General features: G+C 46.8%; 3 protein-coding genes and 1 long non-coding RNA gene across 10 annotated transcripts; 2 read left to right on the forward strand and 2 right to left on the reverse strand.

Annotated features, from left to right (window-relative positions):
* The first annotated feature begins 945 nt into the window (after window positions 1–945).
* On the forward strand, window positions 946–17444 carry MCM10 (minichromosome maintenance 10 replication initiation factor). 5 transcript variants are annotated; one of them, XM_048062488.2, is made up of 20 exons: window positions 946–994; window positions 1342–1394; window positions 2197–2517; window positions 3289–3393; window positions 3995–4129; window positions 4613–4787; window positions 5588–5753; window positions 6495–6662; window positions 7984–8100; window positions 9557–9756; window positions 10526–10626; window positions 11649–11750; window positions 11842–11959; window positions 12699–12927; window positions 13458–13617; window positions 13925–14043; window positions 14661–14774; window positions 15295–15440; window positions 15655–15697; window positions 16062–17444. In XM_048062488.2, exons 2-20 carry the CDS (start codon window positions 1388–1390, stop codon window positions 16143–16145), a joined length of 2610 nt encoding a protein of 869 aa, XP_047918445.2. In that variant the 5' UTR covers window positions 946–994; window positions 1342–1387; the 3' UTR covers window positions 16146–17444. The 5 variants fall into 5 exon arrangements, with proteins under 5 accessions (XP_047918445.2, XP_047918444.2, XP_013052565.3 ...); XM_048062487.2 differs by having other exon boundaries at window positions 950–994; window positions 1317–1394; XM_013197111.3 differs by lacking the exon at window positions 946–994 and adding an exon at window positions 1007–1086.
* A 6182-nt stretch (window positions 17445–23626) lies between these two features.
* On the reverse strand, window positions 23627–33935 carry PHYH (phytanoyl-CoA 2-hydroxylase). The gene is made up of 9 exons (XM_013197102.3): window positions 33734–33935; window positions 31632–31687; window positions 30963–31073; window positions 30354–30519; window positions 30161–30242; window positions 28488–28669; window positions 27423–27572; window positions 26670–26801; window positions 23627–24650 (listed from the first exon to the last, which is right to left on the reverse strand). The coding sequence occupies exons 1-9, from the start codon at window positions 33824–33826 to the stop codon at window positions 24597–24599; spliced, it is 1026 nt and encodes a 341-aa protein (XP_013052556.2). The 5' UTR covers window positions 33827–33935; the 3' UTR covers window positions 23627–24596.
* Window positions 33936–40812: 6877 nt separating this feature from the next.
* SEPHS1 (selenophosphate synthetase 1) lies at window positions 40813–65881 on the reverse strand. 3 transcript variants are annotated; one of them, XM_066979055.1, is made up of 9 exons: window positions 65740–65881; window positions 62638–62901; window positions 59411–59514; window positions 54891–54998; window positions 53964–54118; window positions 53089–53179; window positions 49699–49798; window positions 48202–48414; window positions 40813–43303 (listed from the first exon to the last, which is right to left on the reverse strand). In XM_066979055.1, the coding sequence occupies exons 2-9, from the start codon at window positions 62828–62830 to the stop codon at window positions 43089–43091; spliced, it is 1179 nt and encodes a 392-aa protein (XP_066835156.1). In that variant the 5' UTR covers window positions 62831–62901; window positions 65740–65881; the 3' UTR covers window positions 40813–43088. The 3 variants fall into 3 exon arrangements, with proteins under 3 accessions (XP_066835156.1, XP_066835094.1, XP_066835199.1); XM_066978993.1 differs by having other exon boundaries at window positions 62638–62905; XM_066979098.1 differs by lacking the exon at window positions 62638–62901 and having other exon boundaries at window positions 65740–65759.
* Window positions 63770–68313, forward strand: LOC125182632 (uncharacterized). The gene is made up of 2 exons (XR_010825625.1): window positions 63770–65194; window positions 67284–68313. It is a non-coding gene; the product is annotated as an uncharacterized lncRNA (long non-coding RNA).
* The last annotated feature ends 1061 nt before the right edge of the window (window positions 68314–69374 follow it).

Consider the following 69374-nt stretch of genomic DNA (forward strand, 5'->3'; position numbering starts at 1 on the left):
TGCCTGAATTATGGGCAATTGCTGCAGCTCTGATGGGGGCCAGTGGGTCAGGGAAACCTCGGCCTGCAATCAGGTCCTACGGCTGTACTCTTCACTGGGACAACCACCCAACCGAGCCTTTCAACCACCCAACAGACCACTTCAACCACTCAATGGGGCTTGCATCCATCCAACCAAGCCTTTCAACCATCGAACCGAGCCTCCCAACCACCCAATGGAGCCTCTCAACAACTCAACCGAGCCTTTCCATCCCCCTGTGGAGCCAACAGACCACCCAACAGATCACGTCATTCACCCAAGTGAGCCTTTCAACCACCCAACCGAGCCTTTCAACCACTCAGTGGAGCCTTTCAAGCCCCTAACAGAGACTTCCAACCACTCAACAGATCACTTCAATCACCCATCTGAACATTTCTCTCTTTGCTTTGGATATATGAGTGCATCTTCGTATTTTTTCTAGTCGTCTGCTGGAACTTTTTTATGATTCCTTCAGCTCCCACAGAATTTCTGTCCTTAATTTACCTTTTCTAACCAGGGACTGGTACCACTGGCCTTCAAATACCATCTCTTTTTTTTTTTTTTTTTTTTTTTTTTTTTAATATATTGTCTTGCAGGGTTGATTTAACACAGTACCCTTGTGGTCTGAGCCCACCGCCTCCCATTTTTGGAGCACTTCAGGGGTGATTTCTGTGTACGGCAAGCAGAGACTAAAACACGAATATTCGTACATATTCAAGTATCTTATTTTTCATCTTGGATGAAAATCTTGGATGCTCACCCCAAAAAAAAAAAAAAACAAAAAAAACCAACCCTGAGCCACCCCCACCCCTCCAGCCGCCCACAACCAAAATGGCGCCCGGCTGCGCCCCCCGCCATGGCTGCCAGGACTAAGCATGGTGCGGGCGCAGCGCCCGGCGGTGCCGGCGCGCATGCGGGGGACGGGGGCGGGGCCCGCTTGGAGTTTTGGCGGGCGGCGGCGAGCGCGCGGCCGGCGGTGAGAGGGGGCTGTGAGGGGAGGGGGGGAGGAAAAGGTTGGGTTTAATTAAAGGTAATTACACTGTCTGGCTAATGAAGTGGGAGAAGGTGGTAAGCATTTCTTTAAGTCTGTCCGTGACCAGGCTTTTTTTCTAGAAATAATGCCCTTATGCTGCGCTGAGTGCCTCAGAGCTCAGGCTGTAGCTGTAGAAAATGCACTTGGGGATTTTAAATTCGGTGGATTCCTCATCGGGAGCTGTGAAGAAAAGCAAGGTGCTGGTTTGCACATCAGATAAAGAGCCAGAGCAGCTCTATATAGCTGATTATATCCCTTCTGACAGTGTCGATGTTGTTCTCCTGTGACAGAGGACGTTTTACCTCAAGGGGCTCTTGAAGAGATCCTGGTGAAATCATGGAAGGTAAGAGATAAAAGTGCTCTTTTACTTTCAGTCAGGAAGTTTTCTTCTGACCAGTAAGTTGGTTAATTTTGTCCAGAAAACTTGGTAAACCTCTTAACAAAGGAAGTTACATTGCACTGATTTCTCTCCCAGAGGCCTTTGGTGTTGTCCCTTGCCTTTGTCACTGTTGCCTTTGTGTGAGGCTGCTCTGCCTCTTCCTGGATTTCTGTTTTCTTCAGCAGCAGAGGCTGAATACATTTCTTGTTTTGTTCTGTATTTCATTTCTGCTTTCTCTGTTCCATTCCTCTCCTTGTTCTTTTTTTTTTTCCCTGCTATTTATCCTTTTGCTCCATGCTCCTTTGCTACGTTGTCCCTTGAGCACAGCATATCTGAGGATATGCTTTCTTGCCTGCCTTGCATCTTCCTTCTTAACTTCTATTGCCAAAAGCCGTGTGGGTGTCCCTGTAGAGCTGTCAGCTATCCTTTACATGTCCCAAGACTTCTTTGTAACAGAAGCTGTTGTACAAGCAGCTGCATAGGAGGAAAAGCCAGTGCTGAGTGGCCATCAAGCTTTCTGCTGACCAGCCAGCATGGATCACAAGCGGAGAGTGTCTGCAAACACACTTCCATCTGACCAGGTGCCAGGAAGCTGCTTTATCTTCCTTCAGCCAAAGTTAAAGCAAGTTTTTAAAAATACTGCTCGTTGCTCTGATTTAGTCCTGGTTGTCATTAGCCTGTAATTAGATTATCTCAAGTGTTTTATTCCATGGCAGCTTTTCTCTAAATGTACAGAAGTAACATTTGAGTTTAATTTTTGCCTCAGCTGACAATGATTTGGACCTGCTGGCCTCCCTCCTGGAAGAAAGCGAGGAAGCTGAGGAGGGGAATTCTCCTGAGGAGGAAGGTGACCCAAAGGATGAGGGGGGAGAACCAGATGAGTACGACGAGCTCTTTGATGCAGAAGATGATGCATCCTATACTGAGGAGGTCAGTGCTGAGGACAGCATCATTGATGAGCAGAAGGAGAACCTGGCTGCACTGTTTGGAGACGTGGATGACCTGCTGGAAGAAGAGGAGGCAGAAGAAACTGTTTCCACTTCAGCTCCCAGTCAGGAAAAAGAGAAGACCAATGAAGAACTGCAAGGTTTCTGTAACAGCATCTTTTATCTGATTTGTCATATCTGTATCTCTTGTCTCAAGAAAGCTAATGGGCAGAAGCTTGCTGCTTCTCAGTTTAGGACAGTAACCAGAAAGGGAATACGGAAAGGTTTTGTGAATGTGTAGGGCATTCTAAATCCAGATTTCAGTGCTCATTAACCAAACTCACCAACCTATTTTCCCAAAAGAAGGACACAGGACTGAGTAAACCAGGGAGACTCAACTAGCTCTGGTGAGCAGGATAGGGAAGGTTTCCTGTGCACTTGTGCCTTGTCTGATGAAGAACAACATTGCTTCAGTCTTTAGGGCTGTCATCCTGGCATCTTTCACCAGCATAACTCCCCCTGCTTCCCCAGGGATTACTGGTGGGAGGTTCTGCCATAGCAGCCAATATCATAGCAGCAGAGCTGGTCCCTGAGCCTTCCACATATTTGGTTACACTGGAAGCACTTCTTTATGCTATGGAGTGCAATTGTCAGCCATTTAAATTGTCTTCGTTAGGAAAGATATATGCAACATGCCAAGGAACATATACCAAACAAGTCAAATAGTTAGATAAGTCAGCTCCAGGCTGCATAGAATCGTGTCCCTTCGCCGTGAGCTATGTAGAATAAGAGCAAAATCTGTTCTGTGGCTCTAGGCTTTGTTTTCTGAGTTTCTGTGATGTAGTAAAACTGCCAGACTTCATAAATCCCTGCTTGCAATGGCTTCCTGCTGTCTTCATTATTATCTTTTTTTCTTATTATTTCTTTCCTAGCTGAGCTGAGAAAATTGCAAGAACAGATGAAGATGTTACAGGAGCAGTTGCAGAAGACAGCTATTGGGCAGCAATCCAGTTCAGGCCCTGAGAAGAAAACCCCTGGTAATGAGACTAATTAAATGAGTTCCTGATTTGTTGGCCTACCAACATGCAAATTATAGGCAAGACTCCAGATAATCTAAAGTGAGCACTGAGCAGCAAGGGGGAATGGTGGTCTGGTGTATTCCCCCACAGCTTGTTTCCTGCAGCTACAGACTAAATCAGTGAGCTGCAGTTTTGGCATCTGCCTCATATCTTGATTCTTTGTGGGGCAATCGGTGACTGAGGTGCTCCGGGGTCTTCTGCTGGAGGTGTTCCTTCTTGCTGGCAGACCTCGGTACGCCCAGAAAATATAGCTGTGTTTATTGTGGTAGCACATTGGGTGTAGTAATAAACTACATGGGGGAAATTGAAAAGCAAGGGGATGTTCCTGCTTTCCGCAGCTTTGTGGTTTCAGTGACATACAGAGTTTTGGGTCATCAGGGGAAACAGTCACAGGGGCTTTTCTTGATGTTGCATTTCAGATGCTGGAAGTTTAGCTGAAGGGTTTCCATGTGGGACACTGACTTGGCTTTTTTTATTCAGAGAATTAGTTTGGAGTAATCCTTAATATTTGAGTCTAGATCCTGAGATCTCATAAATACTTGTTGGTTTTCTTGCCCAGGTAAATCTCCCTGTCCACCCTTAAAGGAAAGGAAAGTTCAGAAGCTGCAAGAGTCACCGTGTTTCTCAGCTCAGCTGGGCAATCCCTTACTGACAGCCAAGCAAGGAACCCAGAAATCAAAAGCCTCCTCAGCAGGTACCATTCTCACTGAAACACGCTGGGCTTTTGTCGAAAACCTGGGTAGGTCACAGCAGCAGTGCAGACACGTCCAGGGTAGTTTTTGTACTATGCACCGGGAGCAGTCTGGTCACAGCAGAACAGAGCTCATTACAGAGTTAATTATTCTGCCCTTTGCAATGGGTGCTATGCTCTCTGCTGCTGTGGTTAACCTGGACACTGGCAGCGTGTACTTTTAAGCTTTCCTGGAAAATGCTTACCTGCCCTGGGAAGCTCATGTTGAGGCAGAACTCACTGCTTGAGTACACGCAACTGACCTGGAGCTGTCAGTTCCTAGCTGACTGGAAGACCAGTCCCGTACCATTAAGACAGATTTATGCCTTTGCTGCCCTGTGTTAAATTAGACTCCTGCTTGGTCAGGTGTAAGTTAACGTTATTTTCATTTAGAAGTTTTCTTTCATTATCAAGAGGTATTCTTTTTTGCATTTTTTCCTGCTGAAGAGGCCAAGGCTCCTCCTCCGCGACAAGTCCTCAGTCTGGCATTCCAGCCTCTCAAGTCTGCCCCAGGGAACACACCCAGTAAGGTGACCAGAGAGAAGACTCCTCAGACGCCTACGTGCTCCAGTACAACATCTCAGCCGGTGTCTGTGGAAACCTTCTCGGGACTGAGATTAAGGTCAGCAGCCCAGCAGGATCCCCACCTCTCTCTGGGGATATCACCCTCAAGAGAAGGGGGAGCGAATGCAATCAGTCCAATCTCCCGTGATGCTAATCATACAGGTAGAGAGCGGAGGACTGGATTTCTGATTTGCTGTTTGTACACTGCTTAACCATGGCAGACTAGTCAGTCATCAGTACAGGCTGTAACACAAAGCCACAGCATTGTCTGGTTGTCATTAAAGTGAACTTTTTACGTGGCTTATTACCACGTTCCTATTTTTATCTTCGCTCCTTTCTAACAAAAAATCTATAATTTTATTAGCACTGACTTCCCTGGGATGTCCCCAGCAGTGGACATGCACACAGGCCTGCTTGTGCCCCGGCAGAGCAGATTTCATTTCACACCGAGAAGCCTCAAGAGCCACTCGGCATTCCCATACTCGCTGTGGCCACAAGAGGTCTCTGAATACTTGCCGTGTCTTCCTCACCAGAAACTGTGCTGGATTTCTAGCATATTTCCAGATAGTTGTCATACCTGGTCCTTCCTGAAACGTGAAGAGTTAGTGAAAGCTCAGGGCTAAATTGCAGTGCGACTGTTTGGACGAGGAACAAAGTGTGTGGTTAGTAGCTTTCCAGGATTTGGGCAGCATCTGGAGCTAAGGGGTTTTGTTTCACGTGAACTCAGGGTGAAATGAGGCACAAAGACATTTTGCTTTGAGACAGTCTTCCACAGGAGAATGCAGAATGTTTTTGTTTGTGTCTGTCCCTTTATGTAAAGGAATGTGTTCTTTTTTTACGCGCTTTCATTTGATGTAGAAAACCCCGGGTTTCATCAGCTGAAATGGACAGAAAAATGGCTAACCGGAAGCTGATCCGACTGTCCCAGCTGAAAAGCAAACTTGCTACAGAAAACTTGGAGGAAACAGACTGGGTGACATTTGGAGTTATAATAAAGAAGGTCACTCCTCAGAGCGCAAATAATGTAAGTAACTTCGTTGCATCCCAGTGAAATGCTGGTCTTCTATCCTGAGGAACTAATTAGGTCTTCAACTTAATCAGCTTCCTCTGTGTAGTTACTGAAAAGCTCCTGTATTAAAGAGCTTGGCTCATCTTTCTTCATGCAGTAATGCTGCTTTTAGTCCTCAGGCTAAGTCCTTAGCTTATCTGGAGCAACTGTCCTGGGCACTAGTATAAGTGTAGCCGTGGCATAAATCTGTCAAAATCTGTTTGCCTGCTGTTACATGTGAAACACCAGTGCAAAAAAATGACTGTGACTCTCTGTCTTTCTAGACAGGTCTCTCGTTTTAAATGTGCCAACATATTGTGCCTCCATCATTTCCCTCGAGATCATTCTATCCTATATGGTGCATGACCTGTGGACTTTCACTGATGAAACAGAGAACTGAATATGCCTTGGTGTTGATTGTTCAGTGGGGTCAAAACCTCTTCATTCAGTGAGCCAGAGTGCTGACCAGCTTTAATATCAGGAAGATTAGTGAGAGCAGCAGTATAGCACTAGTTTGGCCTCTAAGAGTCCTAGAACTGGCTGTGTGGCTTTGCTGGATGTATTGTATCTAACCTTAATCGAAGATACAGTTTGTGCTTGCCTAAATTAGGAAACCCCAGGGGAAAATAATCAGAATAACTTCAATGCAACAGCAAGAGGGGATGCAATCAGTGTCCTCTTGCTGAGAGCTGAAAGGAAAGCGAATGTGTGTTCCAGGGCAGAACCTTCAGTATCTGGCGGCTGAATGACCTGCGGGATCTCAATCAATCCGTCTCACTCTTCTTGTTTGGTGACGTCCATAAGGAGCACTGGAAGACAGACCAAGGCACAGTCATCGGGCTGCTCAACGCTAATCCTATGAAACCTAAAGAAGGCTCGGACGAGGTGGGAGAATTTTTAACTTACTCATCAGCTGTGGAAAAAACAAACAAAAAAACATAGCTGAACTTTTTCGTATCTGCCCGAGATTTAGCTTTATAACACGCTAAGGTTGAAATTACAGTAGTCTGATCTAGATATTTGCATGATGTGTTTTTGCTCCTGATTTTCTGGAAAACTAACTTCAAGAAATCCTGTTAGGCATCTAAAATCAAAGTTTATTCTAGTGTTTAACCTGTTCTCGGTAGCAGTCAGCTCCTCTGGAGTTGTAGGAATTGTATCTTCTTGTCAGTTCATTCAGCTACTTCAGTGCAGCGCCTGGTTCAGCTGAAAAGTCTCAACAAGCTGAAAAAATGGGGGAAGCTCATTTTTCTCCCCTAATTTAAGCATGAGATGTGATTGAAAACGTTTCCTGGTTCCAAAATCATGGCTGAAAAAAAACAGTGTTTGATTTATAAAACAAATCATATATTATGTATAGTAAGTTGATACTTAGCACTTCATTTGTTTAATCAGTCACTTATAAATGTGGAACATGATGAATTACTTTTTCTTTATGTATCAAAACATGTAAGGTAGCTTCATTTTGCTAATAAGTTAAATGTTTTTTTAATGTCTTTTTAATTGCACTGGAATGGAAACCGTTTTTACTGACTTCTGTCAAGGGTAATTTCAATCTAGTAGCTGGTGATGTAGTATTTTGCATTTTAAATTCTCCAAATGGAAAAATTAAGAATCTCATTAATTGTCTGTTAAACTATATAATTGCTGAAATTACCATTAATAAGCTGTAGAAAGTCCTGCTGGTGAGTAGAAAGGCACACCAGGTTTAATGCAAGGCCTATATTGAATGTTTCTTCTTAGCTAAAAATGTACATGTCTAGAGCTACATTAAAACTGACTTCGCAGAATATTTCTTGTCTGCAAGTCCCAGTATCTCTGGGTGGCGTGAAGATGATGCTTTTGATGTCCCACAGGAGACAGTTTTGTCTGGAGCTGGACATATGGAGAGGGACAAAGAGTTCCAGTCCATCTCCACTTCCCCTCCGCTGCCAAATGTGGTTGCCATGATGCTGTCAGCTTGCTTCCCTGAGGCTCTGAGCATAGAAACACAACATCCTTCATCTCCTTGTGGGAAACAAATTCGCTTTTTTGTTTTTAACTGAGTCTTTTTCTTGGTCTGAACAGGATGTGTGGCTTTCTTAAACTAGGCCTGCATTTTTTAAAACTGCACTGCTAATACCAGAGGTGCCAAACTAGACCAGAAGCAAACCAGTGACATCTAGAGAAAAGCCCCTCCTCAAGGCATGTTCTGATTTCCTTCTAGGTCTGTCTGTCTGTTGACCATCCCCAGAAGATCCTGCTCATGGGTGAAGCTCTGGACCTGGGTACCTGCAAAGCCAGGAAGAAGAATGGCGGTTCCTGCACACAGATAGTGAACCTGGTTTGTACCCTCAGTAGTTAGGACATCCTGAATCTGTTGGTAAATTTTAGCTGCTGCTTTTGTACTCATGCTCCAACTCTTTTACTTCTTTCTGGATCTTGTAAGTAATTAAAGTGGGTGGAAAAGCTGAGGAATGAAACTCTGAAGAGCTGTTTCTCTGACAGCCCTGTAGCAGCAGCACTGCAGTTCCCTAAAAGCAAAGCTAGTGCTGCAGTGGAAAGATAACGGTCTCAACTCATGTCTGTCGCCATCTCCACATCCTTTCACTGCCCTTTGTGCCAGTGCAAGCTTCCATGCACTGCACTAGGGAGCTAACCCAAAGTCAAACAATAGAAGGTTTTTCTTGGGAATGGTTCTGGTTTTTGGAGATGATCTTAACCAGGTGAGTTCCCTGGTCCAGCGTGCCCACTGGCTGCTGGAATATTTGTACCTGCACAACCATTAGAGAGGAGAGGGAAAAGGTGGTGGGATTCACTTTCTGGAGACAGTATTGACTTGTCTAAGCTTAAAGGACTTGTGGACTGTGTCACTCGCTTCACGGCTATGGTGACGTTAAGGTATCTGAAAGGAACCTTGTCCAAGTCAGCAGGGTAATTGTTAGTAGGGAAGTACTTAGAAGAGAAAAGGAGAGAAAAGGAAGGAATGAAAAACTGGGGAGGAACTAAAAGTGCGTAGAGCGGGGAAGAGGACAAAAAGAAAAGGTACTTGTAGCAAAACAAGGCTGCGACTACAGACCCACTCCAGGAAGTGCCTGTGCACAGGGCTCTCAGGGTCAGTGAAATATTCCACGGCCGCTTGGAACAGACCACAGATGGAGGCTCTGGCGGAAGGACCTCCTGAAGGAATTAGCTGCCTGTTTACTTAGTGACAAAAGATGTTTGATTATGGGATAATTGTAGTTATACAAATATAGGGCAGATGGATATCAACAAGAGAACAATAATTTCTTTTCGGTGGTAAAAAGAATCCCCTGAGAGAGTGCTTTTATGACACTGCTTTCTCTGGCAGGCAAGTTTACTATCTGAAGTTCCAAACTGCCGTGGATTGACACTGAAACCTGATGAATTAATTTGGAACCAGTGCATGAAACATTGTGCTCTAGTTTATCTTTGTGTTCATACCAGTAAGAAAATGGCATACAGCTCAGAGTCAGGTGTACAGAATCTGGGCAAGAGGACCTGGAACGTCAGTTGTCTTGAGCCAAGGAGTGGCCTTAAAATTCCTGGGATGGAAGAAGTCTTTGATGCACAAGCTTTTTTTTTCTCCAGTGATTAGCACAGGCAATTTTAATTTTGTTTTTTATTGCTGAGTGTGAACGTATGTTTGCTGATTTGGGTGATTGCTGGAGTGCTACAACGGAGGTACAACTTCGGTTTAGCTACACATGTGGGGGACGGGAATGAAGTAAATTGTATCTAATAGTGTTCTGCAACAATCTTCTTCCCTTTCTTTTCAGAATGACTGTGAGTATTGTCAGTACCATGTACAATCCCAGTACAAGAAGCTCAGCTCGAAGCGGGCAGATCTGCAGTCTACCTTCTCTGGGGGCCGCATTCCCAAAAAAGTTGCTCGGAAAAATCTCGGTTTGAAGGAGAGGCTGTGCCAGGACGGATTTTACTACGGAGGAGTCTCTTCAACAGCATACGCAGCCTCAGTGTAAGACAAAACACACGTTTCCTTTGGGCTAAAGCACAGGTCTCAGATTTTGAGCAGAATTTCTCTCCCATATACGAGTGAGCGTGAAGCTCTCTCTTAAGGGTGGATGTTTAGTTAGAGTTCCCTTTCACCTACCTGCATTCATCAAACAGGAATAAATGTCCCATGTTTGGTGTAATACTTCTGGCCTCACCAGGTAACAGAGCTGCTGTTTGATAGGAAAACTTCATCAGTCAGTGCTAAGATGTGGGCAGGTGTGTTTTCACCTCTGAATTAATACTGCGTTGTGAAGCCAGATGGTATTGTGTGTCAGCAGGTAAATGACCTTTACGATGAGGTCCCAAGCATTCGAGTTGAGTATTTTTCAGTGCCATTCCCTTACCCTAATTTGTCGTGACTCATTAAATTTTAATCCCAGTTTCAGTGTCAGTGCATTCTGTATTTCTTCTTCCTCCTCTTCCCTTCCTTGACTGAAATGAACCCGGTATCACTGTGTCCATGAAGAGGCAATGGTACGCCCTGTGTATTATTAAGTTACCAAAGTTGGTAGATCACTATGTATCACCGACTGAAGTGGAGGGGTCAGGCCCTTTATCCAAATTCCACTGAAGACAGCTGTGGAAAGGCTTGGGTCACAGCTGGATCAAGCCCTGCGTTTGCACACTGCTTTGATTCCCTTACCACTGCCATCTGATAACTGCTGTGACTCCACAGTAATGAAACAACTCCAAAAAAACCCTGACATTCTGGTTTTGTTTCCTCTTTCTAGTGCAGCAGCTGCAGCGCCGAAAAGGAAGGTTCAAACTACTCTCTCCAATCTGGTCGTGAGAGGAGTTGATGCAATTGTCCAGGAAACCAAGCAGAAAATTGGTACCTAACTACCTGTGTAGTCTCTTCACCCTCCAGATATTTTTTTGACTTGATGTGTAGCTGTGTCCCAGGACCCTGAATGAATCTGGCGATTTCTTTGCTGCAGAGATAGACGTTTGCAGGCTGCTTTCTCAATTGATCTGAACTCCTCTTTCTTCTTGAGATCACAGCTGCCAGGCAAATGTAACTAAGCAACTGTGTGGCTTTGTGCATCTTTTTTCAGCAGTGCCCTTGAATTAAGTCTCCCGTTCTGTCTTTGGACAATGACAGAAGATCTTTGCCAGATTAATGGGAATTGGAAATTCTAAGAACTTTGAACCAGAGAATTTATTTTAATTGATTAAAATAGATGGCTTCTGTTAGTCTGGGAAGCTTCCAAGGAATACTAAGTATAAATCGGAGACAGGTCTGCAATGCAGGGGACCTGCTGGGTGCCTCGCCTGTTTCTTGTGCTTTTCTTTTGTCATCTTCAAAGCATGTTCCTTCCATAGTCTTTGGAAATTCACTGATCTTCTCTGCCTCTGTTTCTTTTCTGAAAAGTACTTAATATTACACCTTCTTTACACTCAGTGGAGAGCAGATGACAGATTATTCAAACCACGTGCTCCAGACATTGCTTAGATGTCTGATCCATCTTTTAGTTCCTTCAGCTGCCACCATTTCAGGCAACATTGTGTAATTTCTCTAGCCTTTAGCTGCTCTTAATTCTCCAAGAATAACGTTTGATGGCTGTGGGGCTTTCAAGCAAAAACTGTTTAAAAAGGGGGATGGTAGGAACACCACAGACCAACCAGGCTGGTGGGGGGCTGACTGATGAAATTGCTAAAGGGGTAGAAATGTTTGTGTGACGTGCTGTGCTCGAGCAACCGGATGTAATGTAGAAGTTAGTCCTGCTTTGGGGGGTGCTTGAGCAGGTGACCTGCAGAGGTTACTTCCAGCCTAGACTACTTGACGTCTCTAAAGCTAGGCCTGCTTCCCTTTCTGGCTCCAAATCTCTTATATTTATGCTTCTTCCACGCCAGGTGCAGCAAAGAGGCCCATGCCGTGTTCTGAGGAGTTCAAAGAACTGCTGGCACAGCCAACCTTTGGAGCACGAAACCTCTGCAAGCACTGGACCAAGGCAGGTACGTCCTTGTGCCTGAAGGAAAACCCACTCCGGAGAGCACTCAGCTCCTTCTGAGCACACATTGGTGGGTTTTGCTTTATTTCTTCCAGATGCTGAAAATAAGCAAGGGGGCAGTTTCCAGTCTCTCTCTGCCTCAGCACTGCTCAAGCAACAGAAACAGAAATTGCTGGAGGCCAGAAAAAAGCGATCTGAGGAGATTCAGAGGAGGTAAGCCATACTGACTTTCACAAGAAGGGGTCCATTATTATGGCCCATTATTATGCAGAGATGTCTTGCTTTTTTTCATAAAAACTTTGTTTAAATAAAAATACTGCACTGGGTTTTTTAGTAGAGAACTAAATACTCCAGTGTGGTGCCCAGTAAGTGGAAGGCATGATGGGAAGAGGTTGATTAGAGTAGGAAGCTGGGGTCAGGACTCCTGGTTCTGTTCATTGCTGGTCTGCAAGGGTCTTCTGAGCCTAACAATTTGCCAAGTGCATCTCTGTTAACAAACTTAAGAAAAACGCCATAAGGGCCACCCTGGGTGAAACTGAAACTGACGTAGCCTAGTAGCCTCAAAAGGCTCAACTGGAGCCAAAACAAAACCTAAAGGTTCCAAAACAACTTGAAGGAGAAGAATAAAACTAGGTACTGATCACGATGATTTTTCCCCAAAATATTCCTCCAGCCTCCAACAGCGTGTATTTCAGGCTAAAGGTGGTGTCTGTTACAGTATCCCTGAAGGGATTGTTTTTCCCATGAACCTGTCCAACCTCTGCCATGACTTATGTAAACTTAAGTATTTATGTGCTTAACTACCACTGCTTAACTACCAATTCTACAGAAAAGTCCATTTCTTCGTGTGCTTTCAGCCCCTACCTGCCAGCTTCATTTGAGGTTTCTCTGTTTGTTTTGGAAAGAACCCTCCTGTCCCTTTGACTTGTGTCACTGTCTTTTGCCTTACAAGGTTTCTCCAGAACACAAGTAAAGCTGACAGCCCTGCTCTCCCATCCTCCTCCGGGCAGTCCTCACACCTTTCCCCAACACCTGGGGTGGAGTTTCCCAAAGCTGCAAAAATGTCAACTCCTCAAAGGCCGAGGCTCGGCACAGGCTTCTCAGAAGGAGAAGATATCCTCTTCTTTGATGGGCCTCCATCTCCAACACCAAAACTAGGCAGCTTGGCAGAAGCCAAAAAGGTAACAGCGCTCTGAATGGGGGGGTTTTGAGTGTGAAGAAGGGGAGGTTAAGGAAAGTTTGATCTGGGGTAATACAGGAGTCATCAATCTTCATGTATAGGCTAGCTCAGTGCTCTTTGCTTGGCACAGATCTGTTCACATGTTTGTGAAAGAAACTTCTCTCTTCCAGCAAGTCTTCTAGGAAGAAATCTGAATTTTTGCGAGTATGGAAAGGAATAGTTGTATACAATTTCCTATTAGTTTCTTCTGGAAGACTTTCTATTCTGTGAAACAGTTAAAGCACTTCTGCAGAGATATCAAACCTTGGTAACGCCCCTGGAGGAGTCACTTTATGGTTTGTGAAATGAGGTTGGGTGGTGTGTTGAATTAGACGTACAGCAGAGCTGGGGATTTTGTTGGTTTTCTCTTTGCCCTGTTCTGTGTGGATCTTGCCTCCTCCATTTGACAGACTTCCTCTGCTGCTGCTGGAAGTAGGAACGTTGGAGCCAGGCTGGTCACCAACCCATTCACTGCTCTTCCCTGTTTTCTAGCTGGCTGCAATACACCGACTACGAGCAAAAGGCCAGGTTCTTGCTAAGACTGATCCAAACAGTGTCAAGCGGAAAAGAGCTGATCTTGATGATGTCCTAGAAATTGTTGAAAGAGTTGAGAAAAACGTTGCTCAGTCACAGAACACAGACACTAAGAATGGTAAGTCATGTTAAGTTCTAGAATGGAAAAAAGTATGCTTATGTTCTGCTGAACAGAGCACTATTACTGGGTCAAGGACTTAGGTTTGAGAGAAGGTGCAATGTTACGTATAAAATGCTGTTATTTCTCTGAAGCCATCTTTGGCCTTGGCTTCACATTCTCCTGAACTATTAAATTCTGTTGCTTGACCTGAACGTTTGCTTGAGACATCTCAGACTTCCAAAATCTCCTCCAGTGATCATGCTTAGAAATCACAACCTTGTTTTGAACTCGGTCTCTAGAGGACTGAACTCTTTTATTTTTCTAGATGTGGATGAACTGGAGCCTGCCCAGAAGAAGCGACGTGAGCAGCTGGCCTATCTGCAGTCAGAAGAGTTCCAGAAAATCCTGAATGCCAAGTCCAAGCACACGGGTGTCCTGAAAGAGGTATGGCCTCAATCCAGCCATGACTGAGGGCTTAGACCTAGGGAGCTGATTGGACTTCTCGTAATGATTTCAGCAAGAAGCAGGTACCCAAACATGCCGTAGGCACCACGTCATCCTGACGAGTAGCATCAGGGGTCTCTGAGCACACAGAGCACATTATTACCGTAGCCATCATAAGGTCAAGGTGCCATCCTCTCTTGTTTTGCTGTTTGCAAGAATCAGTGAAGCTTCCCAGTTAATGGATGAAAAAAGAAATCCTTCTACCTGTAAAAACAAATTAGCCACGTGCCTATTTTATACCTCATTTCTTATCATCTTGGCCACAGAAAGGTTGCACTGAACTGCTAAGAGCTTGGGTTTCTCCCATCAGGGTCCTTGCTGAGCATATCCCCAGAGGATACTGACTCCCCAGAGGCACAGGGCTCTTGTCTTGGATATGTTGTGGTGGAGCACGGCATGTGCACTACGTAGATTATTCGAAGCAAGAAATGTTTGTTATTTCTCTGGCTCCTAGATTGCAGTGTTCTCCAGACACTCCCCATAATTTGCCCAGAGGCCACATGTGGAGTGGCTTCTCCCATCTTTCTCCCCATAACCCTTTTTCTGTGCCCCCACAGGCTGAGGCTGAGCTGCAGGAACAATACTTTCAGCCCCTGGTGAAAAAGGAAGAAATGGAAGAGAAGATGAGGAACATTAAAGAAGTGAAATGTCGAGTCGTGACATGCAAAACAGTAAGTGAGGTGGAGCCAGGGCGACAGCAGGGGACTGGGGCGCAGATTGTACAAAACGGTGCTGGGCCATCCTGCAGCCTCCTGTCAGTCACTCACTTGGCCATAGTCCAGTGCAGGGATTAAATGGGGATGGTTTTATTCCTTGCAACTGTTCTTGAGAGCAGCACATGCCCTGAGAGTCTTTGAGACATGAGGACACAGGCAAGGCAGGCTTTAGTGCTGTGCTCAACATCAATTTGGTGTTTATGGCAGTGAGTTCCCTGGATATTGGTGTTCTGGCATCCATTTACCAGCTTTATCCCTGAAGCGCTCGGGATCAGGCCCCTCAGTTCCCCATATTACATGATAAATGAAGCCCCATGCCTTGAAAAGCATATCTCTCAGATCTCTCAGACTGGTGGGCACCTCTAGATGGGAGAAGGCAGAGGGGCTTTGGTTTGGATATTCAGCTGTCCCCAGCCCACAGAACAGGTTTTGAGTGCCGGTGAAGCAGTCACAGCTCTCTTTCTCCTCCCAACAGTGTAATTACACCTATTTCAAGCCTCTGGAGACGTGCGTGCAGGATAGCCACGACTACCACTGGCATGATGGCATCAAGCGATTTTTCAAATGTCCTTGTGGCAACCGAGCCATTTCCCTTGACAGGCTCCCCAAAAAACCCTGCAGGTAAGAAATGAGCTGTGTGAAACAGCAGCTCGGGGTTTTCGTGCTGTCCGTTCACAAGTAGCGTGCTGGGAGTCACAGAATCATGCCCTGAAACTGGAACGTCAGTCCTTCCTGCTGAGTGGTGTGGGAAAAGCGTGGGGCTTGTTTTGGACCCCCCTCATGCTGTGCAGCAAACACACTGCGGTGGTCCTCACCTGCCATCTTCATCTTTCAGCACCTGCGGCCTCTTCAATTGGGAGCGAGACGGGATGCTAAAGGTGAGTGTAAGACACCAATTTCTGAGCACCTCAGCACTCTGGCTTCTGTCCCAGGCTTTGCTTCAGCGCCCTTAGGACCTGCCCGCAAAGCCCAGCAGCTCTGCACCTTGTCAGACCCGTACAGGAACCTGCAGGCTGTGTTTTAGTGGAGTTTCTCCTTTTGCTTTCTCTTCTTGAAGCTTTCTTTTAATTAACCGCGGGGAAATTGCTTTTTCCCAGATCTGTAAGAATTCAGAACGTCAAGATTCCTAGAGGGTCTGCCAATATTTAATCAGCTAACTTAGTCCCACCACAACTTCTGTCATTAAACTGGAAAACCTCTTAGCACATTTTAACTTCCTTTCTCCATGATTCGTATTTCTAGGAGAAAAAAGGTCCGAAGATTGGTGGAGAAACACTTTTACCGAGAGGGGAAGAGCAACCAAAATTCCTCAATAGTCTTAAGTGACCTGGAGTTGGTGTTTTCGTAACATAAGGATGAATTTCTATGTCTAACCCACACATTACTGGAATGCCAGGAGGAGTCTGGCTTGATGAATCAACAAGGAAATCAATTCCTCGTGAGAAGGACATCCACAAAGTCTCCTCTTGACCACTGCGTGGGCATTCAGCATTGATCTTTTTAAAACTGCCTGACAAAGGCTGCATGTGAAATACCCGTTCATGTCTGTACTTTCTTAGTAACGGCTGGTTTACAAGATTTAGCCTAGAAAAGAGACAGGTACTGTGGAGTTTGTACCAAGAAATCCCTAGGGATCCCACAATTTATGTTAAATGACCAGTGTAGGATGACCCCACCAGAATTTTAAGGGACAAATCATCATGAACTGGGAGAACTGTTGATTCTGTATGCACTTGTGAAGTTAATATTGTGGTGCTTAATGTCAGCCTCGTGCCTTTTCAGTTGTTGGCTGAAAAGGGGTCTGAGAAGTGTTGTAACCACACAGCAATCTTCACTGGCTCCAAAATTATTCGCTTGGAACCCTTAAGAACAGAGTACAAGTGGTTCCTGAGTCGTCTCCTTGGCTTATGACTTCAGAAAACTTCTGTGCCCCCCAGGTGTCTGCAGCACAGGCTAACCAGAGCTCTTACAAAAGCCTTTCCCTTTTCCCACAGCCCGTGCTGGATTCCCAGCACCACCCGCACTACAACACTTCTACAGCTGCGAACCTGCTGCTCCCACCTAGGAAAAGGCATTTTAATGAGTCTGGCGCTCTTGTGAGTGGTCTTAAAGAGCTGAGTGATTCTGTTGCACAGCTTTTCCCCTTTTTCTGGCGTTTTAAATCTTCCTGAAAACCTTCCCATTCATTGCCTTGTGGACCTTGGGTGCTGCCACAGCTGCCTGGGGGACAGGAGATGTCTCAGACCAAGCAGGAGTGATCCCAGTAGGATCACAGGGGGTTTTAAGTACCTAAAACCACCAAGCATCTCTGTGTTTTGGTGAAACTGCCACATTTTTATGTCGCAGTGGCCTCATCGATGGCTCTTGTTTGCTTGCACAGGGGCTGGAAGGAAAATGTTCCTTCATTTGAAGCATCTGGGCAGCTTCACCTGCGTACTGTAGCCCTCTTCTCCAGGTGGTGCTTCTGCTGGGCAGCTTTGCTTGGCATGTTACCTTCATTTCACTCTCGTTTTGGTACTTTTGGGGCAGGAGGTGCCACTGGTTGGTGACTAAATACAGAGCTGTGACATTTATTGGAAATGTCCCTTGTTGCCTCATCCAGAATAAACGCTGCATAATCAAGCACTCCCTGCCTCTGGATGGTATTTCACTGAGGAAGAGGAGGTGTGAGTTGCTTGCTCAGCATCTTTGCTAGCTCACTGCTGAATCACCGCAAGGAATTGGTCTGTAATTCCGGTTCCCACACGGTTTTTCTCATTCAGACCGGCAGGAGTTTCTCGTTTGGAGTCCACAAAACCAGAGCACAATTCCACATCAGTATCAGCCTTCAACTGGCAAGTTGAAAGCCTCATGTGTTTTCCGATTCCTATCTCTTGGGCCAAGGGAAAGGAAATTCCTGCAGAAATCAAACTGCCAAAGGTAATCCTTTATCTTCACCAGTGCACGCAGGACTGCGGTGTGTAGGCCACGTACGTTTCTCCTTGAGAGATGACGAACAAAAGTAATATTCTCAATTCTTGTGTGCAAAAATAGGGTGGCGGTACTGAACCAAACTGCTTTGCTTAAACCCCAGCAGTAAATGAGGGAGAGCTGGGACTCGTGGCATGGAGTCTGTGTGCCTCGGTCTGTTCCTGGGGAGATTTTCCTTGTGCCAGAGATGGCTCCAGCACAGCAGGAGGAGACAGGAAGGGAGCTGCCTGCCGGGGCACGCTGCCTCGTGAGCGCGCACACCCCGCACTGTGCCAGGGCAGCCTGCGGGCTCTGCTTGGTACCGAGCTCGTGCATTTCCACCGATCCTTGGGAGCAGGAGCAGGACGGAGGTGCCACGACAAGCCCAGCTGGACCCGATAGCCAGCTGGTCTCATAAAAGCCTCCCACAGAATCAGGCTGGGTTTTAGATCTGTTAAACATCTCCCCAGCCCTCAGCTCCTGCCGAAATGTTAATTTAAAACACCTTGCCCTGCTGCCACAAATTATCTTCCCTTGGATTTTATGAACACTGGCAAAAATTAAACCTTTAGCATTTTATCCCTCGGCGCTAATCAGCTGAGTCCTACCGACTCGCAGATAAAACCAGATTAATGAAAAGTTAATGCCCTTCTGAACAAGTATGCTATGAGAGGACCGTCCTCCATGCCTGTCAGTTTCTCATGGCAGAGCCCGTGCAGCGCACAACGAGCTGGGCTCACCCAGCCCTTGCACCTCGTTTTATTTTCCCAACTCACTGCCTGGCTTCCCTCTCCCAAAATGAAGTGTTGGCGGGATGGAAGCATGGGCAAAACGCCCTTCTCCTGCATTGTTCTCATTTCCCTTGCAAAGCCACGTTGTGGATCCTGCCTCATTTTTGCCCTGCGATGCCCACGTGGGGAAAAACCTCGAGGTGCAGCTGGAGCGTTCCACCACTGGCTGACACATCGGGGATCAAAAAGGTAAAAGAACCTTTGTCTGTGGCTTCCCCCTCATCCTCAAGGGTCAGGGAGCGATGAAACTGGGAGCAGGGCAGTGCGAAAGGCGCGAGGTGGGCGCTGCTCCGTGCCCTGGGGCTGCAGAAGCTGCTGCAGCTTTATCGGGGCTGCTGCAACATCAGGGTGCCGTGGGTTAGCCCGGGGTAAAGCAGCCTTGCTCCCTGGTTTTGGGGGAGGAAAAGCGTTTCGGGAAGTGGCATTTAGAGCTGGGAAAAAAGTGAGTAGTTCAGAAAAAGAAATCCTCAAAAGTGGCTATTAGACAAGAAAATGGTGGGGCCCTCTGGGTCTGCAGCCTGGGAAGCTATTTCTGAAGTCTTGAAATAAAACAACCCCAGACGGGGTTTCCCTCTAATTTCCTTTGTATTTCAAAAAGAATAAAATCCCCTATCTTCAGCAGCTGTACTAATGACGTGAGCTCACAATAAGGGCTTGCAAGAAATGGATTCATTGTGCTTCCTTCGCATGGAGAAAGATGCTGGAGACCTCAAAAACCATAAACTTGCATATAACCTTATATTAATAATATTAGTTTCATCTAATTATGATTATGTTCAGATTATTAATAACCTTACATTAATATCCACCCAAAAGTGTATCAAAAGAGATATTAGGGGAAAAAAATCAGGAAACAAAGCACATCTGTCATTCTTTCTCTTTGATTTGCAGGTGAGGTTTCCTTTGAAGTACATCAGCTGTTCAGCCTCGGTGCAACCACTTTGTGTTAGCATAATATGCTTTTGCAACGCAGTATTGGGGTAAGTTATTTACGTTGAGGGCAAAAAGCACAGAAATCTGTCTAGAGAGCAGTGGCTCTCCCTGCTCAGGAGGTGGTGCTCGGGCACGTGCTTCCCACCTCATCTTCAGAGGCAAAAGATTAACTCTGAGTCCTGGACAAACCCTGCCCTCCTGCTCTCACAACTTCGGCTTACAGTCACTGAAGCGGCTGCTGGAAAAAGTTGACACGATCTGGGTCCGATTCGCACTGAACGGCACCACGGGGTGCTGACAAAATCCTTCTTGGCAGCTCCGCTGGTGAGCAGAGCTGGAGGAGGAACCTGCCGAGCCCCCCAGCTCTGTTCCAGAGCCCAGAGGGGGCTGCGGGGACAGCAGGGGCACCCCTCGGGCACAGGCAGCAAGAAGCAGTCTTACGACAAAGGCCGAAAAGGTTTGCCAGTTACAGCGTAAGGTCGTGATTTAAGGTTACTGTACAATCTATTTGTCACTTTATATTAATATTTATATACTTTATTAATATATCTATATTTATTTTATTTATATTTAAGCTCTTCCTCTCTCCAGGTCCTCTTGGCTCGTGTTCTTGGCAGCAGCGTAGCAGCCCTCCCAGCTGACAGAGTGACAGTGTGAAGAAGCCAGGCATCACCGGCCACCTCACTGGTTACAGAGACCACTGCGTGTGCATGACCTAGAGCAATATTTACCCGCTTGGGCTCAGATTATCAGCGATTAAACCAGCAGTCGGAGGAGATGCGGGTGTTCAGTAAGGATTCCTACCCGCTGCGTCCAGGCAGCCCCGTCAGCCCACTGGTCTTGTAACCAGGTCCTGGGTAAGCAGTTCAATGCCCGTAGTTTTATCGACTGACCTAATACTGAAGCTGCGGGCAGAGGTGGTTTCCTACCCCTTTCTTTTTGACCTGAAACTACCAGAAGAAATTCTCATCTCACAGCTAACTAACTTTGCCTGCTTTCTGAAGCTGAATTCAAACATTTCACAACTTTTCTCCGTTGGAGGAAATGGAGAAGAGCACAGAGGGTGTTACAGCACCCCTGGGGTGTTCGGTCCAGCCTCCTGCTCCAAGTGAGGCCACCTCCAACACTGGGCCAGGTCAGGAAGCATCCTAAGGGACAAAGGTAGAGCTTGAAATTAAATTCTGCTCAATTCTTTATCAGCCAATTGTTCTCCTACAGGCAATACGTATACTTGCAAGGCAGGAATGAATTTAGAGGAGAAAACGTTCAGATGTGGCAAAAATAGTGAAAAATAATAGAGAAAAATGCCACTGTGGGTGGGCGTGAGGCTTCAGGGGCTCCTTGTGCACCAGGCAGCCGTTGAACTCAGCCTACCTGAAACATGGGGAGCTGCACTGGAGAAGCTCTTCATCCACTTCAGATGGGACACGGAATTTCCACAGTAAATCACCCATCATGGCACCATGGCTTCAGAAGCTGCTCCAAAGCTGTAGGGGAAGCCCTGCCTCTAAGCGTGCTCTTTGCTGACACAGCTCTGAGCCCAAACCAGTTTAAATCTCGCTCTGAGGCCCAGTAAAAGCCCAGGCTTGGCTCTGTGCTGGCCGCAGCTGCTCTGTGGAGTTGCTGGGAATGACACCAACAAACTGTGTTTTAATAACTCAATGCTCGGCATGCCTGCGGAGTCTGGGCACCTCCGAATGGGAAACAGTGTGGGGTTCAACTTTGCTAAACTACAAACACTTTTGAATAGTCAAATCTGCTTTGAAAACCTGTAATATAGTTAATTAAGCTTCCTTTTTTTTTTTCCCCCTAAGTAAGACTTTGATCTGCAGCAGTAGGAGCCAAAACCAGGCTTCAAAATCCCTCCTTTGGCACCTGGACAAGTGTCTTCATATCAAAGCGCTGAGCACGCAACAACTGTCAGGGAGGGCAGGAGTTACAGGCTAAATTTGACGTGTCTGACCTCTTGGTCTGGAAAAATCACACTCAAACACTAAGCAAAGGACCTTCTCTTCATTTATTTTCATTTACTAAGCTCCCCAGAAAAGTGATTTCAAGTGCTTAGGACACACAAAGTGTCTTAAACAGTGGGGCTTCTGGCAAGTGCAGACAGCTGGGTAAGTGAAAATTTGTTGGTGCCCAGCACTTGGCTTTCCTTCTACCAGCCCTAAACAATCAGCTCCTCAAAACAGCACCCAGAGGATGCAATCCTAAGCGTGTGCAAGGCGAGCCAAATGTTTTCTGAGAGCTCTGTTAAGTGCTGGTGGCCTCACTGCCGCTGAGCCTTCCTCAAAAAAAACAGGGGAGGGGGGGTGGGTGGCTTGGGTAATTATTGCTTTTCCTCTCTTTGGTGGTAAGTCAAAGGAGAGGTGTTAGCTTGGGACCAAGGCTAGTAAAACCGTGAAACTCTCCTGTGGCCACAGCTCCTCTGCAGTCACCTCCCTTGCATGTCCCGCTCAGCTCTGCCCACAAACTCAGCTTCTTTTCTGTGAAATCCTGCAGGAGCTGATGCTTTCTGTGGGGGACTGCAGCAGGCGCAGGCAGTGATGCCTTGTGCTGCTCTGTGCCCTCTCTACCCTAAACTGCAGAGGTCTGTGTCCCTGTCCCGGGCACAGGGGCTGGGATCTGCTGCCAGATATTCTCCAGCTTTTCAAGTGAGGCTTGGCTGGAAAGAAGAAGGTTACAAATAGCTTCCTAAGAGTAAACTGAGGCAAATCAATGAGACTTGACTAAAAATTAAAAAAAAATTAAAATCACTTTCAGAGCTCGCGCTTCATTTAGAGAAAGTTTCTAAATCATGTATGAAAGTGCCAGAGCAAGCCGCTGCCAGAGGCGCTGCACTGCAAGGAAGCCAGACCCTGAAAGAGACAGGGCTGTGGATTTTGCTTTTGTATTCCCTTAAAAAAAGCCTAAAAAAAAGAGACTGAGTCAAGAGACTGAGGGATCAGACTGCTTTGCAGTGTGAGGGTTTGCCCACAGAGGCGAGCTCGCCTCAGGTTTGTCCTCCCCAGGCTCTGGCGTGTGCTTGGCTGGTTGCAGGAGGGAGTGAGCACACGAGTCTCTCATCGACTGCTGCGTTCATGCAGTCTGTGAGGGCTTTGACAGGTTTGTTCCTCTGAAGGAGATTTAAGCCCATAGGCAGAGATGCACCCATTTTTAAAAACAAAGCCAAAGCTCTTCCTTCCCCTCTCTCTCCCAGTTGTAGAAAGGGAAACCTCAAAAGCTCTGTGAATCTGTAGGACACCTGTAGATCTTCTCTGTGGTCGCAGCTCCCTCTGCAGCCAGCTCAGCTGCATGAGCAGCACCAGGCAGCGAGGTCTCCCTTGATCCTGTGTCAGGAACGGGACAGAAATCCCCCCCGAGAGCAGCAGCTGGGCTGAGCAGAGCCTCCAACCCACTGGAAATCTTTCTCAGGCCTATGCAGCATGCAAAGGCCAGGTCGAGAAGGTCCGGGTCCGGCGAGGCATCGTGGCACAGCGCCCTCAGAGAGGGATCGGTGCCGGGGTTACACAGAGCACGCGTTCAGAAACCACGCACACAAACAGCAAACCCACGGACCCTGTAGGAAGAGGAAGAAATCCCAAACCCTTCTCTGCACTGCAGCCAGACTTCACCTGTTTGACGACTGCCTGTGAGCAAAGACGTGAGCGGCGTTTGGAGCAGAGCCAGGAGGAGCCAGCCCTGCCACCACCGCTGGCTGCGCAGCACGGCTCTGCTCCGCCTGGCCCTTTGCTACCAGGCTCTGACAGTTCACAGCCAGCAAGCTGCAACAGCTTCACGCCCTGGGCTCTTGCCTGGGCAGCCTCCAGGGTGAGAAGGGTTTGAGTGTTGCGGGTCGAGGACAGGCTGCACCTGATCTGCCTTGCCTGAGCATCCTTCTGCCCGCGGGGCAGCAGAGCAGAAGGAGCCACAAGAGGACATCTGTGCGGCCTGGCCCTTGGACTGCCTTGGACACGAGAGGACGACCCTGCAGCCTCCCAGGGGAGAAAGGCAGAGGGACACTTCGGTGCTGTTTCTTCAGACGGAAGGGCCGAGTGGAAAAGAGCTGAGGACACCAATTTTATACTGGGATGTACAACTACATGCAACACCAGGGTTTCCGAACGGCAGAAGTAATACCACATAGCCTCCGAATATAGTTTTGCTCTAATTTAATAAGTATTTCCAAAACAATAGAGTCTGAAAGCAAAAGAATCTTTCAGAAGTCAAGGAGAAAACAGAGTGAAAGGTGAGAGGGTCATGTCAGAGCACGTCAGTCCACCCAGTGCATCCCGAGGAGTGCCCAACCATCTCCCGACCAGCCAACACCATCAGGCACTTTTTCCAGACCTGCCAGACTCAGAAGAGGGCTCCCCCCTCGTTTCACACAGCCCCAAATCGTTGTGCAAGGCCGCCAGGAGGCTGCTTGGCCGGCCCGGCCGTTCCCAACCCTATTAACCACACATTTATCTTGTGCCGGTGCTGCTCAGCTGGCTATCAGACCGCACCAGGCCACGTCTGGAGAACTCCACCAGTGATCACGTTCCAGCCCATGAATTCCCTTTCCCTATGCAAGTGGCTGCTGCTTTGCCTTTGCCCAGTTCCTTGCACAGCTCCCTTCTGCTGGTGTCACTATCTCCATCTCCATCAGCTGTTCTAATGACTTCCCACGTAAGCACGTACTGAGGGTCTGTATGAAACTGATTCCGTGTGCTTACTTTGCATAGAAAAAAGAAGTCAGGCACTTTAAAACAACGTACCCTTGCATAAAAATCTTATTATTAATATAGCGTCAGCTCGAAGGTACGTCGCCGGAGAAACTTTTAAAAACCAAAGAGTGAAAACATCAACAAATCAAGGTGCTCTTTAAAGACCATCATTCTTTGATTGGCTAAAATAACCACAGCAAATCTCTGTTTTCCTAGGTTAGGTTTTCTTTGACGTACATCAGCTGTTCAACCTCAGTGCGATTATTTTGCATTAGCATAAAAAGGTTTTGCGGTGCAGCGTTTGGCTGAGTTACCGATACGCGGGTCACCAAGGCGCACACAACTCTGCTGCTCTCTCCCGTCAGAGGCGCTCAGACTCGGACAGATGTTTTCCATCCTGGTCCTCAGATGTTCTTCTACAGATTAATCCTTTCCCCTTGCACAAGCCGTGCTCGGAAGTTCCAGATATCCTTCAAAACAAAAAATGAGACAAAGGAAAAAAAACACACCATGAACCTTACTGAATATCCTTTCAAATCCTAAATATCAAGAAGCAAAACAGCCAGAACTGGGAAAAAGGCACAGCCTCCACTCCACTGGCAGGTCTGGCACGGCCTGCGAGCTGCCCGCAGTTCAGTTCTGGAAGGAAACAAGCAGCACAGCGAATATTATCCCTGCAGAAGTCGTCCTAGCGTGCTGGCACACACAATGCCTCCCTCGTGCACCCCTGGGTGACCGGAGAAGCTCAGGGACTGACTGCGTATCGCATGCTGCTACACGCGAGCAAGCGACTTGCTCTGTGCAGCAGAGCCCAGCAGGAAATAACAGCGATGACATGAATACGATCCCTTGGCCAGAAACGGGGTGGCGAGCGGACATCGCTGCGGACTGTAAAGCAAAGGAAAAGACCGCTTCAAGAAGGTAAGCCTTGGGCAAGTTCCTATCTTGGTTTCCCTGTCTGAGGATTGCTTAGTTCTCATCATTGGTCTCGGGAAGGTAAAATATAAGACCCGAGCACTCCTCCTCGGGAAGAAGCTCCAACTCTGGTTAAAGAAATTATAACGCTACAAGAAAACACATAGACTCATCTAAGGCACACATGGGCACACACTTATTTCCGCTCCCAAGAAGGAACTTTGGATTTCCCTGCCTACCTACATAACTCCAGGAATCAAAAGTCAAGCAGCTGTAACTTCACAGACAATCTGCAAGTCCAGGGTTACAAAATAAAGCCCGATACCCAGCCGTACCTCGGCACACCATGGAGAAAAAAACAACGCAACCAAAGGTGAAAAAGAAAGCCCTCTGCTCCATAATGCCCTAGATATTGAGTAACTTCAAAAGGAACTCACTGCCTCTTACACCTGGCCTTGGTACTGGATGTGTATCTGTCTGGGAACTGCTGTGGATAAAGAAATTCAGAACACTTGGAAACATTCAGCCCCTGTAATAAGGTTTGTTCTTCTTTCAGGCGCTTAATCCCTGGAGAATTTAGATCTGTTTTATATTTTACACAACGGTTTCAATTATTTATTGCAAGAATGTTACATTCGTCTCTTTTCTTTTTTTTTTTCTCTTCTGTTTGTGGCAGATATATCATGCTGCCTACATCCCTGCTTTTGCCTCAAGTCTGAACAATTGATGTGGGATTATACTTAACCAAAAAACAATCCGTCAACTTTTGCAGTCAGATGCGGCCACTTGTTTTAAAAGGAAAATCCACCTGCCATTAGGAGTTGAAACCATAAGAGCTGGGGACGTGCCAGGTGGAGACAAGCACAGAATTTATCATTGCACCTCCTAGTTATTGTGAATTTGGGACAAGAGATCGCTACATCTTTCTGTTTACATCCTGCGGTCCAAACACAGCTGCCAAGGGCTCTGGTTAAGCAAACCTGGAACCAGGAGATGCAGCAAAGGGTAAAGCTTGCATAAAGTGCCCCCGTTCCTGCCTTGCCACGTTAGCCCCCCCTACTGCTACCCAGTGGGGCAAAGCCAGGCGTCTTGTCAGAGAGCCCAGACCCCCTTGGATGGTGTGAGAAGAGCGGAGCCATCACTCCAGCAGAGCCCAGAGCTCCTCCTCACTTACACGACTCCAGTTGCAGCCACCTGAAGAAGTCCTGACGTGGTCTGAACCTTCCCAGCTTGCTGAGAGGGACCAAGGCACGTTCACAAAATCCACTTTGGTGAGCAGAGCTGGAGGAGGAACTGCTAGAGCTCAACCAACACGAAAGAGCTGCCTAGGGAGCGAGGCCGTTTCTCCAGCACAGGTAGCTAGGCAGCAAGAAGCAGCCTTAGGAGCACAAAGGCCAAAAAAAAAGCCTGCAACCATCCTCAGAATATCAGATCTTTTATTTTGCCAAGCACCTCTGCTTGGCATAGCTTCACCTGTGAAACTGGGAGTAGCAAAACCACAAAACTGCCATACAAGAGGTACGTAGAAAAGGGAACCGAAGAGGATTGTAACAAGGAACACACCAAAGTCTTACCCTGAGTTTCATTGAAGGCAAGCTGTATTTCTTTTGTACCATTTCTTGCAGTTCTTTCTCCAGGTCTTCTTGGATCGTGTTCTTGACATCGATGTAGTAGCCCTCCGAGCTGGCAAAGTGGCAGCTTATACTCTGTGGGAGGAAATTGGGCATCACACTACTTCCCTGGCTACAAATAACAAATGGAAAAAATACTCCTGTGTCCCTGATCGTAGGCACCGCACTCTTTCCTTACAAACCAACTCTGCAAGTTCCTTCCTCCGTTCCGAGAACTCCTGCAAGGGTTTCCCTGGAGAAATATTCCTGCTCACACACATGCTCGTCTTTCTCCCCTCCTCACAAAGCATTCCCCCAGCCCCAGGAAGAGCTCCACTCCCATCGCTTCCATCCCTCTGCGTCCCCCCACCAGCGTTAGGCAGGATGTTTCCAGCCACCCTGGAAATGAGAGAGCAGCACTAAGCTCACCACCTCACAGATTTCTAAACACTTCAAACAGAGATTCAACACCTAATTTCTGCTCCTGCTCTGGTTTTTCTCAAACAGCCCCACAGCAAGCCCTTCTCCCAAAACACAGAGATGTTAAAAAGGAAGAAAATCAGAGAGAGACAGCAAAAGTATACCAGGAAGTTAAAAACCACCTTTAAAAGCTCATCAGATATTCATGAGCTTGGGGTGCCGGGTATTATTTTGATCAGTTGCAAGCAAGCAAGCAAAAAAAAATATCAGCAGGTACAGCAAGGCATGGTTTCCTACCTTTCGGAAACCCGACGTCCTGTTTATCCCAGAGCCGTGAATGAGCAGCGGATGGAAGAACACCGTGTCTCCCTTCTCCATGACAAGGTGAACCTTGGGACCGTTCTCGTCGTAATCGATAATCCCGTGGAAAAGCTTGTTTGTCTTACCCTAGGGAAAAAAAAATAAAAAAAAAATGCTGAGTTGAAATCACTCAGTTAAAATTAGAGCAAGTGGAGATTCTCAGTGCAGGGAACAGTGGAGACAGCTCCTGACCTGCGTTCCTCCGGGAAGGTTATTTGGTATGGCCAGCTGAGAGCCCGCCTGCGTGCCTACAAGTCTTGCTACTACAAGCCTGAGGTACAGCAAAATCATATTTTTTTTCTGTTTTCTGAAGCCGGATGACAATTAAGAAGGTTCCTCCACTGGAGAGAACGGAGAAGAGCACCAGGGAATCCCACAAGAGATGCCACCTCTGGGGTCCATCCTTCTGCTCCCCATTTAGCCACCATCAGTGCTGGGTCAGGCTAGGAAATACCCGTTCTTAACAGGAAGGTAACATTAGGTATTTAATCCCAGCCTTTTATTTACTATCCCGTTTTGCTCCTACAGCAAAGCACACGAGCTCTGCAAGCAGGAACAAATTCTCGGGAGGAGAGAGAATCCTCAGACTTGGCAAGGGCACCGGAAAATGGTTGCAGGTGTTTAGGCAGCTATGCCACAACGTGACGGACAATTCAGGGGCCCCAGCCCCTGGCCCCAAACTGTGGTGCAAGTTCAGCTCCAGAAAAGGATCCCCTCCAGCATCTAGGTATAGAGCTAGAGGGGTATTCTTGAAAGTACACCAATACTATGCCGTGATTTACCAGGTGTTACTTTCCTCTGATGAAGAACCAGGGCAACCTCACTCCAAAAGGCTTTGGGTGAAGCTGGGAACAGGAGCAAATCTGCCCAGTGAGGCAAACTAAGGCACTCTCCCACAAAGCAACAAGACAGCGTTTGCAAAGACAGCAAAACCCTTGCTGAGAACCTCAGCTTTGTCCCATGCCCCACGTCTCCGCGGTAAGCCCCCCCGTGCAGCTCTACCTCCCGCTGCGGGTAGGCGTGAGGCTTCAGGGGCTCCTTGTGCGTGCCCGGCTGCACGACCAGGCACCCGTTGGTCTCGTCAGCCCTCTCCATGGCGGTCCAGGAGCACACGATGCGGTCCGCCGGCCGGAACGGGAAATAGTGCAGGTCCTGATGCATGGGGTGGAGAAAAGTCTGCTTATCTGCAACACAGGGGCAAAACCTTCAGCCTCTTCGAACGGGACACGGCCTCCTCAGAAGACTCCTTTGGTGGCCTTCGCCACCACCACCACCCGCCTGCCAAGCTTTCGCCTTGCACTCGGCTGCTCTCATTCGTGAACTTTAACCAGCACAGTGTTGCATAAACCTTTCCCAGCACAAAGATTTTCAAGTAACTCCAGACAGCAGCGCCAGGAAGGCTGTCAAGAAGTCTCTTGATCTGTTGCTGTGCTGCAAGTGGAATCAGCCCTGCCCATGCTGCACTCCACAGATGTTCATTTGGCTCTTTATTCTCTTTTATTTTTTCAATCTCCCCAGACAGTCCACCCAGCACCCTACTAGCCTTCTTCCTAGAGGCTTTTTTCCCCTCTAAAGTCAAAACAAACAAGAATATTACTGTAGGTTTGCTTGTTATTTCTCTTCTTACTATGGAAATGGAAACATAGCATCCTCTTTCGCACCAAAACCTTTTACATATTTGATGATTTATTTCACCATTGAGTTTGCTCCCAGGACAGATATAGTAAGGCTGTTTCTACTTGCTTCATTTGTCGTATTATTTAGAATTTGGGCAGCCTAGAAAACTCTCCTGAGACCTGCACCTCTCCTCAAGTACTCTCAAAAACACCGAGTGGAGGTCTTATAATTACAGAGCAGCTTCCCATTTCTTGACCACGATTGTTTTCTTTCTGCGTTAAAAATGCATGGTCTCCTGTTGAATTCCCAAACAAAAACGACACACTTTTCTGCGACGTTTCTAAGATGGCAAGTGGAGATGACTTTCACCAGCTCAGTATTTTAATAACTCCACGTACTGTGTGTCTGCACGCCCGAGCATAAGAAACTGCTCAGGTCTCAACTTCCCTAAACTGAAACAGCTTACGTGGGGTCAGAGCTACTTTGGAAAACTGTAACATGGTTGGTCAGGTTCTCTTTACGCTCCCTGCTCATCATCCTTGTATAAATGATGATTTCAATTTCTAGCAGGAGCAGCCAAAGCCGGGCTTCAAACTCTTTCCTTTGGCACCTGCTCAAGTATCATCACATCAAACCGCTGAGCATGCAGCCGCTGTCAGCGAGGTCAGGAGTACAGAAACTCTGAGCAAAAGATGATCTCTGTATTTATTGCCTTTTACCGAGGTCCAAGGAAGCACTTGTTATCACCACGTTTGAAAAGTCAGGCTTAAAGGCATGTCACGTTTCCAACAGTGGGCCCTTACGCAAGCACAGCCGGCTGAACGGGGAGCTCGCTGGCCCACTTTGGTGCAGCCAAGAAAACAAACAAACAAAATCCGCTGAAAACTGAAATACAAAAAAATGTTATCTAAGTAAGCTAAGGTTAAAGAACCCCAAACTGTTACCAAAGTGGTCTCATAAATTTACAAAATTATTTTGTTTTAGTTTGTCTCACATTATTCAATAGACAGCATACACAAACGATTTCTGCATTTCTCTCTTCTCCTAGTTCTCCTTACCAGAATCTGGAAGTTTGTTTATCAGCATGGTGTGCATTGCCATTATGTTTGGCCCTGTGAAGCACTCAACGTATTTGAGGACCTAAAAGGGAGAAAACAGAAAAAAATATAAGGAACATGAAAGACAAGAGAAAAGATTGCTGAAGGGCTGCATATTTTATTTTATTTTACATTTCTTTTTACTTATTTTTACCTGGGGCAGGGTGCAGTATCTGAAGAGCTCCTCATCTTCCTGGAAGTCCTGCACTTTATTAACTATATTTTCAGACTGGCCATACTCGGATTTCAGGGCCTCATTTTTCATAATCATAGCTCCCGGGAGGCTCACCTCCTTCTTACAGATCCTTATGAACTCCTTCCTGCAAAGCAGGAGGGAGAGAAGACAGAGCGCATCATAGGTATATTTGGGCAAATTACTCTCCTCAAAGACACTGCATCCAGCACCACCACACACATCTGTTTTCATAGGATCCCAGGACAGTTTGGGCTGGAAGGGACCTCAAAGCCCCCCCGGTGCCACCCCTGCCATGGGCAGGGACACCTCCCCCCAGCCCAGGCTGCCCAAAGCCCCATCCAGCCTGGCCTTGGGCACTGCCAGGGATGGGGCAGCCACAGCTCCTCTGGGCAGCCTGGGACAGGGCCTCACCGCCCTCTGAGGGAAGAATTTCTTCCTTATAGCTAATCGAAATCTCCTACTTGTAGTTTAAAGCCATCTCCGTCACTTAGTTTTGGGAGAGTCCAACTTCCCCAGGCTCGCCCCTGTGCCCACGACCCATCAGCACCTCGGCCAAGCGTCCTGTACCTGAAGCGCTCAATGTCCTCATCAGAAACGAGCTTCTTAACGAGCAGATAACCGTTATCTTCATAGAACTGCCTTTGCTCTGGGGTGAGGACGTTGTTGTCCAGGGTATAGCTGAGACACGCAGGAGAAAGGCGGTGGTGCGTTAGGGCGAAGCACAGGGCATCGGCGCCCGACGCTAGAGGCAGATGGCCCCAACCAACCCCGGGGGAAAATTATTGAGGAACCGTCTCACAGCAGGCACCAGGGCACTTGAACGTCACCCCAGCTCTCCAGACACACGGTTATTTACCGTGCCCGAGGGATGGCTCAGCCCAGCAGCGCCAACACGGTGCGTGGATCACCTCTGCCACATGCAGAGCTGGAAGCAGCTGCTGCTGTGCTCCGTGCCCTTCTGAATGGGAAAGGCTCAGCAGCTTCGCTCTCAGCAGGGAGGTAGGAGCACGTGGGAATGTCCTCCACAGTCAGATTATACGCTCGGACGTTTTCAAGATTTGGGGTTAAGCTTTATTATTAAACTACAGTTAAATTAGGAGAATACATCCCTGCAAAATGGAGGACTACACAAAGACTGATGATCGGCGCAGGAGCTAAGTTGTGCGGGGTGGAAACAAAAATCGAGCTCAGCAGTGTTTGTTTTTTCTACTCTCTACGAAAGAGGATACAACTTACCGAAACCTCCCTGGCTGAGGAGCAGCACTAACTTGTGCTGAAGTAGGAATGCTTGTCTGGGGTGCAAATTAAGGAATATACGCTCAGACACATAGAGTTAATGAACGTCTCCGTGTCCTGAATCCTACCACGTGGGTCATCTTAAAAATATCACAGAATCATAGAATGTCTTGGGCTGGAAGGAACCTCAAAGCCCCCTCAGCGCCACCCCCTGCCATGGGCAGGGACACCTCCCCCCAGCCCAGGCTGCCCAAAGCCCCATCCAGCCTGGCCTTGGGCACTGCCAGGGATGGGGCAGCCACAGCTCCTCTGGGCAGCTTGGGCCAGGGCCTCACCGCCCTCTGAGGGAAGATTTTCTTCCTTATATCTAATCTAACTCTCCCACTCGTGGTTTCAATACACCAGTATTACCAATAGCCACCGATCTCTAACGTACCCATCCCTAAGAGCAGCTACAGGAGGCAATTAGGTACATACAAGATGATATTAAACTCCCTATTGTGCAGGTTTCATTTTAAATAAACAGAGAGATCAGGACACTCTTCTCCAGGCTGGGCAGGTTGGGCCTTGGGGCAAGCTGGCAGAAGGCAGTTAACTCCTGCCGGAGGATTTACTAAGCAGGGAGAAGTGGCTGCACACATCTGCACCCCAGCAGAGCAGCTCAGAGCTCCCGTGGTTTGGGGCCGCTTCCTATTTTGTGACTCTGGTGTGACCAGTATCACCGCCAAGGTATTTCTTCCTCTGTAAAAGGAGACATTGTTGGGGTGGAAAGGTGACTGTCATGGCAGATTCCTCAGAGCCAGGGATTAAAACAAAACTGGTGCACCGAGGGAACATATGTCAAATAAACCCGTTCTTACCAGTTTCTGTTATTTACCTTACCCCCACACCCTCCTTGTTCCAGCCCAGTTTAATCATAGTTTTGTCCAAAGCTCTTCATGTCACAGCCTTTATGTCTAGATTTAATAACAGCAGTGCCTGAAACTGGATACAGACCTGGGGGGTCCCCTGGGTTTGCCTGAAAAAACACAAGTAAACCTAACACTAATGGGGAAACACTTTAGGATCCCATCAGGAACGTACTCCCCTTACAACCAGGGTGCTTTTCCTTGCATTTATGTCTGATTTTGTGCCCCTGCTTGCACCTGTGTCTCTTACCAGCCTGAGTTAACTGCTATCCGTACATCTTTAGAGTTTTTATACATTTGGAGACTTTTATGTGCTGCTTGATCACATCCTCTTCACTAATTTATTATAATTCAGAAAACTTGCCAGCGTTCAGCTCTCACTGAGAATCAGCAGCATTTAATTTATTTTTTATTTTTTAAAAACAGCAAAATTTAAGGCAGCAGCTTTAAAAATAGTACCAGCAGGCAGTCTTCATTTAACTTTTGGAAACGTGGAACAGACCAGGGTGAAAACTGTCTGCCCCAGTCTTGTTTCTTTGGTCTATGGTAAGGCAGGCAGCCTCCAAAATCCCTACATCCTTTCCCACTCACCAGTGCAGCACAGACAAAACCTCGCAGCTTTTCCTGGTGCTGGTCTAATGGTCAGGTCTGCAGCTGCCGACAAGGTCTGAGACTTGCTGTGTGATTGCTGAGCCCTGCAGGGTTTATTTCCCCCCAGAACATCAATCTTTAGGGTAAATCCCCCTGCTCACTGCTCCCGACGCACAGGCAGGTGCAGGATGCACACGCGTGTTGTGTTTTCAGCGTGTTTTATGAGCAGACCCCGAGAAACGAGCAGGCAAAGCTGACCGGAACATCACGTGCTGTGGAGCGATGCCAAAAGGTGGCCGGCCCACCAGATGCACAGCCCCGTGCCCGGGTTGTAGGGCACGGGGAAGAAACTCCAGGCGGCGAGAGGTTTTTGGGGCGGGACTCCCCAAAACCAAACGGCCAGGACACGCGCTGCCCTGCTGCCTACCTGCCTGCCACACGCTCCCACCCCGCAGCCGGGGTGCCTGCGCATCCTCATAGAGCACCACCGAAGCCCTCCTAGGTGTGCGAAAGCGCACGCAGCGGGGTGGGGGCATCCAAAAGGCCCCCACCCCAAGAGGGCCAACGTCTCACCGCCTCCCTCCCCACGGACATAAAGGATACAAGAGCAGGGGCTGTCCCCAGCCGGGGCGAGAGGTGCCGGAGGATGGTGTCCAGCCGAGCCGCCGGCCCCGACCTCTTCCCCAGCTGCTCCATCGCGCTCGTCCCGCAGCCTGACCCTACAAACACCCGGGGAGGAGCTGGGCCCCGTCACCCTCCGCAGCCGCTGCCTGGGCTGCACATGCGCCAGCAGCCGTGCATGCTCAGAGAGGCTGCAGAAAGGGAGCCAAGGCCTGGCAGGGTTTGCGAGTGGGAGGGCCCGCTGGAGGCTGGGAAGTACGTGGGGAAGCTCCGAGCATGCTTTTTGCTCGCTCCCCCCTTCCCGTGTTTTTCCCTTTCTGTGCCAGCAGTTACTGAGCTGCGAGGATTTAATCAGCCCTGTGCAGAGAGCGGCGCTTGGCACGCTCGGTCACAGACCACGGATGAGGCTGGCAGGAATATTCTCTTTTTTTTTTTTTTTAGCTCCCATCTCTCAGGAGACTTTCAGAGCTTGCCTCGTTTCTCCATGAATCAGTTTGCAAAGATCTTTATGGCCCCGCAGTCACCTCAACACCGTGTCAGGGTGCGTTTCCTAAGTGCCTTACTTGCGTTGATACAGACCTGGAATGCTTGCAGCCTCCATCACATCTGCACTGGATGCAGGATGCTGTGCTGGGTGCCCTTTCTGCCCAGCTCCTGCGGCAGCTCCGGTGCTTTTAAGTCAGCAAAGAGGCCAAGGAGCAAAGCAGGTCACAGTGCTGCACCTGGGGAGTTCGGGGTGAGGAAGAAAGCCTGGAAGGGAAATCCTGGTGTAGGAGGATAAGAGCCCTTAGCATTAAAACGTCCACGTGCTCAGAAGTGCTGCATGGGTGTAGGTTGCTCCTAGCATCCTCTCCTCTGCCTTAACTAACACCGTGAGCATGTCACCTGAGAAGCCTGGGAATATTAAGGGACTTAAAACACCTCCAGCATGGCTCAAAAGGTGATTTTTGTTATTTTTGCACAGCTGCTGTTGCCAGTGCTCCTTTTAGAGCCTTACCACTCCTCCAAAGTGGGCTTCAGGTCCCCTGTGTCACCGTTTAGACTAGCTTGTGCCATCGGTGTGGCAATCAGTTCATCCTCGCTTTCCCTTAAAGTGCTATGCTGTGAGGCAGGCACAGCTGAAAGGTGAGGTTTCTGATGACGGAATTAGCCATCGTGCTTCCTTCTCCATTCCCTCGGCTAGGGGCGTTTGTCTGACCGGGACAGAGCAAACTGCAGGGAAAAACCGTTAACAAACACTTTGCAGCAATATACACCAAGTAGCAGCATCAGGACTGGAGGGAAGTTACGCTAAGAATTGACGTTATTGTGCCAACCCACTGTATGCCAGCGCCTGCTCAATTCCTTCATAACCCTCTTCTGCATGAGCGACGCAGCCAGGCCCTGCTCCTGAAGATGCACCGTCACCGCTGCTGTACAGTTCTCCAGCAGAGCACGTCCCCTGTTGCTCCGAGCCATCTCACGATGATGGGGTGTGCACCACAGCTACTTTAGGAAGCTCAAGTCCATTGTGCAACAGGTTGGGCTCGAATCCAAGGTGGCGTCTTGATGAAACAAGACCTCGGCTGTCAACATCCTGAGCCTCAGTATGTTAGCTCTACAGACAAACAGAAACGAAGGCATGGATAGGAAGTGCTTCTGAACTTCACCTGCATCCTAAAACCAAACCTGAACGCCTTCAAAACTCAGTGGCAAAACTATCAAGGACTTAAGTAAAGATGTAGCACAGCAGGGTACGTAGTCATTTGTGGCAGCTGCCCGGACTGGAGCGCGATCCTGTTTCTTGCTCATGTGGCCAGCAGTCCCATGCATGCTCAGTGAGGTTGGTCACTCCCTTCAGGGACTGTGACAGAAGGGAGGGTGTTCACACAAGCGGGAAAAAACAGGATCAGGAACCCAGAAAAACACTTCTCATATGACAAAACTGTTCTGTGTAGTCAGAGGGAAGCACGCAGGCATGACGAGGGGAAAACAAGCGGCAGCAGTGACAGCACACAGCCCTTTATTGCCAGTAACAGCAGACCTTTGACTCCTGATCTATAGGAAAACCCTTAGTCATAGGTAAACAAAAAGTTAATAAGAGTCTCTCTAAAAGCAAATTCAAGGGAAAGGAAAAAAAGCAACAAGAGTAGCAGTTTTATTACAGAAGTTGTAATTACAACTGCACCGAAAGCTCTATTTATAATTCAGATATATGCTGTAATTACCTTCACAATCCAAAGAGACAGGAACCCCAATAAATCTTCACCTGTGACAAAATTCAGGTACGAGACATCAAAAAGACAAAAGACGAACAATACTACACGTGCCAGTTCTGACACAGACCCCTCGTGATGTAGCTATTTCTTCCCCTGTATACGTTTAACAGCATCTTCTGCAAAGGTGGCTTTCGTGTCTGAAAAAAATAAAAAGAACGTGTAGTGAGTAATTCTGCTGTACTGATTTAGAAGCTTGAGAACTAACATGCTTTTATACATACATAATACACATACATACCTGTGTGTATGTACATATATGCATTTTTAAACATGTAAATTTGAATCAATCAAACCTCAGAGAGCTCATCTCCCTGTGCATTGTTTACAATCATTCCTTTTTACTTATTGCTTCTCTGGTGATGTGGCTAACACTACCCGTGTTAGCACTGGTAATACTGGTTAACATCCAGTAACACTGGCTTGCACAGCAACTCCCACGTTCCTGGCCCACCCTGTTACATCAAATCCCCAAATAATTCAGGATACGTCATCCACCTTGACACAGAGGAACGGACGGCTGAGGTGCGACTGCCCTTTATTTGTACCGTCACATACAGCCCGTGCCCAAAGCATTTTACACGTGTACTTTAATATAACAAAAGGGTGATTTCAGGCATCGCTGCCACCGCTCTGTGCTGCAGAAGCGAGAACCACACCGTGACATAAATGGCACGACTGCTGTATTCACTCTCTAAAAACTGGGAAAGCGTTCGCTGTTCCGTAACACACGTGGTATTCTCTCATATATAATATGGTGGCCTGGTCAAACGAAAAAAATGTCCTTTGTATCTTATTCAATAAATGAAAAAACACTACAGAGTGAATCATTTTTGAAATATATTCATAAGCTTTGCTAAAGTACAGACTGAATATCACCAACCTAGGAAAAGAAAGAAGGAAGAGACTTTCTTTGTTAAGATAACTGATAGCGACATTCATCTTTTTATTAAAATTAATGGCATTTGACAGCGGCCGTGTCTTTGCAAATTACTTTTACAGCTATGTCTGTCAGTTTACCAAGTTTTATAGAACATTTTTATACAGCTGTTTTGCATTTGGCTTTTAGTTTTAATGTTTTCTGTTCATTAAATCACAAAACTAATAAAAACTAAACGATCAGGATTTCTACAAGCAGCACTGAGATGGTTCTAATGCACAGCGTTGTAATTTAATAAGCATCTCAATTGACTATTAAAATCCACATTATGATCAGAACTGTAATTCCAAAGATGAGGTCTTCTGAAAGCCTAATTTACTGCAGTGGGAAGTGGCAGCTGCTGCAACTCAGCAAAATTAGCTTTTTTAAACTTAGATGTCAGGGAAAACGGATGTAGGAGCCACTAACAAGAACAATAAAATCTACCACCAACACACAGGTTCACTTTTCAACACCAAAAGATTCAAGAAGGGCTTCTGCGGATATATTAGCAGCAAAAGGGAGACAAAACGTGGACCCTGTGGGGAACAAATAGAGGGGGCTAGTGATGAAGGACACAGAAAAGGTCAAGGGAACTGCATGGGAACTGCTGGCATGGTCTCTGAGGTTCCTGAGGTCAGGTTCCCAAGTCAAGCAGCAAGATCCCAGGGCAAAAAACATCACTTGTGTTGCAGAAGACTGAGTCAGAGACCACTTGAGCAAAGTGGGCATTCTCAGATCTGTGGGACTTGCTACATGGGATGTATCAGCATGAGCTGATACAACTGCAAAGCTGCTCCCTCTGCTGTTGCCAGGAGAGGTGCATGATGTCTACAACAAGGCAAATGTCATACCTGTCTTCACAAAGGGCAAGACGAAGGATCTGGGGAGTTACAACTATGCCCCGGTCTCCAAAAAGATTATGGCTTAAGTCCTCCTGGGTTTGCCATGTCCAGGTACACCAAGGACAAGACAATTGGGAACAACCTGCATAGATTTACCAAAGGCAAATTGGGCCTGGCCAATCTCCTCCCCTTCTGCAGTGGAACAGCTCTGTGGACTCGGGCAGGGCAACAGACAGCGTTTACTTTGACATTACAAAGGTTTTTGCCCTGTTGGGACAGGCGGACTATAAAAATGGGTGGAACATTGGCTGAACTGCTGCGCTCAAAAGGCCGTGACCAGCAGTACAAAGTGCAGCTGGCTGCAGAGCAGTTTTGCAGGAAAAGCCTCAACGGATGAGATGAAGATGAGCAGGAAGTGTACACCTGCAATCAGGAAGGTTTGGGTTGGGAAAGACCTTTAAAGGTCACCTAGTCCAACGCCCCTGCCATGGGCACGGACATATTTCAGGTTGCTCAGCAGGAAGGGCTAACTGCACGCTGGGCTGCATTAACAAGATGCCCCCAAAGCGTCAAGGGAAGTGATTGTTCCCTTCCAGCAGGCACCTGAAAGATTATGTCTGGACATTGCGTGTAGTTTTGGGCTCCCCAGCAGGAGAGAGAAAAAGACGTTGGCACGCTGGATCTGGTCCAGCGGAGAGCCACCAAATTAGGAGGCTGAAGCATACGATGCACAAGGAAAGGCTGAGAAAATACTGCAGCTGGAGGAAGAGAAGGCTCCACGGAGATCCTACAGCTGTCTGCAAGTGCCTAATAGGTACTAGAGAAGACAGCCAAACTCTTCCTGAAGGTTCACAACAAAATCAAGAGACAACAGATCTGCAGCAAGGAAAATTCTGCAACAACTGCAGCAAGGAAAATGTCTGCAACTGCAGCAAGGAAAATTCCTGTTAGATATATGGAGAAAATCAGGCCAAATTTCTCAATTAGGCCAAAACTTCAATTTCAGGGGTGGCCAAAGACTGGAATAGAGGGTATGGAAGGACTGAGCAATGTCCACCACGAAGATGTTCAAAACTTGACTCACACAGGCCTCAGAAACCTAGTGTGATTGTCCTTGCTTTCGACCAGGAGCCTATAAGACATCTGTTCCAGGCTAAATTATTTTAAGAGCTCATTTACTATAGCAGGCGCATCCTCTGAGTGACCTGTTGTAACAAGGAATGTGTATCGTACGTGAACACAAATATACATTTACCTTAGAAACACCAGGACCATTTTTATGTGGTTACCATATCTCTCTCTTTGATGGTTGGAGATGTGGAGTAACAGCTTCTTCATACCTTAAAAAGAGGCAACAGAAGAACTTAAAAATAATAAAAAAAAAAAAGAAAAAACAAAACCACACACAAAAAACCAGCCTCTTCCTGCACAGCAAGCTCTTTCACCACCACCTGATCCCTGCAGTTTGGGAGCTGATGGGCAGAGTTGCCCTTCACGGAGGTGTTGATCCAACTGAGGTCTCCTCCCTCTCCCCGCTGACCACCTAACCTAGGACAAATGCCCCCAAAATTATACAGGGATACGTACTACCTTCCCCCACTTTGAGCACTGGCCAGAGGTTGCAGTCCTATTTCGTGGTCAGAATACAGACACACCTCCAGATGTTGACTCCTCCCAACCGCCTGCCAAACATTTAGTGGAAAAAAAGTCAATAAACCAGCAAATATTGGTTACTGTGCCCATCTGCTCACCCTCCGGGCACTCTTTTTTCTGAGTTCTGCCTTGTTCCTGCAGCACTCACCCTAACTCTCACATCTCCCAAGTAGAAAACAGCTGGCTAGTCCTCACTTACCAGCAAAACAGAAGTTCAAAATAATACCTTTAAAAAAAAAAAAAAATAAAAACCATTCTGACGTTATATACCATTACAGCTAATTTCAAGGGCGTTATTTTACCCCTGCTGCAGGGAAAAGGCAAAAAGACAGAGGAAACCTCATATTAAAGAGCGATTGTAATAGATATTAACTATCTAACAATCCATGCTACTTATCAATTGTATTGTTCAGGCCAGGGAGCTTTCCAGTCATTAAATTCCTCCTTCTTACTCTCCACTCCTGCCGTAACTTCAATGGAGTTTTACAAGTAGCCTTTTCTTCGAGATTGACTTGTGGAAGCTGGTGCACGCAGATACCTGTGTACGCAAATGAAAGCACATTACATTCATATAGGAGACTGGACAAAGCTAATAAAAAACACTAGTTGCTTTCTCATGGCTTTTTGACGCCAGCAAAACACTACACATTAAAAAAATTAATTTAAAAGGCTATCTTTGAGTGCTAGAAATATCTGCTGATTGTTCAAAGCTGGATGATTTTGGACTTGCTAGTCCTCTTCATAGACCCTCCTATAGCTTAGGCTCGATCTAAAACCTGGTATTTCGCAAATAAAGCTTCTGCACAAATCACCGCATTCACCAGGTGACGATAAAGGCGGATTACAGCTCAGCGGTATCACCCCCTCTGAATCCAGTGGCACAGCTGGAAATAACTGCCCACATCAGCCCTGACCAGGGCAAACACCACCTCTGGGCTGCCAGCGCCAGGAAGCCCTTTGGGATGCAAACTGCTGCCATCAGAAACCAACGAGGCATTTCCCCTGGTGCTGCTGCTGGTGGCTGGATTCTGCAGCTCCAAAGGGAAGCTTTCTCTGAACAGCTGGACAGAAAAAAAAAAAAAGGGGTTTCACCCTGAAAGCTTTTAGGAACACGATGACCGACGGCTGTGAATTTTCACTCACCTTGCTGATGAAGCAGCCTTCCTCCAGGCACCCTCACCCGTGAGGGGAAACCTTCAAAGCACACTCGGTAAAAGAGAAGGGTTGGTTTCACACCTGGCTGATGAACTTATCGACAGAACAGCAGCAGCTACAAACCAGAACATTTTCCTGCGCGGTACGAGCCCCTCGCACACATCTAGCACCAGCTGAAAACACAAGCCGTCTTTGTAACAAGCGCTTTCACATACAAGTACTGACCACTTCATACACATTTCATCTAGTTTTTTTTTTTTTTTAATCTAATGAAGTTATTTATGCAGTGACAGTCTTTTCCTTGACCATAAAGAACAGAAGCCCAGCCACACGGTTTTGTATCAGAACACAGAATGCATTTCACAAAACGGTAAGGGGAAAAAAAAAAAAAAAAACTTAATTCAGGACTTTTTGCATAGACAGCTAGCTTTCGATGCTTTATTTTGGTGTTCAGAACGGCTGTGAAAACCCTAAAACGTTTTGTCCTGTTCCCCCCACCCCCAACAAAGTCAAAAATTCAGTTACTGCTTTGAGGTTGTGTTGTGAACACACAACTCGGACTTAGTTTCCAGGAACAGGATGGCCATGTCCTCGTTGTTTTGGTACAAAAGAAAAAAAAAAATGAAGAAAACTCTAGCTTTTCATAGGTGTCTGTTGAGAACGCTACCGAGTGGAAAAAGATGAGCCAAGTTTTGCCCCAGATTTCACTAGGAGCAAGACTGGAAATTTAAGCCTTGCATGTTGCACACGACAGGTTTGTCTCTAGCGAGTCATTTTTCACAGACAGAAGCCCTTGTTATTCTTGCTGGTAGTGGTATTGACTATCAAAGATTCTCTTCGTCCTGGCCTGAGCATCAAGGAGCTAATTCCACAATGTGGGAAGCTTTTAAAAAGAGCTGGTTCAGAGAAACGTGCTCGGTTCCGTTCCGCAGAAGAATCGCACGGTGTGGCTTGGCTCCTGGGGGCTGGCAGAGCAGAGTTAGCAGCGAACGTGCAGCTTTACACACCCTCGGAGGAAAAAGATGGGTTTCGGCTTTCGTTCCACGCACAGGGCTGCTCACAAACCCTCGTCTGGGTTAGAGCAGGCACAGCCAGGAGACTTGCAGAGGATACAGAGGAAACAATTCACATCCATCGCATACTTCGCGCTGGCAAGTAAAATAAACGCAATGAAGTGGACAATATGCTCGGAGATAACCTGCTTGCCCCTAAATTCTGGCACACAGGAGGAGATATTCTAGATTACCATGGGACATCACAGCTTGCAGAGCTGACCAAAGGAGTAACAGCAACAATCAATATAATTACACTTGTGTTAAAACAAAAGATAAAGGAGGATCTCTCCTCTTTCCAGTTTGTAATTCAGGTAGGAATCAAAAAAGTTCATGCGTTTATACAAGAGCAATAAAAAAAATTAAATATTTATTTTGAATAACAAGCTTAAGTTCAAGCTGCAATGTTGGCAATGTAGATTTTAAACACAGATCACAAAAGCGTGCACAAAAATGTATCTGAGCAAAGAACAAAATAATACTAAGAATTATACTAAACAGCTGCTGATTTTAAAGAAACAAAAAAGGCCTGTAATCACTATACAAAATATAAAATGTATTAAACACTACCATCCACAGAACAGAGGTTTATTTTAGTTTGATTATATTTAAAAATTATTTGTGTAGTTATTTATATAGTGAATTGTAAATGAATATTATACAGTAACCTCCTTTTGGTCTGCAAAACCTTTGTTGCACTATAGCACATCCAATCACATTGCAAAAAAAAAAAGATTATTTTTCCTTACTATCAATAAAGAAAATCATTGATAATACAGTAAATATTGTCAGGGCTACAAATAATGAAATTAAAAATGACTCCTTCGACTCTGAAGTGCTTTCCATGCAAAGTCAGCACTTGCTCGTTTAAACAGAGTGCACTACCAAGCAATGTCCAGGGTCGTAGATGCTCTTGGTAAGACTAAACCTTACAAAAAAATAAAAAATAAAAATAAAAATCAAAGATTGAATGTAATCATGCAACCATCTTACTACTGGGCATACCCACTGTGTCGCTTATCAAATTTATTGCCTCTCTGGAATATCACTCAAGGCATCAAAATTAGACTTATGATAAATATACATATAATGAAAGGACACAAACTGCTATTCGACACTACTACTGGTAATGTCTGTGCTACGTGAAAGCACCTTTAAAAAGAGCCTATGCGGCAAGAGATAAGTGTCTAAAGATTCAAAATGAATCAACAGTATTGGATAACAATATAATTCTCAACTCAGAAGCTGCCTCAAGATTAGGTGCATCTTCAGTTAATGTAACAGGAAAAAAAGGCAATGGATTTTATTTCATTAATTGTATCCACTCATAAACTGACCTAAGGCCACCAGATGTGCAGACACAAGTTTTCTTTTTTTTTTTTTTTTTACAGTTCTTTTTAAATTGTAGGATGATAAAGGAATAGATCTATTTAAAAACAAACAGCTATTTCATCTATATTAAGAGGTGGCACCCGGCGTTGGGTTCACGTTCTGAGTGGCCACCTGTGGTGCAACTTCAATGATTCGTGGTTTGTCTATAATTCTGGCCGTGCGGTTGCCCTTCTCTACAATGCCAATAATCCATGCTTGGTGGCCCTCGCCGTATTTTGGAGACTTGATCTCAGCACAGAACCGTGCTGCTTGTTCCCGTGGTAAACAGATGAGGAGGCCTCCTGAAAAAGGAAGAAAAAAAGCAGAGCGTTAAATGCCTGATTGCAAAGCGTTTCAACCTGAACGTGCCAAATTCCTGTTTAGACACAGACTCGGTGACTTCGGTGGATTCTGTCAAACTGCAGGACTCCAAGTGAAGACACGGTGGAAGTCTGCGAGCTCTGGTTTTACAGAAAAAGTTCAGTGTTCAGTGCGTACGTAAATGAAGCCAAAGACACAAAAAAGATGCTGGCAAAAGGACGTCGTGCTGATGCCAACAAATGACATAGGAAAACAACGCCAGCATTGTAAACTTCCAACAGAGGACTGCAAAGTGCCTCCGCAAGAAGCGTACACAGGAACATTTTGGATAAAGGTCATATTCAGATACCTATAACCACGGATTGGGAGCAGCTGATTCTGCAAGTAACCCCACTGCCTGTGATGAAATCCTTCATCAGAACAGGGATGGTTACAACAGAACACAAAAGGCAGAAAATTAAACCCAGGCTTGACCCAGCGCTCCGCAACAGTCAGTCCCTTTGACCCCCTTTGTTAGATGGGAAGTTTTCTGACCTTGTTTGGCCTTTCCAGTAAGATCTTTTCTTACAGAGACAACAGGAAAATATTTACTAATGAATGCTTTTCAGGGGCAGCACCCTAAGTAGCTAGCGAGGTTGCCATTTGGTTAGTAAGAACTCCTGCATTTGAAGAATCCCAAAGCACTGAAAAGGGGATTTTGCAAATATTAGAATGAGTTTTGTTGTCAGCCAGGGTACAAATTTCCAGGGGGCACAGATGGAGTCACTAAATATTTTGGTGCTGCCCTCTATTACTAAAAGTTACAGGTTTCCTGAATTGCTTACCTTTTTGTTTTGTTTTTTTACATTTATGCTGTACTGCAAATCTGTGAAGCACTACAACGCGGAGCTGCAAATTCATCTACAGATGCCTAGTTAAACCTCAAAGCGTCGTGTGCTCCACACAACTTGCATAGCTCATGCCTATACAGTGCTACGTTCCAACAGACAGCCTCTTTTAAGGATAATTTATAATTATATGTATTTTATAATAATTTATAAGGATATGTGGAAGCATGAAAGTTATTTTTGGGGTTCTATATGGAGCAAATGAGCGCGCCATCCAGAAAAACGCCTACCTCTCTCACAGAGATTTCAGAGCATAACATCCAGGTACCTCCATCAAAAGCACAAACCAACAAAAACCAGAAACGTGAAAACGTTTAAGCTGCTCCATACGTAGCAGACAAGTCAACTGCAACGGAACGACGTGCCGTTCCTGTGGAAGGCCCTAAATCAAACTGAAGTGCAACCCATGTCACAGTGCAGGCGAGTCAGGGAAGAGAATTATACGCAGCAGTGCACAGAGGGTGCTGACCAGCCAGAAGGGAGAAGTGGAAGTACAGGGAGAAAGAGAACCAAGAAAGAACATGAGAATAATCTTTGTTCATAATCTCTTCCCCATACACTCTTCCTGCAATTTTGTTATCACTTGTATGCTCACCTGGTTAAAACTCTTTGGCAAGATCTGGAAAATGTACCAAATCCCAGCTAAAACATACTTCCACCTGCTGGCTGCATCCCCCAGTTTGATCAATAACCTTTAATAAAGGCTACGGGGCACTGTTGGTCAGCGGTAGGACTCCTGTCTATGGAAATCCTAAATATATTTGTGGTAGATTGATCAGTCTCTTTAAACCTTTGGGCAAATCCCAGGGTTTTCCACTCTATTACCAGTATCCCCAGCTGCTCAGAGTGGTTTTTGTCCCGCAGACGACTGCAGGAAATCCTCACCTGTGCAATGTCACAGCCACCAGGAGCTTAAGCTGCTGCAACGTGCCTAGGGAAAACGAAGCAGAAGTGCACACAGCAGCATTTCAAGGAGCACCAGGTTTCCGAGGTCTGCAGCCACCACCACTAAAGACAAAGCAAACAGGCTGCAGACGGAACGGACAAATGGCTCTGGCAGTTTGAGAGTTCGTTGTGTGCTTCTTTGGGGGTGGAAAAGAATGCAGACGCTTGCTATCTGTTCCGGCTTACCTTTCTAAAAGCGTAAGGGTGTTTTTTTTTTTTTTTTTTGGTAAGAGGTTTTGAACATCGCTGCCTTTAACTGTCGCACTGCAAGCAGGGAACTGGCCACTGAAAACTCCTGAACAAATCTCCTGGCTCCCGTTAACAGCTTTCTCTCACGACTAACAATAGGCTGAAATCCTAAGCCTTACCTCTCAGTGAGGCAACAGCCCTTCTTTTCTATCCGTCTATTTTCACAAAATGCACAGAAACACTGTATCGTTGAGACACTTCTACTACACTAACAAAGCAGCCTGACACCAGTCAACAGCTTCAAAAGTTATTACAAGAGGGCTGGCAAAAATATACACGTGCTCAAGTATCCTAGAGTATCCCCCCCAGAATAATTCTGTAACTTATTTCTACAAGCAGCCAGTCTAATAAGCAGGATTAAGTTTTCTGCAACTGCAACTTTAACCATTCCCAAGGAGTTGCCTAGAAGGGAGCCCAAACTCTCATAAACCTGGAATTTTCAGAAAACACCACAAGCAGCAGTGCCTGGAGGATGGAACACATGACACACGAGACCTTTCCAACACTGACTTTTGTCAACAGGTGCCTAGCAAATGTGCGCTGGGAAAAAAAACAACAACATTCTTAAAATCAATTCACATTGTTTTCCAGTAAATTTCACGTTGCCTGCCCACTCCGCGGAAAAACATCTGTTCACAAATGAAGAAGCCACAGACAGAGCATTTCTGGAAACTTAAGATACCAGAGAAAGAGCGTATATATAGATTACGGTATGAACAGCCATGAGCAGCCCTAAAAGGCATCCTCACAGCTGGTCATACAGGTGCTACAGGTGCCACAGGGCACATGCTTGCCTACAAATAAATCAACCCTGGGACGTGAAGTGGACAAGCAGCGTGGGTCCGTTTGCAGCTCACCAAGCTGACACACGCTGCTGCAACGTGCCAGACTAGCAAGCACTAAGCATAAAGCCCACACGTGCAGCTTTACAGCTTTCAGACCCTTTAGCTTTCATACCATGTAGCTATTACATCCACCTGGCTATGGATCTCTCTAATATTTGGCAGACATGACCCTGTAACAAAACCCCGTTTTAATGCTACGATGAAATCAAATATAGGTGTTTTGAGGCACCCAAAGTTCACAACTAACCAGATATTGCTGGTTTTTCCAATCATCACCTGTTTCTGCTGAAAGGTAAGGCAATTCTGAGTTTCAAACACCTCTTACTCTCGTTCCCAAAAGGGATTCAGAAGTTGACTGTTCTCCCTTTCCATACTCTCTGTTTGTTTTTACATTCCTTCAGTGAAAGGACAGCACTGTCCCTGGGGTGCAGAAGGGGCAGCTCTGAAGACCCCAGCACCCAGTTTACAGCTAGACCATTCCCATGCCAGCTGCACGAAGCCTGCGTCACAGCCACTCACCTGAAAGAGCCATCTTGCAGCTCCAGATCTGTGTCCAAGCTATTTTTCAGCCTCTCTGCAACTGGTAACAAACGCCCCGTGCAAGCAGCACACGCAGCAGTGCCACTTGCACTCTGGTTACGCGGACTCCTAGCTAGAAAGAACCTGCCCGGTGCTACCAGCCGTATTTACAGCTCACCAAACAGCCACAGCTATTTCTGGCCTCGGCTGACTGAAGCTGGATTTGAACTCCTGAAAGGGTTCATGTCCCATATCCTGTTACACAGCATCTGAGCCACACGCTCTCTGTAGGACAGAGCATCTGTTATAAACACAGATGGCTGAGGAACAATTCAGCAGATCGTGGCAAGTTGTGTATTCGCTGGGGGAAAAGTTTATGGCTCTCACTGTGATGCTTCTTTCCAGAGCCTTAAGACTGTTTTGCTTCAAGGGGCCCCCTCTGTTGTGAGCTGCAGAGAACTTGGATAATACTTTTGGAGAGCAGGAAGAGGGTGGGGAAAAGAGATAAGAAAAAAGACAGATTCGTTGCTATATCTTCTCCATTTCCCAAAGAGAAAGAACAGCGAGATTGAAGAAGAAAAACAAAATGGAACAGGACAGACGGTTCAAAGGGAAAACGAAGTACAGAGACTGCCAGCAGACGACGGTGATTATTCTGGTAGGCAAAGCAGCCTACACTGAATAAGACAGAGTTCAAATAGAGCATCAGAAGTTTTAAAATCACCTGATGAGCGTTTAAATGTTCATCTGAAATTAACTTGATGCTCATAGCCTGATTTTCAGTATGTCTGTATTCACTGTCACTGCAAGGGGCAGCTGTATTAACTAGGGAACTCAAGAACTGAGGGGGTCAGAGACCAAATTCTTTTCTTGCGGCTGCTCATAGCCCCTGAAGTCAGGTTTTATAAACTTAGGACAGAAAATCTGTATTCTCGATGTCTGTATGCTGTGGACAGAGAAGGCTTCCCTCAGCCTGGCCCATTCAGCACCCAACTTCACACTCCTTCCGAATGAGAAGCCAAACTCCACTCATTTAATTGGCAACCTACTGCAGGTGGTTCTACCTTTCTGAGAGCGCTGTGCCAGCTGTGCTGGGATTCCTTGTTCTGGAGCTAATAGCTACGAGAAAAATGCATTTCAAAAGAACTCAGAACCATCACCGACTCTTAACTGCAAAAGGTTCCAGACACCAGGCACGGCGATGGTTTCTATGATAGCGTTTCATAAGGAGACGTTCAGAACAGGATGGTGGTTTGGAAATTAGGCTGAACAACTTAATTGTGAAGAGTTGTACGGCTAATGCTCCTTAACTTGGACATAACCCAAATCAACGGTGATTCTGAGCGCAAAGTACAGCATTTATACATTTGAAATGTTATTTAACTCCGACGTAGAGACACAGGGAAGGAAAAGAGTGATACAACTGTTGCTTACCTGAAGTCTCTGGACAAGTCCCATGCATAAGGCCAAACATGTTTCCGCAAGCCTTACTGACAGCAGCCATCTTAGCGAGAACAGGAAGGTTATGAATAACGAAGGACACCTCATTTCGCTGCTGCTTGGCAAGGTTCTGTGCGTGTCCCAGGATTCCAAACCCCGTGATGTCTGTAGCTGCGTGTGCGTTGAAAGTGTGCATGAGTCCAGCAGCTTCAAAGGAGGGAGAAAAAAACAAACAAATCAGGAAAAGAAGTACCTGGGAAAGTAACGTTTCAATGATGCTGTGCACAGTTTGAATGAAGTTGCATACCTTTAATTCAAATCAGTTCTGCTTACTGTTTAAATTAAAAAAAAAAAGTGTTTGAGAAAAGATCACAGTGGAACTTAAGTTCTGGGCACTTAGCTTAAGCTGGACACTTAATTTAAGAGCTTAAGAGCAAAGCCTACAGGTCGTGGGGGAAGGGAGTGAAGCTGGTGGATGGACAGGCGCAGCCAGCCTGAAGCCCCAGCCTCCCCACCTATGCATTCATGAAATTCTTGGGCATTTGCAACTTACAGAGCCCTGGGTATCAGAAAGGCACCTCTGCATGCAGCACAATAGCTCCAGGTAGGAATATTTAAGTGTTGTTAGAAGTGCCTGACAAAAACGAGGGCAGAAAAACAAAGCCAAGAAGGTTTTGCCCTTCTCTGGGGCTTCCCAGTACGTGAGCAGGACTGAGTTCTTTTCCATAAGACAATCCTGGTCATTTATTTTTCCTGGAAGACTTTGTGAAAGAATGAAAAAGCAGTGGGATGATGTAACAAATACCAAATGAAATCTGAATAAATGGGAGAAGAGCTATTTAACTATTCCTGTTCCTTCAACTGAGAAGGAAACGTCTAATTCAATTCTCAGCTCCTCTAAAGATACTTCCAGCAAAGGGAAATCCCAACTTAAAATTTCTATGGTAAAAGCAAAACAACCCCACCACCAATATTTAAAGAAAAAAAAAAGGAAGAAATACACGTGTTACATATTCCACACTTTGGGAAACACGTAATACGACAGCATAAAATTAAAAAATTAAATTGAAGCACAAAAAAGTTAAGAGGTTTTCCTTTTTTATTCCATTTCCCTTTTTTTTTTTTTAAGCCTTATTGCAGTCAGGCCCTCCTGAGTTCTCTAGGCACAAAAAATAAAAAGGAACAAATCCCATAGATTTCCCTTTAAAACATCCTCTAACTCACTCAGATGTTACTTGCAGCGCTCATATGAGTCATAATCATCTCCAGCAGCATTTGTGTTTTTGCTGTATAATTAAAAGAGGGCGTTTGATTTTAATTTGCTTGCTTCACAAACACTGAACAGCAGAAAGACGGGGAAGAAGGAAGGGATAAAGAAGCTATGTCACACTTCCCCACAGCAGTGAAATGAAATTAAGTACAGAATTGGGGAGGAATGACCAAAAACCCCACAATCTCGCCCACCTCCCCCAACACATGCATTTCCTTTACCTGTTCGGTTCAGCCGTGCCATATTCATCATTGCTTCCTGGTATGCTAGCTCTACATCTTCCTGCGTTACCACTAGTTTGATTTTATTCCACTTTTCTGGCTAATGGATGAAAGAAAGAGGATTTTCTTAGGTTTTCATCTACATCTTTTAAAGCACATCGCTATCACTTAAAATCCTTCATTCAAAAGGCACTTGTGATTTTTTTATTATTTTTTAAACTGAGTTTAAGAGGAACAACAGCCTGAGTGTTTCACTCAAGAGGTTCTGAAGCCTACTGTATGTGCTTTACCCTGCTTGCACCCAGGTAAAGTTCATTTAAAGGTCTGTTGAGCACCTAAGCACCTCTAATATTGCTTTCACCTGCGGTGTAGTGGAGTGGAACGACCTACCCTAGGCAAATTAGTCCTTCAAGGCAACTTTCTGGCTTGAACTCTGCAACCAAATGACAGGAACTCTGCTGCTGGATGTTGAGATTTTTAATCTCTGGCTTCTTTGTTTTTAAAGAGAAAGTTCTTCATTTCACACCTGGATGCTCTGATCAAGAAAGGCCACTGCTACCCAGAAGTCCAGCTCTCAAGAAGGTACACTTCACTCTAGTGAAGTAGGATTAAGACAGTTTTTCATAAGCTTCCTTTGCAGTTTAACATCAGCACATCCTTCCACCCATTCCCCAGTCTCTTGTGTGGATTCATGCCTCCATCACACGCTAAGCAACGCTTTTCATCCCCAAAGGCTGTCAGAACAATTTAGGAAACAGTACCTTATAAAGAGCAATTATTGTGTTCGAAACTGAAGTAATTCCAGATCCAGAAGGAAACAAAGCAACCATTTAACTGTTTAGATCAACACTACAAACGGGTTTGTTCTTTTTGCAAATAAAGTAGAACTACAGCAAACTGAAGTAAATAAAAATAAGATTATTTTGGAGCCACAAAGCCTACACTGCTATTCTACAGCATAAATACATTAAAAATTTTTACTTAACCAAAGTTGCAAAAACTGCTAAGAATTGCTGTAAGATGCTGCACTAGGGAAGGATCTTGTCAAAGAGGCTCTTATCCTTAAGAAGTGAGCACTGACTTCCAGGGGTGTAAGAAAGAATCCAGAAAGGTTGTAAGAAAAAATCCAGAAAAGGTGTAAGAAAGGGAAAGAGGCTGGTCAACTAAAAAAAGTCCTTTTTTAAAGACTAAAAAAGTATAGGAATAAGATCAGACCTTCTGAAATGAGGTTGAACTTGGTCTGACCAAGCAAGCAAGACAAGCATTTTTATTTAGGTTAGTGAGAGCGCAGGGGAAAAATAAATGAGATTATTAACACCTACGACAGAATGAAGATTGATCTGGCTTTGGGTATGACTGAAAAACCTGATCAGTCATTTTGTGATAGTTTTGAAAATACCTTTTTGAGGCTGATCATGAGATGGGAAAAGGTCAGATGCTAAGAGTGGAAATGAGGAATGAGGTGAAAGAAGAACTAAAGGCTGAGGCTCAAACACAGATAGGCTGTAAATTAGACACAAATTCCTCCCGCTATAACAATCAGATACAGGTACAGTGGGCTTAGCGGGCAGGAAACAGAAAAGTTCACAAAAATCCCCAAAGAACTTTTAAAGCAAGCTTAGATAGACCTTTCCCATTCAGAGGTCTCTCACAGCAGGGACTAGAAAACCCTTCCTGGAGATGTACATCGGAGCAACCCCTTCCTTCCCTGACCTGGTCCCCTGGAGCCCCCATGGAGCCCCTCTCCCTACAGCCTCTTCCCTTTACACCCTAAAGAAGCTGCTGCCAGCAACATAGCTGGGGCTTAGCTGCAACCATGCTGCCAGGAACCAAGCAAGGAGGAAAATTTGGGCCTCCATTTGGATCTTCCTGCCGTAAAGGCAGCTCTCATGTGGTTATTGCTATGGGTTGCCCTTCAGTTAGTTCCTTTAACTATTCACTACTGCTCTGTGTTTAAATACCTCTGTTTGTTTTGATTTTTTTTGTTTTGGTTTGTTTGTTTATTTTTAAAGCTTGTTTTGTAGCCACCTACCTCTACACTCTGTTTTTCCTTTCTCGCCTGGGTATAAACTTGCTGTACTACGTACCTTCTTCCACACACTTTTCAATACAAAGTCAAATTCCTTTCTGAAGTTTGATTTACAGGTGGACTTGTGATGGGTAATTCCAGCTTTATTTTCCCTCCTCTTTCACAAGACAAAGCTGAAGACAAGGCAGCGCAGCTACTCAGAATTTTTCCTACCACAAAGATATATGCTGTTTACATGCAATATGAGAATTGATTTCCTCGCTGTCCCCATTTTTCAGACCAGAAAGTGTTTCTGGTTGACAGTCAGCGAAATTAGAAGTACTTGAAATATGTGGAAATGCAGAATATCCTTAATTTGCGAGTCTATTTGTCAGTATAATAACAGATATGTTAAGGAGTAAGATTATGGCCAGAAAACATGCTATAAAATGCATGTCTTCTTTCATTTGATTTTCATATCAGGATCATCTGAGGCCTTGATCCTTTTATCTGATTGGAAAACAGAGGATTCAAAATGGCTAGGCCATACTCTACAAAGGAGGAGAAACATTTCCCTAATTGCTCACGCTTCAGACTCCAATGACGGTTTAAGCTGCTTCCCTCCCACTTTTGCTTTGGAATTAGGATTCATCTGACACCGCAGTGGGCGAGACAGTCAAGACTAAGTAGATTTCAGCTCACTCCTCTGCCTGCCTATTGGCTCGGTAGTCCCAAAAGTAGAAAAAGATGCATCTTTTTAAAATGTAAACTGAGCAGTTCTAGTTCTGAAGACACGGACTGGGAGCCAGACAACATAAGCAGATGCCTATTTTGTAGTCACTTTTCAGTTCAGTAGTTCCATTTTTGCCCGAAGTAACAGATGGAAATATGTCTACATACATAATGCTGCTGGAAATATTCTTACTGAACGCACAGGGTGAAACATAGAGAGAGAATTCCGTGTACACGAGCAGCAAGCCCATGAACACAGACAGCAATCTTGGCCTAATTGACATCAATAAGCTTCTGCCAACTACTTTGGCACATGGAATAGGGCATAATTTTACCCAGGGTGCTCGTCTGTTAGTCAACAATTTTGTTTGTTACAGCAATGCCTGAGAGCTAAGAATTAGACCCAATTAAGATAGGTTCACTAAACGCAAACTAGTAAACTGCCTCGATTCCAAAGAGCTTTGCATGTAAGCAGATAAGGCTGACGCACCAAGGAGGAAGGAGGGGAGAGAGGAGGATCAGTCCCAGCTGAGGACTCAAAATACTTCTCACACTACTGAAGTTTTTCCTTTTGAGATGTTGAGCGAATAGGGAAGGTCACCTTTACCCCACGTCCCTCTTCCCTACTTCTTTTTCTGTGGTGTACTCACAATATCTAGCCACTGGTGGACAGCTACGGCCACTTGTGTTCCCAAGGGTTTAGTTAATACAAGCACATCTCCTGGCACTGCATTGTCTGGCCTGAAAACAAAGAATTCATATATTAATTACAGAGTGCGATTCACACATTATTAGGAATAAGTGCTGATAATTATATTTTCACAGACCCATGTATCTTATTGTGCAGATAAAAAAAAGACTAATTGCAGAATTACCCTTTGGGATTTGTTGCCAAGGGGCATTATTGAGCAAAAAAGCAGCAAACTTATTTAGAAGTGCTAATCCTCCTTTCTTGGAGTAGAACAATGCTTACAGTCACACTAATTTACATCTCTTCTTTCAATTTACCAGAGACATAAGATAGGAGAGGGGAAAAAGTGGGCTAGGTCACTGAGGACATAAGCCTAGCATCACTAGGATCCCAAATTCCTTTGTATACTGCAGCATGCCATAGTAGGATATTCAAGACTGGCTACTGTTAAACAGCCAGACTGATGTAAACACAGCAATTCTCCCGTTCTCTACAGCAATTGATAGGTTAATTGGGAGATATTTATACATGCATCTTAAACTGGGACAGAAATTTATGTCCCAAAGCAGTCGTCAATACCTTCAAAGGTTAGAAGCTTAACTCTCAGAAGAGAGAACAAGATCAAAAGATACTGGGGGAAAAGTAAAAGGACATCCCATTTAAAAAAGCAAATAAAGTACAAAAGATGTGGGATCTGTTGAGTGCTACGGACAAATACAAGCAGGAGAAGGCACTGCTTTATTCATCAGGAGACAGATCACAACACAGTATTTAAAGGATTTTTACTGTATCCCTTCAGACCAATGCCTTTGATTGTTCAGTGATTTAACTTACATTATAAATTCATTAGGCTGACAGACTGTCGTGGCCACTCCTCCTAAAACAATCCAGGGATTTAACACTGTTTGGCCACCAGTAACAGATGTTCCTGCCTCTTCTGCTGCATCTTTGAAACCCTGGATAATTAGAGGCATCACTTTGTCTCTTTCCTAGAGATCAAAACAGAAGTCAGAGTTCCGTACACAGCAGTACGAGCCATTTCAAGACCAGTCCGGGGCTTTAATCACTCAGGTCAAATCCCCTCACAGCAAATAATTCATGAAGAAAAAAACAGCCTCAGGAAGAAGGCAGCTTCCTGAAAATTGCATGTTATGCCATAGAGCAGCTCCCCGAAGGATGCTGAAGAAACATTCTCCAAAAGGTCGTATAAAACTGGAGAATTCAGAGAGCTTTGAAAACTCAGAGCAAGTGTCCTGCTGTTGTAAATGAGGTACAGCCAGCAGTACAGTGCAATCGGGCAACGTTAAATCGAGATGCATTTAGCCTCCCCTAACTTGTAAAATTTCAACTTAACTTCCTTCTAAGAATAAACAGTCCTTTTTTTTTTTTTTTGGCTAGAGCAAACGTACATACATGCTGGTCACTTCCACCACAAAGAAATAAAAATAAAAGCAATCTATTTCAGTTTCTTCTGCTTCAACACGATGCTGCGAAGCTTGCATAAGCAAACCAGACGTATCCATTTCTGTGGGTATCACAAAGCAGCAGCAGATTACAATGCCACAGAAAAGTCAGTTTTTATCAAGTAACCTCAGAAAGTTTATGAGGCAAGACGCGCACTATGAACTGAGGCTCTCACTAAAACCACCTCTTGTTTAAAAGGTTTCAAACTTAGAGTAGAAAATACAACAGAAAAATTACATTCTAAGCACGTAGAGCTGTTTGGGTCCTTACTTCAAAAGCAGTTACCCCGCATCTTACCCTATCTGTCATTTTATTGCTGATTCCAAGGAGCATCAACATGTTGTCGCATTCCGTGACCCCCATGGCATAAAGGTCACTTAAGACATTGGCACACGCTATCCGTCCCTGAAAAAGAAAGAAAAAAAAAAATCTGCTGGGCTGTTTGCGTACGTTCAGACAAACACCTGCCACAAACGAGACATCTGGCGTGAGTTTGGGCTCAGAGCTGCTTATTCTGTGATTCTGTGATTATTCCAAAGGCTCCTGCACTCAGAAACCCAGCCCAAAATGTGGTGTGATCCATTCCATACAACGCGTCCATCTAGAAATGCAGATACCTGCCCCTTTGACAGGTAAGGAGAGAATTCACCCCAGCTGCCTTGCTCTCAGTAGCTCCACAGGGATCTCATGAGTTTAGGCTCTTATTTTAGAGGCTGACATTACACTAGAGAAAAATCCAGCTTTGATAACGAGCTCAGCTCACTTAGACTGATATGCTCCTATTACCTCTAGTCCAGCACAGAATTCTGTACACTGATGATGAAGACTACGGTGTGTCAATTTACACCTGCTAGGAAGCTGATCCCAAAATCTAAAGCTGTAGTCTCTTCTGAACTGGAGTATATAGGAGACAGGGACCTGGATGAGAAAGCTCCTCTGCACCACCCCAGAGGCCACGTTTACTCTCAAGTTTTCGGGACAGTACTCTCCTTTCCAGGGGACACAGCTGTGCTAGCAGCACACAGGCACGCCCGGGTGGCTCTTGTGCTAGGATTTCAGTAAGAAGCCGCCTGCAGAAGAGAGCACATGCTGGGGATTGAAGAGCTCAGGTCTCCCAGATGCTGGCCTCATCACGGCTTGGAAGCACGCACGGCTGCTGAGGCAAGGTGCCTGCCTGATCCACGCCACCTGTGTGGCGTGGGACGCGTGCCTGCTCCGTCACTGTTCAAGCAACAGGAGTTTTCCTACAGCGCGTACGCTTTTAGGAACTTTTGTGCATACAAACATCACCGATAAAACCCTCTCCAAGAGACGCAGAGGGGTATTTGACAGAAGACTGAGGAGTCGTGAAGCTGAAAGGACTGAGAAGGGTTCACCGGGGTCTCGTGAGCTTAACTACTCTCATTTTGCTAAATGAATGGATCTCAATTAGCCAGCAAGTCAGGTGGGTCTGGGTTATGAACCCAGTAGAGACGAGACATCAAGCTTCCTGAGGAAGATGCGGAACCTTCTGACACGTGGTGTGTCCCAAGGGAGGGCAAAATAATTTTAAAATACTTTCTAAAATAACATTCTGGTGTGTTAATCTGGAAGACACCACACACATTATTAAAAGATTTAGGTTTACAGCTGCAAAACTGCAATCAGCATCTGGGTTGATGATCTTAAATCTATGTTTTTCATCAAATTCAGAGGCAATGCCACTGCAGTAAAAACATGCCTATTCAACATGACTTGGAACACAGAAATATGCTTTAGCTGGAAGACGGGTGGGGGAGAGAACATTTAAACACGTCTACATTTCTGCCATCCCCAAAACCTTACAGTTTAGTCACACATCCAGGGTTTTGCGTTTGTTATTCAAGAACGAGTATTTTCGGGCAGTTGCTTCACTTTCTGATGACCCGAAATAAAACCTCCAAACCACAATTAAGCATGATCCAGTTTTTCATAAATTAAAGAGCTTCCAGTGGCATCAGGGGAATCCCTTGTGCATTTGGAAAGCAGAATATGTTTTAAATTACACTACTAAGAGGAGAATGAGCTGTGGATCGCGTGGTTTGATAGATAGTCACTGTTAAACTCCTGGATGCTTAAGAACACTAAAGCCCATCGTTTTCCTTTTCTGGAAGGGGACTATCAAACTGTTCTCCACTATCTTCAGTATTTACCAAGCAAACTGCTGGTTTATGCCCTCTTAGGCATGACAGATAAGTTTTTAAAACCACACTGACAACAGCTCTGTATTCTAGCAGTCAGAGGTCAGCCTAACACTGCTTTTGCCAGTTGGCAAAACCTTTCTGGAAACAAACCCGGGGAGGGCAAGCCTCAAGTCAGAAGTAGCAGAGGGAACGATACGTGGCTTGCAAACACTGATAAACAGGACAGGATTCACGGGCAGGTCAGCCGAGCTCTGTCCCACACGTCTCCTAACCACACGGATCGCTGGAACACAGCAATCTACTCACAATACTAAGAGGTATTTATGAGGGCAAAAGCAGAACTCTTTCAGAACAGGTCCTTGGTAAGAGAGAGGGGAACGGAGCCCACCCTTTAAGCAGCCAATTTCCTGCTCCTGCGCTCAAAAAGGCACCTCCACACCATCCCAGAGGGGTGGCCAGTACAAGTCCTACCACCGGTGGCTTGGTACTTAACCGGAAACCCATTTTCAATTACTTGTAACCTTTCCAACCTCGAACCATCTAAAGCAAGAAGTCCTACGCTGGACGTAAACTTTACAGGCACACCTCCTGGGATGCTTCAGCAAACGTGGATCAGGTGTTTTCAAGAACAGAGCTGAAAAGAAGGGGCACAGGGAGAACGAAGGGGGATTTTTTGTTTGTTCGTTTTTCTGCTTGTTTTAAAACAAAGTATTTCGGTTACGAAGTTTAAAAACTTTGTCACTGTCCGTTTTCCAAAGCAAAACTCAGAAATTCCGCTGGGTCCAAACGCATTTTTACCTCCCTCAGCCTTCTAATCCCTTCTGTCGCTGCTCCCAGCTTGGAGCCCATTTGCACCTTCGGCTCTCCCTCCTTCCTCTCCCTGCCCCCAGCTAGGAAGAGAGATGAGATAAGGAGCTGCGGGTAGGTAGCGTGAACAGAGAGAGGAAGAGACTCCGAGACACTGTCCACAAAAGCCCTAGCAGGCTGTATTTGCCTCTCCTGCAGCTGATGTTGGTCCGCAAAAGGAAACGGCAACCCCTGTTCCCCCCGGGTACTCCAGTCCCCAGGTGAGAGAGGTCCGAGCAGAGGGTCAGCCAGCAAGGCTTATCACATAACCCCTGTCCTCAGCCAGCTTTCCAGAAGAAACACCCACCTGCAAACGGATCGGAGGTGGCAAGCCATCACGCTGACACGGACGTTGGTAAGAATGAGAGTGAGGAACCTGATAGCTCGGAAACGCCAAAGTTACAGCTGCTGGTGCGTGGGGATCGGAGCAGAGGCTTTAACTGAGACGCAACCACAGAAGGCGGACGACGGCCAAATTTACATTCCTCTCCTACCACACAGGCCTAAAGCTCATCTGCACGCAGACTCATCTCTCGCCGCTGCGGCATCTCGGTCCCTTTGGATCCCCAAACAAAACAATCCCCACCACCACCGCCGCCTCCTTATGCCATCCCTTACAAGTTTTGGATACAAGGTGAGAAAAGAAAGTTTCTCAGCTGGTGACGTTGAAAACTACTCTCCGACAAGACAGATTTTTTTTTTTTCTCCTCTGGTCCCTGGCAGTTCCCAGCTTGAAACTTTGAACCAAATTTCTCAGGAGAGCTCAGCAACTTTAAACTCTAGAAACCAGTCAGAGATCTTGGCTGCTCAGTCAGCAGGAGCAGCGCTCTGCTGGAGCGGAAATCCAAGGAGCTCTGCTTGCTTATATGCACAGGCAACACCTGGTCAAGCGTGCTGAAAAAACTCTCCCAATTGCAAACCACGCGTCCCAAACCTACCCAACAGGTCTCACAGAACAAATACCAAAACAAGAAGCAATCACATAAACAGCAGCAAAAGCCTGCTTTAACGCGAAGGAGCCACACTGAAATCGCAGGAAACTCGAAGTCTAGCATTTCTTAACTGTCGTTTAAAGTAAGCTTGCTGTGGAGATCCTTACAGCTTCACTGAGACCTTTTTTTTAAACATGCATTTGTTTCCCCACCGCCTTCTGTTCAAGCCAATACTGATCGCCATCACACAACACCACGGAGGGGTCTGTTGCAATGAACTAAACGAAAGGTGAACGCAGAAAGAACCAAAGACAAAGAGCACGTGACTTCTGACAAGCCGTTTCAACTTGTCCTTCTGCGACTGGATAGCTGGATGGGAAACGTGACGTTCACAAAGCGCCCTGACGTTGCCAGACGCTGTTACCACCTCCGGACACTTGAGGCTTTTCCAGCAGTAACAAGTTACCCGGTCATTTCAGAACCCCAAGGAAAATAAAAAGGCCAACTACAGTGTAGTGCTCCTCGTAAGTAGAGGTTTCTGTCTGCTGCTCCGTAGACAGCTCTTTTTTCCCCTTTTAAGGCTTTTCAAGCCAAATCTCACGGAACAGGTGGAGGGAAATTTGAATTCAAGGTGGCAGATCGCCCAGCTTTCACCTCCAGCCACAGTGCTGCAGCATTCCTGGCTGACACGGAAAGGACTGCGGGATGAAACAAGGCCTTTCCCTTCTCGCTGCCACGTAGGAAAGGCTCTGAGCGCAGTTCATCAAGCAATTAACACTGCACGTCTAGAAGAAATGGTCCAAACTGCCGTCAGATAAGCAAGAAGCACAGATCAGATCGGTAATATATATCTAACAATTCCGTTCAGCCAACTTACCATCATATAAGGGTCATCCACAATAGGATAAATATAATCCGTTGTCTGAACCAACGACAAACCTCCGTGCCTTAATGGAATAACGCAAGTGTCCATCCCAATTCCTGCAAAGAGAGAAATCCATCAGTGAGGCAACTCTGTCCTCAGCTGTCTGCTGCTCCAAACGAGAGACCTTACAAAACGCGCCTGTGAAATACAGCTCTCGATGCTGCCCGAACAGAGGCGGCAAATCCCTTCCCTGGAGAAAGCACGTAGTAAAAAGACGAGGAAAACTGAGAAAAGAATGAAAACTCCTGACTGGAACAGAGCAGAGATGTAAATGGCTGAAAGTGAGAAGGAAACTTGCCACGGTTTGTTGCAGTACGATAAAAGCACGCTGCTTTTAACATCTGTGCTTGTATTTACGTGCATTTAAAGTTAAAAGGAACTACGTAAACTGACGTTGTCAAAAGCTAATAGGTTTTCCTGTTACTCCCATCTCGACAGAAGCATAATGACAGTTTTCAAAGGGCACAGCTTCACATAAAGGGCATTTCCTCACTTCTGGAGGGAGGAAAAAAAACCACCCTAAGTCACAGCCTCGGCCCTCGGTGAAGGATGATTCAGCCACTTGGAGCTTCTGCGTTCACCTCGTCTTACTTCTGAGAGACCGAAAGGCGGCAAGGCGATCTGCCAGGCAGGGAAACTCCTTTGAGAAAACCACAATACCACACCAAGCGGAGCCTTCCCTGACGGGGGAGATTTCAAACAGAATAAGCAATGGTAGAAACCTCCAGGCGCTCGCCGGGATGCGAGAGCCTTCACAAAAAAGCAGCGGGTGGCAAATCGAGCCACGGCAGCTGCCCCGCGTGTCCCCCCCCGAGTCGATAAGCTCCTGCCTGGTGGCAGCGGCAGGTAGCTTACCTCCTCCCTGGGCTGACAGCGAGCTGCCTGGCTTTTCTATGTGCACCTCGCGAGGAGAGACCCTTCAAACAACCGGTCTGCGGGGAGCAGAAGGCAGGCAGTAACTTCCCCCGGGTGTTAACGAAACGTACTACCTACCAAGAGCTATCAAGGCAGCATTTGGCAGCGCCCTGTGCAGGAACCGAGCGAGCTGCTGCCATCCGAGCCCCCGCTGAGGGCACGGAGCTGAAGACCTGCCAGGCAGCAGCCACACAGGCAGCTGCACAGCTGCAGAAGCACAAGATCTTGCCTCAGAAGAGAAGGGATACTAATAAGCAGTCATTTAGGGTTGCTCATCCTCTGCAGAAGCTACCAAGCCGCTATGTCCGACACTTAACATCTCCGGAGAAGCGCAGGCGAGCAGTTACAGAGGAGATACAGAAGCTATTTTGCCCTCAGCTCACCCCTCCGTGTCATAACGTTGCAGGGCTGACTCCGCTTGGGAGGTTTCTGACATTGCAGCCAAAGGGCTGCTACAGAGCCGGGCACCAGGGCCTTTCTGAGGCCACGTTCATGTTCCACACAAACAAAAACACAAACAAAGGAGGCTGATTAATGAAGAGAAACCCAATCAGAATCCGAAAACATGGAACAGCTCAGAGAATCAGTACCAAGCTTGTAGTTTCCGACATTGCTCTGGGTACCACCACGTGTAAAACTCATGCTGAGGGAAGCTGAGCCCTTCCCTCAGCCCGTTAGCGGGAATTTCCCTTCTGACTGCATCTCAGAGGCTCTGTGCATACGCACAGCCTGTAAAGCTTCCAGGCTAGCCCTTCTAAGCACAAGGCGTCAGAGGTAATTAATACCTAATTTACCTGAAGACAAATTCGTTAAAGGGATACTCACCGTAAAAGCATCTCTATAAAAGAGATCTGCTTTCTCCACCTCCTACCACTAACACGTTTCCTGCTACATCACAACGCGCCTACGTACTGACAGCGTTAGTCTGCTTTTTACCTCATCGTACAGCTGGAGAAGAAAGACCTATTAGCAGTTCCCGCTACAGTTTAGAGCCTCTAAGTTTATAAGAGGAAAAAAATAGCTAGAAAATTAGATCTAAACCAAATTGTTACTGATTTTAGAAATTTGCCAAATTGAAACGTTGCTGTGAATAGCGCATTTAATTAAGAAAAAAAACAACGACACGTAAATAGCAATTTGGGTACAAAAGAAGCTCAAAGTGTCCCTCGTTAGGGAATACGAAATTATCGTGCCACCCCAGCTCCACACACAATAAGATTGCTATTGTCTAAGCCAGAACACGGGCTCCTTACTAATCTCTCACTGAATTCAACCTCCGCTGGAATAACGGGTTGCAACCTGTTAGTCTGCTAACAGATAATTAGCCACGTTAAAATAATTTTTAGTAAGGCTATCAGACGCCAAATTGATAATTTCAGGATAAATACTACATTGATATTCCTAAGCTGAGGGAAAAATCCATACTGCACCGCAAAGCAGAGCTTGAATACGCAGGGCTGAGTAAACAGGCAAACAGAATTAAAAGTGTCATTAAATACGTATCTATATTCATATAACTATATCAATGTTAGGTACAGGAGCTGGTATCAAAACACCTACGTTCGCCCTGTTCCCCACGAAGGTGGCTTGCGCAGGTTGTTTTCCCTTATGGCTTGCATCATTGTGCAAACATCAAAGAGAAAGTGAAGCTGGCAAGAAACACAGAGGTCTTGGAAAGAGCCTTTCCCAGGCAGCTTCGACAGGTGAGCAAAAAGGTTAGAGTGGGGTACAACGAAAGGACCGAAAGGGGAAAAAAAATGACAGCTGTGAAACAATCCACTCCCAGCCTCTGCTGCAGTGAGAAAGTTTTCCCTCACTCACTTTCTCTGCCCCGGGAATGAGGGGAAAGGGAGGGAGAGGGGAACTTCACCTCTAAGTCCGCTAAGGGACTATTCATTGCATAGATTTTAAAAGCCAGAGCATTAATTTAACATTCCAGAAATTAACTGATACTCCTTCAGTTTGCAAAGCATCTACGGGGAAGAGGGTGAAGGGGGAGACTGCAATTCCTACGCACGTGGCTATTGCTAATTAAGGCCATTCCTGACCATTTTATCTTCACAGCTGAGCGCACTGCAGGACCTTAAATAATTATTCTCGCATCCCAGATGCCAGCCAGATTAATTCTTCCAGCTTCTGAGTGATACGCATGCATTACGCACCACACAACATCTCCAAAGGGGTTAAACAAACAGCAGACGAGCTGGAGTCGCCACACGGACAGAGCAGAAGGACCACGCGTGTCTAGGGGAGCAACTACTTACCCAGCCTGGGCATCACTGCCCCCAGGAACTGTTCATCTTCCTGAAAATGGTTTTCTTGGAGAGATTCGAGCAGTTTCTGTAACACATCCTGAGGCACTTTGCAGCCTGTACCTTTCAGTTCGGTGAAGCGGGTCAGTCGGAAGCTCTTGTCCAGCTCGTAACTCTCTGGGTTAAACGACTCCCGAACAGACATGGTTCCCTCGCACGCACCGCTGGCCTTTCCCACCCCAGAGCAACGGTATCAGGGTTTCTCTGCCGAGCGGTCTGACTGGAAAAATGGGCAAGATTAGAAAATCCTAGCAGCTACGAGACGCCAGGCTCTGCACAAAGCTAAAAAGAGAAAAGCGCCCCGTGTAGCCCACCTGTCCCCGCTCCTCTTCCTACCTTCCGCCGTTCAGAAGCATCAGAGAATAAATCTCTCCTCCGGTTACGCTGTGTTTCTCATTAAAAATAAAGAATCTAACACGCTTACCAACCTCATTTAACCCAGAAGTAATGAAAGAAATGTAACAGTTCCCAGAGCGCCGAGGTCAATTTCCAAAAGGAAGCCCGGGCCCTGATCCTGCGAGGCGCTCAGCAGAGACATCTGGTTGTACTCAGCGCCGCGCAGGATCGCGCTTGGATCCGTTAACATACGAATCTCACGAGCGGGACACTTTTTCGTATAATGGCTCAGCTTCGGGTCTGATGTAAGAAGCTGAAACTGCAGAATACACCTGCTGTCCCTGGGGGAAAACACAACGCCGGTGTTGCGTTCGCACAGGTAACAGAAGAACAAAGAGGCTGCCTTTAATCAGAGCAGTTTACCCACAAACACGCCGGTTTACCTTTCTGTGTGTTCACGGGCCTAAAAATGCCTAAAAGTTTCTTGCCTCTCGAGCCCCTTTTTTAGTCAGGCAACTAGACCGAGAGTACCCAGAGAATCGGCCGTTAGAGTGGCAACGTAAAAAGACACTGATGTAACTCATTTAATAAAATTCTTAACAATGCACGTCTAATTTTAGAACGTTTTTCCACTCTGACTCACATACAGCACACTCCAAAACTAATAAGGGGCCTAACTCAAACACTGCCTTCTAAACAGGAACGGCCGGGATACAATGCAGTTTGTCTTCCTCGGAGAAAAAAAGCTTTCAGGAGTTACTAAAAATGACCCGTACGCGGCGGTTTCTTAGAAAGCAAGGGTCCTGCCTCACGAGAAAATGACAAACAGAGTGCAGCATGACAAAACCTGACAGGAGGTTAAGCTGGAAAGTTAGAAAGAAAGAAAAAGACGGTAAATGGCTGGTGTCGAGTAAGTTGAACAGCACAACATATAAGGAAGAAGTAAACCCATAAGCTGTGCAACCGATCCGCCCTGTCCGCCACTTGTTAGCGGTTATGTCAGTTGCACGAACCTTTCAGTCTGCTAATTTGCTGGATATATTTTGTTATAATTGGAGCTGTAAGCTCCCTGGGAAGTTGTGATAGGGAGCCCGGCTCCCCTGTCCGGCGCTTTCTCTCCTTCTCGGGGAGGCGTGTCGCTTATTTAAAACAAATCTCCCAAAGCCCAGGCGCGGGCAGTGATCCAACCTCTAGCTACACGAACGTGTCTTGGATGAGCAATGAACCCGGTCCGGAGCTGTCGCCTTCCAACGTGAGCCACTAAAGCACTCGCCATCCAAAAAAAAAAAAAAAAACAAGAAAAGAAAGGGAGAAAAGATACTGGCTGGGAAGGAACCTGTCAACGGGAAGGGGAGACAAAAGCTTTTCGAGGAGGGTGTTTTTTTTGTTTTAGCACTTGGTCCAAATTAATTCCAGAAGCGTACGAGCAGCAGCTCGCCCCAAAAGGGGAACTTTTTCCTTCGTCTAAGCAATAATTGCACTGTTCCTAGCACCCCCTGCCTACCTACACAGCGAAGGGAAAGGCTCGAGGCCACAGCGACTTTCTACAAGACGCGGCCAGCCAAGCTCCCCGCTTCGAGAAGGAACACCGAAAGGAACCGGGACGCCTTTATTTAATGGAAAACACCCACGGAGAGAAGACAGTCGCTTTTTTTTTTTTTTTTTAATATTTAATTTAATGAAGGTTTGAGCAGAGCGCGCAGCAGCGCCCCGCAGCCTGCCGTGGCAGCAAGTCCTGGCGGCAGCGAGCACCTCCTGACCCTCCTGTAAAGCTCCTTGCTTTAAGACATGATAAATAGTAAAAAATAATAATAAAATAATAAATAATAATAATCAAGTTTCACCCTTGCCTCGCTAAAGAGCTGAGGGCTGGGGGGGGGGTCTACAAACGGCGGCTCTGGGACACCTTTAGCGGCTGGCTGGTGCTTTCGGCCTCTGAGGGGAGGAAGAGGAGGAGGCTGAGGAAGATGAGGAGAAGGAGGAGGAGGAGGAAGATGAGGATGAGGAGGAAGAGCAGCAGCCTCCCGGCAGGGGGGGGGGGCGCCCCCCTCCGCCACCACAGAGCGGGCACGGAGCCGCGTGTGAGGGAGGAGGAGGAGGAGGAGGACGATGAGGAAGATGATGATGAAGGTGAGGAGGAGGAAGATGAGGAAGAAGCGGAGGAGCGGTGCAGGTAAGCCGCCCCCCCCCCCCCCCATTTCCCCTCAGCGCCTCAGGCGCGCTCCCGCCTCCCTCACGGCCGCCGCCATCGGGCGCGCTCCGCCAACCCCCCCCCCCCCCCCCTTCAGGAAACAAAATGTCGGCGGGGGGGGGGGGGGGGGAGAAACCGACGGTTTAACCCTTTCGCTGCCGGCGCGGCGGCGGCGGCGGCCGGCGGCGCGGGGCGGGTTTTCCTTTTTATTTTATTTATTTATTTTTAAAGCGGCGCGGCGCTCGCCCTCCTCACTCCCCCCCCCCCCCCCCCCCCAACCTCCTCCTCCTCCTCCCCACAGCCGCCCTTCTCCCTGCCCTTCCTCCCCGAGGCCTTGCCTGTGAGGGGGGGGGGGGGGAAGGAGGCCGGCGGGGCCCGGAGCCGGAGCGCAGCGCCCCGCGCGTCCCCCCCCCCGCACCACCACCCCCACCCCCCCCCCCCGCCTCGATTTCAGCGTGAGGCGAATTCCCCTTTAAACTCCCCCCCCCCCCCTCCTTCCCCCTTCCCTCCTCAGGTCTCCCTCTCACCGGCTTCGCCTCCTCGCCCTCCGCCTCCTCCCGCGAACGGGGCTCCCGGCCCAGTCCCACAATGCACCGGGCGCGGCGGGGCTCCCTCGGCGCCGCCTGAACAGAAAAGAAACCGCCGCCGCGCTCCGCCGCCCGCCGGCAGCGAAGGGGTTAAATTCCCCCCCACACCTCCCTCCCCTCCCTCCCCTCCCCGCCCCGTCGCCCCGCCCACGCGGCGCGCGCGCCGCGCGCTCCCCCCCCCCCCCCCCCCCCCCCGCCCCTCACCGCACCGCGCGCGCACCCCGTTCCCGCGTTCCCGCGCGCGCGCGCGCGCCCCGCGGTGCAACCGCGCCCCGGGGCCGGGTGGCAACGGCGGCCGCGCGGCGATGCGGCCCGCGGCTGTTCGCAAGCAGAGCACCGCGGTGCGGCGGGCACGGCCTGCGCGCCCCCGTGTGCAGCGCTGCTGCGCCTCGAAGGGGTCCCCTCGCCCCCCAAGAGCCCTTTTCTCGATCAGTGAAATGCGGAATTCCAGTGATTTTCCCTCAAAATTGGGCTCTCTTGCATGACTTTCCCTCAAAATTTGGATCTTTCGAAGGATTTTCCCTCAAAATTGAGCTCTCTTGCATGACTTTCCCTCAAAATTGGGTTCTCCTGCATGATTTTCCCTCAAAAAATGCCTCTCTTTCATGATTTTCCATCAAAATTTGCCTCTCTTGCATGATTTTCCCTCAAAAAATGCCTCTTTTTCATGATTTCCCGTCAAAATTTGCCTCTCTTGTATGATTTTCCTTCAAAATCTGCCTCTTTTTCATGGTTTTTCCCTCAAAATTTGGCTCCCTGGAATAATTCTCCCTCAAAATTTGGCTCTTTTTCATGATTTTCCGTCAAAATTTGGCTCTCTAGCATGATTTTCCCGCAAAATTGGGCTCTCTTGCATGATTTTCCCTAAAAATTAAGCTCTCTAGCATGATTTCTCCCCAAAATTTAGCTCTCTTTCATGATTTTTCCTCAAAATTTGGCTCTCTAGCACGATTCTCCCTCAAAATTTGGCTCTTTTTCATGATTTTCCATCAAAATTTGTCTCTCTAGCATGATTTTCCCTCAAAAATTGCCGCATCTTCATGATTTTCCCTCAAAATTTGCCTCTTTTGCACGATTTTCCCTCAAAGTTGGGCTCTCTGGCATGATTTTCCCTCAAAACTTGCCTCTCTGGCGTGATTTTCCCTCAAAATTTGGATCTCTTGCATGATTTCCCCCCAAAGATTTCTCTTGCTTCACATGCCAGGCGAGTTTTCTGCTGAGGTAAGGGAGATACAGGTAGCGTAGGGCCCGCAGTTACACTGCAGAATATTTTTTTTTTGAAAAAAAAATAGCTTGTTTCTTGCAATTTGCAGGTAAGCACCTAATTAAGTAATTGTCCGTTAATTCAAAGATGGTTTAATTCGCAGGTGGCCTTTTGTGCAACTCTCTTTGAAAAAGTCCGGCTTCAAATTAAACGGAGGAGGAAATTAAAACGCTGCTTTTCTCGCCTGGCTTTTAATTACTCTTTTTTTTTTATCTCCAAGCAAACGCAGCGCCCCTGGACTGCAGAGCTGAGGACCAGAAGAGTGGAGGCACCGAGCACCTTTTGGAGGCCACCAATACTTGAGTAACATCACCGATTTCTCCTTCCAGACGATCTCGGAGGTCTTCTCCGACCTTAATTTGGTGATGCCAAGCTCCACACACACAAGTTCTCCAGCTCCAGGCGCTGGGCAGCTGGCGATGCCCCGGGTCCTGAGCTGGAGGCTGGGCTCCTCTTCCTCCCTGCCTTCCTCCCTGGAGGCCACAGAGCGGGGTGGAGGCCACCAGAGGATCTCAGGATCTTTTCCGACAGCCACCCATCCGAGCTGAAGTGCCGGGCACTGCTTCCACGTGTCGTTTGTGTGCCCCGTGGCGGATGATTTCGGTCTGAGAAGTCACCCCTCAGTGCCTTGAGGGGCCGTAATCGGGTGCTCCAACCTAAAGTTCCTTGAGCTTTTCCCCATTGCCTCTATCACTCCATCTCTTTTAAAGGAAAAAACAATAAGCAAATAAATAAGACACGAAACATACAGAAAACCAAGATAAAACAAGGAACGCTGCAGATTTTTTAAGCCCTGACTTACAGGATTTTTTCTCTTCCGATTTCTCTGTAGGGGACGGAGGAAGTAAATCACATTCCCCTTTTTCTCACAAGGGTCGGACAGCTATTTCTTTAACAGAGCAGGGAAAAAATAATAATAATACTGAGATTCCAGGTGGCAGCATGAGCAAAAGAAAACCTGAATATACCAAAATTCACACCAAGGTGGAGAGGTCCGGTGACACCACCCCACGCCCCACGTTCTGTTTGGGAATGGCTGGGTTTTGGGGCGAGGAGAGGGAAAATGGGGCATGGCGCAAGGGGGACAAGGTGCTGAAACGGGGGACGGTGCGCGGCAGGGATGCGAATGGCAGCCTCCTGCCTGACGTTGCACGCATCAGTGAGATTGCATGGTGAAATTATCCATGTAGCATTTTCCTACGGTTAAGTAACGGTGTTCTAGGACTTAACAAATAAATAAACAAAGATGATTGAATGTCTTTTTTCCTCTTTTAAAGGCTTTGTTGCTGTCTGGCGTGCAGTTCTGCAGAAATCCCCCGATCTGGAGCGGTTTGGTCCAGCGCCATGAAAACGGTCTGCACCGCACACCTTCGGAAGTGGAAAAAAACAGGAAAAAAAAAAAAAAAAGATAAAGAGCCCTCTGTGCATGCCCCGGGGGGCTGCCTGACGGCGCTGTCACATCAAAGCCGGCTGCTCCTGTACCAGGAGCACGCAGCGGGCGGCCTTCACCTTTACAGGTGCGGCCGGGGCTGGAGCAGCTCAAATTTCTGTGGCCGAAGGTAAATCCGAGCGATGGGCCTGGCGATGCAGGCGGCAGGTTTGGTTCTGCTACTTTCGAGCTTGCCGGATTCAGCGCTTGTAATCTCCCCTTTCTGTTGCTTAAACGTCAGCAGAAGTGGTTTTTTTTTTTTTGTTTTTAATGCCTACAACCTTCCCGTGGCAAGGTTTCTAAGTGAGAAGCTGCGGCGTCACGAGAGCGTGATGAAGCAGAGCTGATTAAAGCCAGGATAAGGAGCGGCAACTAAAAGTGACTTTATTTATTTATTTCCATTTCAGAATTCCCACTGCTGGGAAAATTCGTTTCCATTTCGGGATACCCGTTGCTGGTAAAATCCGACCAGCTGATTCAGCCCTGATCGTGCTGAATATTGAGCTCAATGCGCGGAGACAACTCCTTCCACTGACATGTAGGGCCGGTCCTATGCTTAAACACATGCATTTACTTAACATCGGCAGAGTTACGGCCTCGTACGTTAAGCATTCTCCTGCTCTGAGAGGGAAACGCTGAGTTTTCTTGGTGCAGGAGCTTTGACCTTGTTGCTACAACTTCATTTCTCGCCTTGCAGAACCCATTTCACAACGCAGCGCCCTGCCGAGGTCCCTGCTTTGATGAAGCGACCTAAGTTTGGGCTGTTCTCAGCCTCCCTTGCCTCGCTGTCTTCTTCCTGCCTCTCATTAATACGCGGACGGCATTAATTAGTAATGATGCCAGCAGCGGCCTCTTCTGTGCCTCAGTGCTTCCCCCTCCTTG

The sequence above is a fragment of the Anser cygnoides genome, chromosome 1 (genome assembly GCF_040182565.1).
Source record: "Anser cygnoides isolate HZ-2024a breed goose chromosome 1, Taihu_goose_T2T_genome, whole genome shotgun sequence".
NCBI classification, from domain to species: Eukaryota; Metazoa; Chordata; class Aves; order Anseriformes; family Anatidae; genus Anser; species Anser cygnoides.

Bases quoted from the DNA above. Each gene is read 5' to 3' on its own strand.
- SEPHS1 (XM_066979055.1), bottom strand. From the start codon at position 62,830: ATGTCTGTTCGGGAGTCGTTTAACCCAGAGAGTTACGAGCTGGACAAG. The intron at 54,119-54,890 runs GTAAGATGCGGG...TTTGATCTCTAG, and splicing joins GCAATAAAATGACAGATAGG to GAAAGAGACAAAGTGATGCC. The intron at 53,180-53,963 runs GTAAGTTAAATC...CTTTGTTTTCAG, and splicing joins CAGCCTAATGAATTTATAAT to GCCAGACAATGCAGTGCCAG.
- PHYH (XM_013197102.3), bottom strand. From the start codon at position 33,826: ATGGAGCAGCTGGGGAAGAGGTCGGGGCCGGCGGCTCGGCTGGACACC. The intron at 30,520-30,962 runs GTACAGGACGCT...CCTGCTTTGCAG, and splicing joins GAGGACATTGAGCGCTTCAG to GAAGGAGTTCATAAGGATCT. The intron at 26,802-27,422 runs GTAGGAAACCAT...TTCCTCCCACAG, and splicing joins GGACGTCGGGTTTCCGAAAG to AGTATAAGCTGCCACTTTGC.
- MCM10 (XM_048062488.2), top strand. The intron at 8,101-9,556 runs GTTTGTACCCTC...CTTTCTTTTCAG, and splicing joins GCACACAGATAGTGAACCTG to AATGACTGTGAGTATTGTCA. The intron at 10,627-11,648 runs GTACCTAACTAC...CTTCCACGCCAG, and splicing joins GGAAACCAAGCAGAAAATTG to GTGCAGCAAAGAGGCCCATG.